Source organism: Phascolarctos cinereus, unplaced genomic scaffold, assembly GCF_003287225.1.
Source record: "Phascolarctos cinereus isolate Bilbo 61053 unplaced genomic scaffold, phaCin_HiC Scaffold_5;HRSCAF=322, whole genome shotgun sequence".
Lineage (NCBI taxonomy): Eukaryota > Metazoa > Chordata > Mammalia > Diprotodontia > Phascolarctidae > Phascolarctos > Phascolarctos cinereus.
In genome coordinates, this window is record NW_027555958.1 from 354990050 (window position 1) to 355042250 (window position 52201).

Below are 52201 nucleotides of genomic sequence, written 5' to 3' on the forward strand. Positions count from 1 at the left end.
CCAAAAAGTTTTTGTTCTTGCAGATCTTCCATACTATTGGGAGGAAACAATATGAATACAGAAGTTAATACAAAATAGAGGCAAGATTAGCTCCTAGAGGGGAGGGTGCTAGCAATTGGGGAAAACCAAAACAGGCTTTCTGTAGATAGTAGCATATAAACTGGACCCTGAAAGAAGCTAAGGATTCTAAAAGGAGGTAGTGAAGAGGAAACGCATTCCAGGCATGGACAACAGCCTGTTCAAAGGCACAGAGATGGAAGATGGAATGTAGAATACAGGAAACAGCAAGTAGACCAGTTTGGCTGGAATGTGCAGTGCATAAAAGAGAGTAATATGCAATAATCTTGGAAAGATAGGCTGGAGACACATGGTGAAGGGCTTTAAATGCCATGTTGGTAACTTAGAGAAATTAAAAGAACCAGAGGAAGACTTGACATGAACCAGGATGAGATGTAGCAGGGCTGCCATCTGCACCACTGGAAAGGATGTTCAAACAGATGAGATCACAGATCCATTTAAGTATGAATAAGCCACATTGAATGACATAGTAACGTCACACTTAATTTTAGTGTTTCAAGCCTGGAGCTGTCCCTTCCAGCCATAAATCCTATGAAATCATGATTGTTCCAATCTTTGCTTCCCTCACCCTCTCCCAATTGCTGAGACTGGAAAGACAATGACTCAGGAAAGAAGCCGGTAAAAAACAAAATTAATAAACAAGGTGCTCTCCCTGGTGCTAATAGAGACATGTAGCTCACGTAATTAATATGCATTCCAACCATTATAAAAAAAAAGATCTTCCATATAACCAGAAAACATGGTGAATAAAATCCTCTGAACCAAAAAATCAAAACACATGATCTGACCAAAGATATTTCTTTTGCAAAATCTTGTTTAGAGTACAATAATAAAAATAATTCAGATATAGTATCAAAGTTTACAAAGGGTTTTCCTCACAACAACGATCACTTAGGTAGTATAAATATTATAATCTCTGTTTTATAGATGAAAAAACTGAGGTGAGAAGTGTCTTGCCCAGGATCACAGAACTAGTGTCAAAGACCGGCTTTGGACCCAGGTCTCTTGATTTCAAGGCCAATACTCTTTCACTGTCTCTTCACATAGTTTTCTTGAAGCTGATACTATCCTAAAAAATAGGTACACACACAAGTCTCTAAACACTGAATAGCATATGTTGCAGTTTAAGGCTGCCCTTGAGGTTCTTTTAAACCTGATTTTCCATGTTCAAGGTAAGTATCAAAATGTGATGTGCTTTGGGGCTGCCCATATCTAGGAATGGCCTGCCTATGCTTGGTTCCATCACCACCACCAGCAGTTATTGTTCTAGGCCCTTCACTGCCCAAATATGGCCTTGGACCATCTTAGGCAAGGCCATGCATACAGCAAAATAAAGCACTTTGCATGGTGTAAATTCAAGACTCTCAATGACAAAGCGGGGTCTTAGTGTTGGCAACCTCTACCTGGCCTGACAGGGCCTATGCACTGCCCCCTCCCCTATCATCTGGGTTACCAAGAAAGGAAAAGTCAATCCCCACCCCACCCCCACGCCCACCTACACACACATTAGCCAGAACTACTTCGGCCTCTCCATTTCCATCTCAGCTCCATGTTTGCAGTGTCATCCCTATCGTACATGTTCTAGGTCACCCTGGTGTACACACACACACACACACACACACACACACACACACACACACACACACACATATCCATTAGTCATCTGCACACACAGTCACAGGGAGAAAGAGGAGAAACTTGGCCCTCGGACCCTGCCAGCCAGCCAGCGCTGGGGGCTGCTCGGGCCTGCCCTCCCTCCCAACTCTCCAGGAGCCTGCCCCCTGGCGCACGTGCTGGGTGACAGGCCCCCCTATAGGTTCCATACCTGCCACCGGAAGTGAGTGAGGAGGGCAGTATAGGCATTTCCTGTGACGCGGGCGCCTGGACTCCATTAGGCAGCAGCTGGGGGAAGAATCAACACACCAGGGAGCGGAGCGGGCCCGAAGACAGAGGCGGCAGCTGCCTCCGCTGCCGCCGCCGCCGCCGCCGCCGCCGCCGGGCTCAGCACAGCGGCTGGCTCCCCCCTCCCTAGCAGCGGCCGCCGCCGCCCCAGCGGCGCCCCCCCCTACGGGAGCGACCCCCGGGCCGGGCACCCTAGCTGCCTCCGGGAGGGGGGGGACAGGGTCCAGATACTCCTCCTCTTCCTCACCCCCCCTTGTCCCTACCCCCCCTCCCCGCTTCCCTGTCCCCTCTTCCCTCCCCCCCTCACCCAGACCCTCTCCCCGTCCCCCTCCTCCCCTCCTCCGCCTCGCCCCACCGGCTTCCCACCACGGCCTCTCTCGGCGAGGAAACTCTGGCCTCCGCTTCCTCCTCCTCCGACTCGGACACCGGCGGAGCCTCCCCGCCCCCGCGGAAGAAACCCCGAGCCTCGGCGGCGGAGGGAGCAGGAGAGCCCGGGGCTTCGACTGGCAGAGCAGGCCTCTCCCCCCCGTCGTCGTCGTCGTCGTCGTCGTCCTCGTCCTCCTCCACCTCCTCCTCCTCTTCTTCCTCCTCCTCCTCCTCCTCCTCCGTGGTGGTAGTGGTGGGACTCCCCGCGGGTGCTGCCCCTCCTGCCGCCGCTGCCGCCCCCCACCGTAGTAGCGGCCACAGCCTGGTCAGCGGCAGCATCATGCAGGCCAACGGGGCAGGAGGAGGAGGAGGAGGAGGCGGCGGCGGAGGAGGTGGCGGTGGCAGCGGCGGCGGCGGTGGGGGCCAGGGACAGACCCAGGAACTCGCCTGCCTCTCGGCCCAGAACGGGGAGTCGTCCCCCTCGTCGACTTCGTCCGGGGGGGATCTGGCCCACGCCAATGGGCTCCTGCCCTCTGCCCCCTCCGCCGCCAGCAACAATAGCAACAGCCTGAATGTCAATAACGGGGTCCCCGGCGGGGCGGCCTCCGCCTCGTCCGCTGTCGCCGCGGCCACCTCGGCCACCACGGCTGCGTCTTCCTCGGCTGTGGCCGTCTCGGAGCTGGGCAGTAGCCTGAAAAAGAAGAAGAGACTCTCCCAGTCAGATGAGGATGTGATTAGGTTAATAGGACAGCACTTGCATGGCTTAGGGCTCAAGTAAGTATTCCTTGAAGAGAGCTGGTGATGCAGGGGCGGGGGGTGTGGGGCGCAGGGGAAGTCTGGAGAGAAGAGACCGAGAAGGGGTGAGACTGACGGACAGCCCCGCGATGGAGTTCTGCCTAGGGAGACCCCTGGTGAGACAGACAGACTCCGGGAGGAGGAGACAATCAGACGGAGAGACTGAAAGACTGGCAAATTACGACTCGCAGAGCCAGGCCTTGAATTCCCCCCACCTCCACCACAAACTACCCCCATTGGAACTTAATTATCCGTCGGTAAAGACAGATGTATAAAAATGCTGGGGGAGGGGGAGGAGTGGACCAGATCTGGTGGAAATAATGAATCTTGGAGGACTTGGCCTTCGGAGTATATTTTAGACATCTGTGTTGTGAACACAGGGAGAAGCTTCTCCCATAGACAAGACCAGAGCATGGTTACCAACAGAGAAGCTGGACACCCACAAGTGTTTGGGTTATTGAGGGGACGGGAATGGGGGGGGTTAGGAGGGTGTACAGCTGGTGGTTATGGTCAATTGGAAAGAAGAGTTGCTGAGGAAATCAAACAGGAATAATGGCGCAGAGGAGACATGTTTGTGTCATTTGTGAAGCTTTGTGTGTTAAGGACACAGGCCACAAACTACTGTCAAATCCTGATTATTATCAGTAAGATAGATAAGTGTTTGGGAAGGGATATCTGATCTGACCACTTGTTTTCTAGTCTAGGTGGCTTGATGCACCCCAGAGAGAGGGTGAAGGGGTCTAACCTTGGCCACAAACTGCTATCAGTTTGTTTACACATCAATAAAGGAAAAACCCAGGGAGTGGGGGAAGGGATCTTCTAGAGACTGAAAGCTATTGAGAATGGTGGAGGAGGTGGAAGGGGCAGGACCTAAAGGAGACACACACACACACAAAACCTCCTCCAGCAGTCAAAGTTTCCTGGCTGCGAAGCGTAGATTAAAATAAGCCTTTGGGCTTGCCGCTGTGTAGTTTTTGATTTATAGATTTGTTTGAGGAAGAAATTAGAACTTTTAAAAAGTGACATAAGTGCATCAACACAAGCCATACTTAGAGGTCTGCTGTATTTTGCTTAAAGATTAATAGAAGTGGGAAAAAACCCACTAAAACAAGAAAATGTTAAGCTGGTAAATTAGGACCTTTGAAATAACAAAACAGACTGAAGGAACAAGCCATATGTGAGAAGCCAAACAGCCATGCTTATCTCCTCTTTCCCAGTTCCCAAAAGGAACTGTTTGCCGTAAGAGAAGATTTCACAGACTATGATAAAGGTGGATTTGGTATTAAATGAGCTTAGTAAATGTAATGTATTACTGAAATCAGGCAAGCTGACAGCAGAGGGAGAAAATAACTCGTGACTGTTTGGAGCCTACAGCATAGTAAATTTGCTATTTTTAGTTAGAAAGGTGGGGGGTGATTTTGTTTTTAAATTTTTTTTAATAAATTGACCTCTTAAAGTGTTGATGCAGACACAAAGCTTGAATGTATTTGGGAGAATTTTAATACTAGGCATTACTGAGAGCAACTTAGGTAGTATTAATTTTATTTAAAATAGTGATAATATAGCTAGGTGGTTTCCTACTTTTCCCGATGGCCACTTGATTGCAACAAATGTTATATTTTAAAACTTTGATTTTCTCAAAGTATTCATATTTTAAGTGGCAAAACTGAGGGAAATAAACTTATTTTGAAACTGTGTACAAGTTTTTTAACCTTTTGCCCCAATGTGGATGTAGGAGATTGCTCCAGTGTGTGTAGCTCAACAAACTTGGGCTTGTAAGGATTTTTTTTATGTCACTTTATAATTAAAAAAAAATAAAATTAGTTCTTTTGGGGAAAAAATTCACACTGTTGCATAGGTATTGGTGTATTTGGAAAAGTAAAACCCTGAAGTTGGTCAGGTCTTTTTACACTGTATCTCTCCTGCAGCCAGACAGTTGATCTCCTCATGCAAGAGTCAGGATGTCGTTTAGAACATCCTTCTGCTACCAAATTCCGAAATCATGTCATGGAAGGAGACTGGGATAAGGTAAAGTAGGGCATATGGAACTGTATAACTGCTGTTAAAGTTATACATCTGATGTGCATATCATAACACTTTTGTTTTTCTCTCTTTTATATCAATTTTTGCAGGCGGAAAACGACCTGAATGAACTTAAGTCTTTAGTGCATTCTCCTCATGCTATTGTGGTAAGAGGCGCACTTGAAATCTCTCAAACGTTGTTGGGAATAATTGTGGTAAATACACTTTTGTTCTTAGTTCTGCATTTATGCTAATTTTAGTAAGCAGAATGGTCTCAATAATAACTTAGGGCATCTGCCACCTCTATAACATAACTTATGTAATTTTTGTCTTTGTATCTAGAGCGCCTAGAACAGTGCCTGACACAGGCACTTAAGTGTCCATTAGATCATCAAGTACAGCCCCCTCATTTTGCAGATGCCTAGAAAGATTGATTTGCCTGGAACTATATTGTGTGTATTAAAGTTATAGGATAGTCAGTCTTCATTGTGCTGTAAAATTTGAGCTTTTTTAAAAAAATGCTTACCTAGAAAATATCTTTGAATTAATCTTTTTGCCCTACACATAAAAATTATGCCAAAGTTGTCAAATTTTCAGCATTTATGCTAAGAAATTTTAAATCATTTTCATTTGTTTTAGATATTCAAAGTCTAAGGAAGATATGCAAATTTTTATTTTAATATTTAAAGGCTTAATATTGAATATATTTTTAGAGTGAAGGAGAAAGAAGGATATTACATGTGTATGTGGTTTCTTTGGGGAAAGAAAGGCAGAGATAGGATAAATTAGATAAAGAAGTTTTGTCTTTTTTTTTTTAAGCTTTTTGTTTTAAAGAAAAGTCATGTGTGTTAATTCAAACCAACCACTGGGTTATGATCATCCAGTTCCATTCAAGTACTCCAGTTGTGTGAATTTACAGTGTAAGAGTTTGAAATTTGTATGAGAGTCATCTGGTGATTTTTATGCAGATATGAATATTAATGCTCTGTTCACTGGTCCTTTCTGACATAAGATCAAATTGGGAGTTGGACCATTTTCAGAAATCGTCATGTATTTTAATATCTATTATAATTATCAGGCATTAATTCTTAAATAGGTGTTTGAGGAAGGGGAAAAATATGTTTTTTGAAGAGCCTGTGATTTTAAACAAAGAAGAATCAGCTGATGGCTCTTTGCTTTAGACTTCTGGCTGATTCATTTGTTGTCAAAAAGCAGTTTCCTGTGCAGTGAGGGAGGGGATGGAAAAACAACAGGAAGTAAGGAAGACAGCTGTTTGTTAAACATTTGTAAGTGAGGATTATATTACTTTTATTTAAATTGGGTCAATTTTATAACTTCTTTGGCCTGTTAACCTCTAGATTTGTTGGGTTTTGAATTTAAGTAAATATTATATGAGAGGAGCTGTGCTAGAAAATGGTTCTGAAATTAGTAGTTTAAAGGTATTTATAAAAAAAATTTCCTATTTGTGAATTTTTTGAATGTGAAGAGACTATCATTTAAGAAAATGTAAGGTTTTAGATCTTAAAATCTTAAAACAAATTATGATTGCTTCCAAAATTTGATATTTGGGCCTACAAAGTCACTAAGTAAACATATTTAATAATAACAATTCGCAAATTGAATTAAGTCAAAAGCTAAGCCTATTAAGGCAACTTGTTGACAGAAAAAGAGGACTTGATTCTTTGATGTTCAGTAAGTAGAATTATGGATTGTTAGTCTAGAACATATATATATAAAATCAGTTACTTAATCGTACAATGGAAAGATAAAAATGTTAATATGATTTCTGTCATATTTATAATGATATTTTGGAATTCAGCTTGATATTTCAAGTCTTTTAAAATGGAAATTGTGGATTGTGAGAGCAGTTTTGTGACTTTTAGCCTAACTTAAGCAAAAAGTGATTATGAGCTTTAAGTGTAGATTTTTTTAAAAAAAAATTATTCCTGACAACCTTATATATCCAATTACTGTTTCATCTCAAAATATTTTTAGTCACAACATTTGGTTTTTATTCTTTCATACGTGATTGAATAGCATTTTAGTTTGGCTTCAGATATGTGTAGGCTTGTTTGAGAATTTTGTGTGAGCAGATTTGAAGGTAGTTAACTAAGAGGACTTTTATCAAATTAAAAAGTTTAGCTCTTAAATTTGAACGTTAAATAGTGTATTATGGACCATGCTTTACACATAGATACTTAACATTTGTCTTGAATTCTATATAAAAATTCTGCAGCAGTTCAGCTTCACTGTTAAGTTATATAGAAGAGACTGCTTCAGAACATGAGGCATTCTAGTTAATGTGTTCAGTGTGATGTGGAAAGAAAGCATCTGCTTATTTATCCTAGCTTTGCCTGTTACTTGGTATCTTGTACTGCCTCCCCCAACCCCAAATAATTCAGTTCTATATCTCATCTTTAATAAAATATGCCCACAAGAAACTAATCAGACAGATTAAATCCATTTTACTGTCTCCAGTGTTGTGTGTCAGATGTAGCTACAGCATTAGAACTACACGAAAATCAAGTATACCAGAGAATTTAAGCTTTTTTAGTGTAACTGTAGGCATTAATAAATTTTTCACTGAGTACTTAAGTTCTGCTTTTGAAATCTCTGCTTTGTGAGTCGTTACTGCCACAATCAACTTTTAAAGTTTTTCTTTTTCTTTACATCCCTTTAACATTCCATTAAGATATCACCACTGAAATGACTACTTGTCACTTCATTATATTGGTGGTTGTCTTACTTGTTGGGGATTGTATACTATTTAAATTTTTTAGTAAGTTACAATAAAAATATACTGTAATATGTTGAGGAAATCATCTAAATAATATTGAATGCACAAAAGTAATGCAAATAATTTTCTTCTACAAAATTTAAAGTGTTACATTTAAAATTTTTCTTTTAAAAATACGTGTCATTCAAACAGCTTGAAGATGTGTTTTGTAATACTAGATTTTCTACTGGTTTGATTAATCAGATATCAGTAGACCAAAGGTAGAGTTTGCTGGATTGAAGTGGTATATATACTACATTCTTCCTTTAACAAATAGCATCAGAAGTGGGATCTGATCAGAAATTGGAAAGATAAGTAAAAGGAATAGAGCTATATTACCCTAGCACTTAAAAAATTGAGACTTTTGAAATAGCCTGCCATGGATAAGGCATTTACCCACTTAGTGAGCTTCAATTTGACCTATTCAGAATCCACTAGTCAACATTATTTTAAAAGCCATCTGGGGAAGAGTTTAGGATAGGGACTGAACCTTTGGCTTCATTGGCATAGGAAACTCCATCTACTAATGCACAGAGGAACCTTCTCTGCAACTCAGAATCTTAGACATTTGCGTAGCGCTTTGGGACATAAAGTGACTTGTCAGAGATAGGACTTGGCCCCAGGGGGTCCTGGTTTCAAGGCCTGCTCAGTATCTACTATGTCATCAAATGGAATACTACATACATCATTGGGCTTAAGTTTTACTCTTGAGCCATTTTAGATGTGTGCTTACAATGTGCCAGTGGTATAATTCTTAAGATTATAGTATTAGTTCTTTATATTCTCCCTTTTTCAACTGCCCAACTCTATATAAATGTTTCTGTTTTATATTTTTTAGAAATTATATTTTTGATTCAATTAATTAAACAAGTTTTACAAGGAAAGCATGTTTGTAAACTGATGTCTTGCTTTGTTTGGCCAATAGCACATTACCAGAGTTTCTGTGTCCAATATCATGCTTTAGTATCTGTTTCAGGATTCTCTTTACACTAACTGTGGACAAAGTGACTCGTAGAGACAGAGCTTCTTGACCTGCTTTTGTATCTTCCCCACATTATCTATAGAAAAATGTTGACATAGCCTCACTTGAAGTTTTACTCACTTTTTTCTTGCCCTACTTTTGTCACATGAAAATTGAGTTGCAATTATATCGGCATCTCTGTGGAGAAAAAAAAGGGGGGAAATGTCTAATGTTTGGGGTTAGATTAAAACTGTCACTTCACAGATTTGTGAGGGAGAAACCCTGATATGAATACTAGAAAAATGGAATATGCCCATAATGACTCAAAGAAAACAAAAGTGTTTACCAGAAATGCTTATGAGCCGAGGAAGCTAAATGAAGAAATTAACACAATGTTGGCAAGTTAGACATGAAATTGGAATGAAAACTCTGAAAACAAGTGTGTCTTCAACAGTGGGTGTTCTTCAGATAGTAAAAGGAGTTTGTCATACCAACTGAACTTTTAACAATGTATTGATAAATAGAATTACAAATTATTTTCTCCATTGAGTTATGAGAATCAAATAAGATATCATAAGTGCTTCGCAAACATTAAAAGTGCTTACATATAAATGATAGCTATTTTAAAAATAAAGCTTTGTTCAGAAGACAAAAGCCGTAAAAAAAAACCTCCCTTTTATGTTAAAGCTTTCAGTTTTATATGCCATTTTTGCCTGTGAAAAGCAATCTATTAATAGTTCAGCAGTACTAAAGTTGTTAAACATATAAAGCTTAACTTCAGATTATGTGTACAACAGTGTACTTTAGTAATTTAGTCTATGCCTTTAAAGCATATTCAATAAGCCAGCCTAGCTTTTGTTTATATACTGAATAGAATTTGGTAAGTGTAATAGTTCTAGAGTTACAAAAATTTTCATGTGGTTGTCATTTTTTGATTTTTTTTCAAGTACTTACCATAATTAAACTATGTATATTTATCACACTATTTTGATAGCACTATAGTTTTATATTTTTAGTAATAAGCATTTACCAAAAGAGAAAATAGCTATCATGTTCTTAAAGATTTTTATGCTGTTAATATTTTCAAGTGGATTTGAGTTCATTGGAGTCACTAAATGTCAGTAACATTTTCTGCCTACTTTCAAAAAGTAGCATTACATAATTAAAGGTTTCATTCAATTGATAGTCCTTAAAGTTGGATTTAGGGTTTAAAATACCAAATTTTACTGTGTTAGAAGAAGTGTTTTCGTGCCTTCTCAGTTTTGCCGGAAAAGTTTGGGGGGATTTTACTAGTAGCTAATAAACTAAAAGTGAAACTTATGTTAAAGTAAACAATATAGAGAAAAATTCAAAGCCTAAATACAAATTTGTGACAATATGACTTCATAGTATAAATAGTTTATCCTTCTTTAAAAAAAAAAACACCTTGAGTTTTTGTTGGGTTTTTTTTGTTTGTTTTGTTGTTTTGTTTTGTTTGCTTTCCTCCAAAATATTTTCAGTGTTAAAGGGAACAGCAGTCAAGATTCCAATCTTTATTACAAGGGACCTTAAGGTTTATCGTTTCTGCTCAGTTCAGAAACCCTTCGACAACAGCTGAAAGAAGGTCATACATCCACTATTTGAACACTTTGACTAACAAGAAGCTCTCACTTCAGCATCTGTTCTAGGGCTGTAATTCTTAGGAAATGGTTCCTTAGGTTAAGCCAAAAGTCTCACTTTTTTCTATTAGTCCTAGTTCTCTCCTGGAACCACAAATGTACACCTTCTTTCTTACAGCCCTTCAAATGATTGAAGATAGCTACCATGTTTTTCTTTAGTCTTCTCTAATATAAAAAAAAATCCATTTCCAAATATTAGTGTAATTAGAGAAACTCCTAAACGTAAAAAATTAATTTTTTTTCTTTAGAAGTAAACAGCCTGAAATAAGATACACGTTTGATTTGGGGAACAGAAGGTGGTTACGGAGCTTAAAAATCAGTCTTAATTTTAATGGAAGTTCTAAGGTCATTTATTCCAAATTATTGCCTCTACAACATCCGAAAGTCATCCAGGTCCTCCTTTATGATTTACAGTGAGGGGGAAAAAAAAGATTTACGGTGATGGGAAACTTAGTACTTCCTGAGGCAATCTAGTATAGTTGTAATTTTTAGGAAGTTTTATTTTCTTATGTGTAGCTGAAATCTTTTTGAGTCTTGGAAGTAACATTTCAAAGTTGTTTTATTGAAGTGTGGGATTGAACAAAATGTCCATTAGCCTTGACCTGAAAAGACATCTATTTTCTAGGTTTCATAAGTAGGTAAGCTGCTTCAACAAAGGATAGAAGTAACTGGAAGATTTTAATTAACCAAGACCTTTTTTAAAAAATCATGAAGCTTTTATGTAAAGTTTTATTTTCAAAGGGCATAGTAGAATGGTTTCTACTGTTCTGTTTAGGCACAAACATTGTCTGAAACTTCCATCAACCCTTTTCCCTGACTGCTGCTTTCTGTCATGTCAGAGGATGAAGTTTTTGCTGCTGCAGCAGAAGTACCTGGAATACCTGGAGGATGGCAAGGTCCTGGAGGCTCTTCAAGTTCTACGCTGTGAATTGACGCCCTTGAAATACAATACAGAGCGAATTCATGTCCTCAGTGGGTAAGAATGTTTAGTTCATGAGCTCTGTTTTGGGGGAGTCTTACTATACAAGATTACAGTTACATACTTTCTCTGAGTGGTTGGAGTATTTGGAAATTCTAAGATAATTTTACAGAATTTTCTCCCTGTGATGGGGAGATATTTCTTGTCTTCACCTTTGTGTAGACCATTGCCCTTATCTGAGGAAGCATTTCATGTTAGGATAAAGTTTTGTTAAAAGGGTGAGAGAAGGTTGCCTACAGAAAATCATTTCATATTCTTTTATAAATCCTGTGGTATGGCTTAATTTGGCCAGTTCTCATTTTTTATCATTAGAATACACAACAGCAAACTTGCCAAAGTTCATAGAAATACAAAGTTTCCCATCTTAGAGCAAAGCAAATTCTGCTGGACATGTTAATGCTCTGGTTAGTTCCCCTAAGTCAGAAAACCTCTACAAGATGTCATTTTTACAACTCAGCATTCATGAATTCTAAAAAATTCTGTATTGCAAGTTTTCTAATTTAATTGTTGCTTACAGTTGTTTAGAACTAAAGGAATTTTAGAGATCAAGTCTAATTTAATTTTTTTACATTTTGAGAAAACTGAAGCTTAATGAGATTAAATAACCTGGTAAAGGTTATTTATAGGTAGCAAGTCTCAAATTAGAACCCAGCTTTACTGACTCTGGTCATCTTTCATTTTTATTTATTTGTTTGTTTGTTTGTTTGTTTTTATTTATTTATTTTGGTGAAGTAATCGGGGTTAAGTGACTTGCCCAGGGTCACACAGCTAGTAAGTGTTAAGTGTCTCGGGCTGGATTTGAACTTAGGTCTTCCTAACTTCAAGGCCTTGGAGCTTTATCCACTGCACCACCCAGCTGCCCCTAGAGCTTTAATTTATTTTTTTTTCCCTAGCCATCATTCATATAATATTTCCCAGTAAATAGACATTGACTTGAATACTGAGATGTTCAAGTTCAGTCATTTTTCACTTATGTCTTGACCGTTCATGACCCCTTTTGGGAGTGGTTGGTCATTTCCTTCTCCAGCTCATTTTACAGTTGAAGGACTGAGGCAGACAGGATTAAGTAATTTGTCCAGGGTCACACAGCTAGTAAGTGTCTAAGGCCAATTTGAATTTGAGTCCTCCTGATTCTAGGGCCAGCACTCTTATCACACTCTGCCACCTAGCTGCCCCAGTGAATACTGAAAACTGAATGTCTATTTACCGAATGTAACAGACTTAGAACTTTTGAAATAAGAAAATTGTGAACCAATTTTCTCAAAAAGTATTGATAAGTAAATCATTTAAAATCAAATAGCAACCATAAAACCACATTTTGTAATTTGCTTCCTTCTATTTTTTAAAAAATAAACTCAGTTATTTAGTTCCTTTTTTCTAGTTGTTTGAGTCTATCTATTGAGATACTACTTGGAAAATGTGCTATTAAGTGGTCATAGCACTGACAGTATCTTGACCTGTATCTTACTAATAAGGAATGCCTAAATATTCAAACTCATAAGTGAAAGATAAGCCTTTTTTAAAATTGAAGTACTTTACAAACATGAACTTATTGTAACTTACAAGAAAAGTGGCTGGTATTTTTTTAACTAGAAAAAAATTTTTTTAATTCTGAACTTGGCAAAAACCAAATAAAATAAGCATTTCCATATATATTGTAGAACAGTAGAGTGTTGTATATGAAACTTGGAACTTCTATTATGTAATAGAACTTGCTTTTTAAAAATATATAATAAATTCAACATAGAACTTTTAAATCTGTCATTTTTGTCTGTGATTTCTTCTGGCCTGCTTTCTGAAGGGAGGAAGACCCACCTCTACCTTCACTCACATTTAAAAAAGAAAAGAAAAACTCCTCTTGTGTGTGTGTGTGTGTGTGTGTGTGTGTGTGTGTGTGTGTGTGTGTGTAGTTAAGCATAACAGATTGCCATGTTGGCTCTGTCTAAAAATGCATGTCTCATTTTATATTTTGCTTTCTCACCTCTTTGTCAGCAGGTGGGTAATAATCTTTGTCATTGGTGCTCTGGAGTAGTAGTTTGTTATTACATTGATATTAGATCTTAAGTCTTTCAGTTTCTCTTTATATTGCTATTTTATCAGTTGTTCTAGTTCTGCTTACCTCATTCTACATCTGTTCATGTTTCTTCCTAGGATTCTCTGGAACCATTTCCTTGTCATCATTTCTTGTGGAATATAATATTCCATTGCATTCATACTATTTTTCTTCATTATTACATTAGTAGAATGCCATTCCTTGAAAGCAGAGACTTTTTCACTTTCTGAGCATTCCTTGCGCCAAGCAGTGCCTTGATTAAAGCAAATACTTAATAATTTCTTATTGGACTAAATGATTTTATCTAAGCAGGACAACTTAGTTGTACTGATATAAGTTAGACCTCACACTGTTGTTACCCAGTAATTTGTTTATATTTATCACTTCTAACTGTAGTAATTTAGATCTGGAAGATGTTGTTGTAGGTGAATTTTCATTTAATAAGCATTTCTGGAAATCAAAGGATTTTTAAATTTAGTTTTAGACTTTAAATCTTCCCTTTAATTCTTACCCATTTATTATCATGGGAGCTGCTTATTGTTCTCGATCTACTGCCTTCAAACAAGTCCAGCTCTCCCCCTTCCTTTATCAGCCTTTATGTCTCCTTTTCTCAGCCTAACTTTTGAGAAAGTTGTCTTCTCTCACTGCCTCCATTTACTTTCCTCTTTTCTAGCTTTTATCCTCATTACTAAACTGAAAATCTCCTCTCCGAAGTTACCAGTGATCTCATAATTGCCAGATATGATGGTCTTTTTCTCATTCCTTATTCTTCTGACCTGTCCACTGCATTTGAGACTATTGACCACCCTCTTCTGCATACTCTCTCTTGTGACACTACTCTCACCAGGTTCTTCTACCTCTTTAGCCTCTCTGTTTCCTTTACTGGCTCTTCATCTGTTAGATGCTACACACCCTCTTCACCCCCATCCCCACTAACACTTGCTGTTGGTCTCTGTGTGTGTGTGTGTGTGTGTGTGTACATACTCTTAGTAATCTCATCAACTCCCATGGAGGTTAACTGTCATCTTTATGTAGGTGGCATCTGTATTTACATATCTAGTGCAACATTCTCTCTGTTGAGTTTGATCAATCCTGGATCACTAGTATTGCCTATTAGACAATTCATACTGAATTTCCTGATGATATCTTAAATTCAGCATGTCTAAAATTGAGCTCACTGCCATCCCCCTAAATCCTCCCTTTTCCAAGCCTTCCTATTTTTATCAAAGACACTATCATTCGTCCAGTGTCTTTAACCAACTTCAGTCTTTTATCCCACGTATCCAATTAGTTGTCAGATGTTACTGTTTCTACCTTTACATCTCTTATATTCAACCCCTTCACACAGCTACCACCACAGAGCCCCTCCCTCATCTCCTGCATAGATGATTATATTGGTCTTCGCATTGGTCTCTTTGCCTCAAGTCTTTCACCACTCCATCCAATATATTGTTACCAAAATAATTTTTCTTTAACATAGATTTGACCAACTCCATTGGCTTCCCATTGCATCTAGAATGAAACATAAAACCTTTGTTTAGGGGGCTGCTAGGTGGTACAGGGGATAGAGCACCGGCCCTGAAGTCAGGAGGACCTGAGTTCAAATCTGGCCTCAGACCAAACACTTAACACTTACTAGCTATGTGACCCTGGGCAAGTCAATTAACCCCAATTGCCTTTTAACAAAAAAAAAACCCTTTGTTTAGCCCTGAAAGTTCTTTAAACCCTGACCCTAACCCTTCTTTCCAGCCTCATTGGACATTATTCTCCCTCTTGCCTGTAATTGAGCCAAAGTGACCCTCCCTTTGTTCTTCAATCACAATACTCTGTATCCTGTCTCCATACCTTTGACCTAGCTGTCCTCCAAGCCTAGAATCCACTTTCTTTACCTCTACTTCATAGAATATTTGTTTTCCTTTAAGATGCAAGTCAAGCATCATATCCTACCTGAAACCTTTCGTGATCTCCCCAACTGGTAGTGTCATCTCTCCTAAACCAGCTTGAAGAATTTAACTACTCATATATTTGTATTTATTTCATTTTTATGTATGCATACACGTTTTATATTTACTTATTTCTCCCATTAAACTATGACCTCATTATGGGATTATTTCTCTCTGTGCTTGTACCCCCATCCCCAGACTATCACAGTGCGTGACATGTAGTAGGCACTTAATAAATTGTAAGCAGTGTCCCTGTACTAGCAGAATGCCTCATATGCCCTAATGTTTTATAGATGTTCTTTCTATTTAACTTCCATCACTTGAAAGTCATTTCTACAATATAGAACACCAAGAACCAGGTCAGGGGCACACTTACAACCAAAAGGCCTTGATTTGTTTCCCTAGAGTTTTACTATGTGTCCATCAGTTTATCTAGTGAGTAATGAAGCAGTCCCTGAGCTTTGGTCCTGGAAGCCTTGAGTTGAGCCCCTGGAACCCTTTAGCTGTGTGAAGGGTTCAGACAAAGCTCGTAATTAAGATAGAAAACAAACCTGTGAATTAGGTGTGGTACAAGTTTTTATCCCCATTTTACAGGTTAGAAAACATGATGCTCTGAGAGGTTGTGACTTGCAGAATCTTCGTTACCTAAGTCTAAGCTAATGTCTTTTTCATTATACTGCATTACCTAGTCTTTGCTTAAAGGTTGAATACTTTGTAATACCCTCTTGGAGAGATTTTCTGGTTTTGTGTTTTAAACACATGTGTTTTAATGGTTGAAAATTATATGCCAAGATGCCAAGGTCATATGTTAATGAATTGTGGTGTAGCTAGTCATTTTCTCCTCTTTCTGTTTCTGAAATAAAGTTGGTTGCATAGGTGCTATATTTTTATTATTTTAATCCCAAAAAGGAAATTGGTGTTAGCTACTTCTGCTGTCTCATTTATAGGTATCTGATGTGTAGCCATGCAGAAGACTTACGTGCAAAAGCAGAATGGGAAGGCAAAGGAACAGCTTCTCGATCTAAACTTTTGGATAAACTCCAGAGTAAGATTTTTTTTGGTATCTGGTAGCAACATTTATTTCCTCAAAACTGATGTGGACTCTTTAGTAAGGTTTTTGATTGGTAAAATTTAAAATGGCTTACCACTGAGAGGATAAGGTAGGGCTTGCTCAATAGGTAGACTCCTTAGGCCACATCAGTTTAACACACTTATTCCTAAGCTACAAAGATAAAATAGCAAAGTTACATCTCCCTCCCTACCTTTAGGCAAATGCTTATTTTGGGGGGGAGGTATTAAAAAAAAAAAGTAAAATCATTACTCGGAATAAATGGGCCCAATAGGATGCTTCATTCTTACGAATTTAACTTTTTTGTAAAAAGCTTTTTTCTTGCCTTTTCCAGACAAATCAAGGGTTCCCACAGCCTTTTTTCGTGAATTTGGGAGGTCTAGGTACCAAAATGTTTCATGAAGTCCAAGAGAACAGCAGAGTTGGGAAGGGGTAGGAATAGAATTAGCAGCAGTATCAGAGGTTGTGGGGCAGTGATATTTTGTGTTAGGATAGGTTTTATACACAGTGTCTGAGATAGTTGTAGTTTGGTGGGACCTGGAATTTCATCCTTTTGAGTCAGTCCTTGCTGGGTATCTCAGTGGAGATGTTTCCCAAACTTTTGAGAATAGCTATTATCCCTTATTTATTATTTATTTATTGGCTAATATTTTTTCTTAAATAAGAAAACCTAAAGGAATTGTGAACTTTCTTTCCAAATGAATTCTAGTGTCTTACAATTGTAGATAGCATTTGATAGGTAGTCATGAAAACAAAATATTTATAGACAAAAGTTCTGGGTGGCTTGACATAAATACCATAATGTTGAAAATTATTAACTGAGGATGAAAAGCCAGAGGATATTGAGGAAGTCTCTTTAAAAAAAAAAAAAGACCCAAAAAAAGGTATTCCCTGATCCCTCCTGTAGTTGCTAATGGCTCTCCCCTTATATTGCTTTATTTTGTATTATATAGAGGCCAAATTATTTACATTGTCTCCCCCATTAGAACATAAGCCCCTTGAAAAAAAAGGGGTTTCCAACTGTCTTCCCAACTCTTAGCTCTTAAATGCTTGTTGACTAACTGACTGACTGAAAATAAACTCTTGTTTCTTTTATTAAGCCTATTTGCCACCATCAGTGATGCTTCCCCCAAGGCGTTTACAGACTTTGCTACGTCAAGCTGTGGAGCTGCAGAGGGATCGGTGCCTATATCACAATACCAAACTTGATAATAATCTAGATTCTGTGTCGCTGCTTATAGATCATGTTTGTAGTAGGTAAGAGGAAAACCATTTCTAATACTCCAAGATTTGATTTATAATCTTTTTTATAAGTGATCCCATTTTCTTTTTTAATACTGTTAGAAACATGTGAACTGGAGTTCCTTAAAGCTAGAAATTCTTAACTGAATTACTGTTTATTCTAATGTGCAAAAAAATTAGAATGACTATTTTAAAATGTTCTCTGTGTCCCTCACCCCCACCCCCCAGGTTTGAATGTTAGTTTGATTATTAATTGTCCACAGTTAACTATAAAGTCACAATCCCAGAGTAGTAATTAGCATTATGTTGCTTCCTGTATCATTTTGAGGAATATTTTGCTATCAGCTATGTGTGCACATAATTTAACTTAAGAGAAGGTAAAAATTGTCCTTCAGTCTGGGATTCTTTTAATTATTAGTGAAGCAGGAGCATATTTCATGACCTCTAAAGTGTCATTAGAGTAGTTGAGATACTGAAAAACAAATTGTGAAATCTTTTAAACCCCAGGAAGGAAATAATTTGGATGAAGGGGAACAGCTGCAGTACACATAGTCCATTTCTTTTGCCAAAGATGATCAGAGATATGATGAAAGTAGCTTAAACAGGAAGGACAAAAGTAATAAGGTTAAGTGTGAGGGCCACAGACTTTTTGTAATTGAGGAACCTACATAAGCTACTGAAATAATGATGCAGACAAGCACTGTGATTTAAAAGAAACACAATTTTTACTTATTTTGTAATAAACATGTCTACATGGGTACCTAGCTTTAGATTTTTTTTTAATCTAAGCATTTTATCATTTCACAGGAAAAAAGTCATTGAGCATTCTAGAGAGATGTGACTAGAGTTTTTCAACTTCCCCCCACCCCACCCCCAGTCCCAGTGTAATTGTTTGAGCTTAATTTGGGGGCAGTTTTTAATCATGCTATTTATTTGGCAATACATACTCTTTCTTGAGTTTTTTAAAATTATGAGGATTCATGACTATTTCACATAGGGCGTTGGGTAAAGCCTGTATAGTTTTAGGCCTTGACACCTTTGGGAAGTTTGAGAATAATACAGATTATAACTAGAGCAGCTATAATGCCAAAAATCTTAATTTGACTACTGGTTCCTAAATTTATTGTTGGAACATATGAGATGATAATGTATTGGAGATTAGGTAAATCCAGAAGTGCTGGTATAATGTTGATAGTATACTTAGACAAGTATGAGCAAACAATTCTGTATCTATCCCTGTTTTACAAGGTAAATCTGCATAAAATTGACCTATATTTTCCTGAATTTTTTAGCTGCTTTTCTAGGTACCTATGAAAAGCTAGAATTTCATAAGCCTATAGGGAAGTCCTTTGAAGGTTTACATAGGAAAAGTGTAATATGGTTCCTGCCTCACAGAAATGGCTAACAGAAGAGGAGAGTCTTTTCTATGAAGCTATGAAAATTCATTATTAAAACCTGTAGAGGTAAAAGGGGAGGATTGGGCTTCTCAAGTTGGTAATTCTTACCATTTTACCTGCTGTGCCACCCACCTACCCCAAGAGTCAAAACACTTCAAACTCAAGGTTTATATTCTTTTCAGATCAACCCACTCTGTCTTAATATTGTTGAGTTGAAAGCTGTAATTCTGAAATTTTATGCCTTTTAAATTTGATACATTGAAGTAATCTTGATTCTGTTGTTTTTAAGAGAATGTCATGCCTATAATGTCAGGGTTATTTCTATGATCATAACAACTTGTATTTTTCTTTTGAATTGTGCCCTAATACTTATTGGACTGTCAGCTATATCAGAGTACTACTACACAGAATTAAGTATGATTATGTCATACTGGTCAGTAAAGGCCTTGGATTGAGCCCATCAGACTAAATCACTTCCAGTCCTTAGGAGGATGGTCAGGGGGAAAGGGAGGCTGTCTTCACATTTCCTGACCCATCTAATAGAGGACTTAAAAGGACACCGTTGAGGTATTAAAAATTTTTTAATCCAATTTAACTCAATTTCAAAAATTAGATCTTAAAATTGGAATCTGTTTTCAGTTTAATTTAGAAACATTTGCTGAGCACCTTTGTGCAAGGCACTGTGCTCTAGGTAACATGGCAGATACCAAGATAAGATATGGTCTCTTCCTCAAAGAGCTTATGATCTAGTGAGCTCCCTTTCTGTAGATAGGATTGCATATGAACTAATGACATTGGATGTGCTTTTTCCTACTCATAGAAACATTGAAGATGTTTTTGAGTTGGAAGCATACATAGGTTAAATTTTTGACCAGTTAGCCTTGACGGTGTTTCTTTAAGTTGGCAGGTGTTTTTTTTAACCACCATCCAATGGAAATAAATTTTCCTGCATATAGTTTTATGAATAGTAAATTTATGATTTGTACTTTGTAAAGTATCACATTATAGAAATGTATTGCTTAAAATTTATCAAGTGAATTATTTCATATTGTATTGGTGGTACTAATACATTTAAAGGTAACTGTGTATAAACTTGTTTTAGTGGGTATGTTTAGGTGATATTTCATAATCTCTTCTTGATTAGAGAAATAGTTTAAGTAATATTTAAGATAATGACTCCTTGAACAACACTTCAGCACTTCAGTGACAGGGATTCTAATATAAGTGATGACTACATGACCAACTGGTTTGTGCCCTGTAATTTTATGAATCAGTCCTTTAATAAAGGTATTCTGCCACTCTCCTTTTAAATACATCCTTGCATTAATTATTGACTCTTTATTATTGTGAATCAGTCATTATATGCCTTAGGAACATGTGTATTGTGCATTACTAGATGTCAGTGTTTTGACTATTGTGGCTCTAAAATTAGGAAAGAAAATTTCAACTCTGAAATTTCAAGTAACTTCTCTAGATAAAAATTTTCAGTGTGGTTTGAGGAGTAACATTGAAATAGGCATGACAGTAGTCAGCATTTTTGTACTTGCAAATTTTTCTTGTTAATATAGAGAATTTTTCTTTTTAAAAATTCACTTAGTTTTGCAGACATGTTTAAATCTTCAAATATCTGCTTTGCTAGAGTGAATTACAGTTTATGCCGACAGTAAAAATAGAAATGTTGATTCCATTTATTTTATATAATTTATGGACTGGTAAAAATAATTTTAAGAATTATTTCCTGACAAATTTTTTTAAACACTTTTTTTTTGAGGCAGATTTACAAATCATCTAAATCAAGTGATCACAAAAATATGAAAAGTACACAGTCCAACAGCTGAAAATTTGGCTATACAAAGGAGCCTTCCTAAATTAAAAAACATTTACCCAAGTTAATTTTCTAGATTTCTTGGTAGTCAAAACTTAACCAGAGAAAGAATGACTTTTCTTTGAGAGTCTTGCTTTATGTATTTAGGATTAGCTGATGCTTTGTAATCACTTCAACAAGGTTCACATAGTACTGGGAATATTTAACAGGATAGACATTAAGTTTGCAGTGTTAGTTGAAGTTAATTACTACTTTTCTCTTTGACTGTACTAAAATAATTTGGATGCTTAGAAGGTTAAGGGCTAGGGGGTTGGATTGGATTGGATATGTTTTGTTTTTAATCCCAGACGGTTTCATATTTGTGTTTAACCTGTTCATTGCTGTTCAGTACCACCTTAAAAAGTTACTATGCCATTTCAGTCTTTATTTCCAATAGACATAAAGGCCCTGATAACTAATTACTACTAGTATGAATTGATCTTAACCAGACCAAAACAAAATCTGAATAGATACATAAAAATTTTTCTAAAATTATAAAATCTTTTTTAAAAGAAAACAAGTAAAATTTAGGCTATTAATTTTTTCCAAATATATGTTTATAATATACTAATGTTTTAAATTTACTCAGCATGCAATTAAGGGCTTTTTTCCTTAGCTAAAAGGAAAGACATCTACATAACTTTAAAAACATGTAAAATTATTACAAGAAACTTTATTGTCGTTTTTTTCTGATCGTGTATTTTTAAGAATTCTCAGTTCATTTTTTGGGTTTTTCGGTTTTATTTTTAGGAAACAGTTCCCATGTTATACACAACAGATACTTACAGAGCACTGTAATGAAGTGTGGTTCTGTAAGTTCTCTAACGATGGCACTAAACTAGCAACAGGATCAAAGGATACAACTGTTATTATATGGCAAGTTGATCCGGTAAGTATTCTCATGTGAATAGTTATAAGTTATGCTCCCACAGCACTGTTTTATATTATGACTACATGTTTTACTTGGGTAAGGCATTGCCTCTTTTCACCACCTTTTTTGTTTGTTAATATTTTTAGATTAAAGTTCAGTTGCTTCTACCATCTCAATCCAGTGTCCTGTCCTTGTATATGACAAGCTGGTAGAAAGTCCTGTATGTCATCAACTTTCTGCTTCCCACTCATTGCCTTTGTGGAATGTGTGGTGCCAATTATATGTCATGAAATGGCTGGGCAAAACCATTTCATTTTAAATTTGAGTTATCTTTGCCTTCTATAGATTCAAATATTTTTTCTTCTTATCACCAGTGAACTTTCTTGGAGATTTGTCCTCAGATGTGCAATTTTATAATTTTAAACTTTGGTTAGCAGTATTTAATACTCAGGGCTTTTATTTTAGGAAATAAAAAATTGGCTTTTCTACTTTTAATGAAGGAAATGCAGACAATTAACATTTATAGTAGAACTAGTACCTATAGAAGTATATAGATAAAGAAACAATTTGGGGGAAGGGAGTATATAAGTAATTGATTTTCTCTTCAAGTGGGCAGCAGGATACCTGGTTATGTGAGATATTTTGAGAGAGAGAAATAAGACAAACATCTATAGAGACTTTTAATTTAGGAATTATCAACCTATAGTCATGGTGGATGAATTCAATGAGTGGATGTAGGAGAGAATAGTGAGCCTAGGGTAGAGAATTTGAGGACATTGGCATTGAAAGGATGGAGAATAAAGGAGCCAATGAAAAGACTTGAAAAAAGAAACCAGTGAAAAGATTCCAAAGAGAGAATCAGGATCTGATACTCAAAAAAACCAAGGAAGTATCTAGGAAAAGGGAGTTTCTAGGGTAGAATGATCAGGAAACTTAAAAAATAATAGGGACAGGGGAAAAAAAAACTCTTGGATCTGGCAAAAGGTATTTCATTAACTTTATAGAGGTGAAGTGAGAACAGAAATGAAGTCAAGAATGACTAAGTCAGGAATAACTAAATAAAGCCAATCTTGATTAAGAGGTCAAGCATAAAATTTGGTAAAACACGTTATAGTATAGATTTATAGAGCAGCTTAGAAAGGTATCAATAGCATATTTGATTTTTAGCTATAATTAGAAGAAAGAAATAGGGCAGTAGTTGTTAAAGTATGTGGGAAACCCAGATGACTTTTTGAGAACTGAAGCAGAATATGTGTGATTGAATAGAGGGAGCTGGGATCTTTTGGCAATGGTGAAAAGTTAGAAAAATAGATGAATATGCATATGGAAGGGCTTATGAGTAGTATGCAAGAAGAAGGGGCCTTTAAAGCAGGTGAGAGGAACAAATTAGTATGGGGGGGGGTCTATACCAAATGCCTAGGGAGCAGATAGGAAATGTGAGTAAGAGGATTGTTGTTATTTTTCCTTTGAATCAGTACAAGGGGAGTATTGATTGCATGGAGAAATAGAAAGTGAATGAAATTGCTGGAGAGGAGAATATAGTTTCAGAGGGAAACTTATATCTGGAACTAGTGGATGTTCATCCCAATCTGAATGGTGTAGTGTTAGAATAGATTATGATATGTATCATATCTGCTTAGCAGTGTGCTTTAAGGCGAAGGTGTCAGACATGTGGCCTACCACACTCCTAAGTGTGGTTTGGTCAGATAAAAATGTAATTGGGAAATATTTAACAAAGTAAATAAATGATACAATAAAACATAGATAATATTAATAGTTGTGTTTTCTAAACCGGGGATCCTTATGTACAATTGAGTTGCCCCCACTTCTGTTTGAATTGACACCTGCTATAAGAGACTGCTAGGATTTTGGTATTTTAATTAATTGATGATAAGAGGATTAGAAATTTTTTCCCATGTATTTCATGGAAATTTGTTATTTGATTTGATCTCTGATATTCATTCTATTCATGCATCTGTAATGAGTGAAAAGAAAGGAAGGGTAGAAAGGCCTAACTGTAGAAGTTCAGCATTACGGTTCTAATATTACTATTGCCTTTCCTTAATTTTCTCAGTGAAATCCTTAATTTCCTTAAAGCTTTTGCCCCGTTACCAGATCAGTCTTACCCCAAAAGACCTAGTACTAGTTAGACGCCTCCAAATGTAGTAAAAAGTTTTGTATCATAGCTCTGCCATTTGATCTCTCTGTGAACCTAGACAGTTACTGCTCAGAGCCTCAGTTTCCTCATCTTTTAAATGGGGATAATATTTGAACAACCTACTTCGCAGAGTTATTGTAGGAAAAGGTACTACATAATCAAGAACTGTTATTATGAAGAGGTCCTGGGATTATAATGTGGGCTTAATACCTAATGCCATATCAGTGCTTTTCTTCAAAATTGTCTTTTATAGCATTATATTGTAACTTGCCAGTTTGAAAGAGATATCAGGGTCCTGCACTAAGCATTTTTAATGGAGTTTATACAGGGATAATCTTAAATGTGGGATTTTGTGTACATATCTATAATGTAGTAATGAAATGGTAGTGCTACTGAAAGATCTCAAGAATTAGCTGTGGAATGAGGCATGTTATCAGACAAGGCCAATGTGTTGCTTAACTATACTTGTTACACAAGAGCATTCTATTGGAGGTGGAGAAGGTATTGGAAAATGAAGTGTTGTTTTTGCTTTTGTTTTTTAAAAATCAGTAAAACAATTGGAGAGACTTTCCTTGTGCTTATTGAACTATACGGATTACCTTGCTTTGTTGAGAATGCTTTACTAATCTAATGAAGTGTAACAGGTCCCTTAGAGAAAGGGAAAAAGTGTAAGAGAAGTGATTGCTTTCTTAATCATTTGTTCTGTTAGTATTTAGTCTTAGAAATAGTAGAGGATATTTGGCTCGTTCAGTCAATCAGTGAAAAGATTTTACAAGACTTAGAGAAGAACAAAAGATAGTGAACACAAATCACTTATCCTCGGACTTGAAGTTACCTTTCTCATTCAGATTCAAGAAAATAACTTCTACAGAACGTGTTTGAAAGATTTGTCTTTTTCCATGAATATGAGTTTTGGAAAAAATACTGTCTTTGTGAGGGCTACAGTTGTTGTTGTTTGTTGTTCAGTCATTTCAGTCTTGTTCGACTCTTTGTGACCCCATTTGGGGTTGTCTTGGCAAAGATACTGGAGTGGTTTGCCATTTCCTTCTCCAGCTCATTTTACAGATGAGGGATCTGTCCAGGGTCACACGGCTAGAAGGATTCTGAGGCTGGATTTGAACTCTGATCTTTCTGACTCCAGGCCCAGGGCTCTATCCACTGTGCTACCTAGGTGCCTTCAGGCCATAAACATTTGGGTTAAATTTGCTTTAAATGTAAATATTTGAAAGTGTTCAGTTTATCAAATTGCTGCTTTTCTTCATTATTCTATGGATTTTTTTTCAGAAGCTCTGAAAATATTAGCAGTAGTATGCAACCTAACTAAACTTCTTGCACTGCTGTTGAATTCTCCCAGCTGAACCAGAAATAGAGGCAGATAATAAATGTCTAGGTTTATAAGTGTCTGAGGATCTCTTGGAAAGGAAAAAGAGTTCTCAAATTGTTTCCGCTGTTTTAAACATGGCAGATGAAGTTCTGGGATAACTAGAAGGGGGTTGAAATGCCACTATTTAACAATATTTGCTCATAAGCTCCTTGAGCCTGTATTTAATAGGTCTAAAATTTAGCCTACATTTGTGAAATTTGGAGGTTTGGTTTTTGGGGGTTTTTTTCTTCCCATTAGATAGCTTAAATATGTATCTTTATACTGCCTTTAGGCTCAGGCTATGGAAATAGTATATCATATTTCTGTTCATACTATTGAATAGTCAAGCACTATTCTTAAAACTGTTAGTATCCGTCATTGATGGTAGTGTGGAGATGTGGTCTTTTATTGATTGATGATACTGGTCTATTGAAAATGCTAATTTATAGGTTCTTGCAATACAAAAACTTTTGCCAGATTTTTTTTTTTGGTTTGGTTTGCTTTTTGGTGACCCAGTTGGGGTTAAGTGACGTGCCCAGGGTCACACAGCTAGTAAGTGTCAAGTGTCTGAGGCCGGATTTGAACAGGTCCTCCTAACTGCAAGGCCAGAGCTCTGTCCACGCACCACCTAGCTGTTCCTGGTATAAATTTTTTTAAAAAGCAGAATGAAATGGTGAGAACAGCAAGTCATGTTTTCTAACAAAATCAGTCCATTTATGTTCAGTTAAATGGCTTTGGGCCATTATTGAATGCAAACATATCATTGCTTAATTAAGGCTACTGAATGTTAATAGTCTTTCTTTCATAGTACAAGTAGAATTGTGAATAATTTAAAATTTTAGCGTGGTGCTTGACTTAATTTTTGGCTGACCAATTTCTAAACTTAATATTCTGAAACAGTATATTTAAAATATTTATTTCATGATATTGTTTGGAGGATCAAGTAAAATTGTTGTAAAGCACTTTATAAATATCATAACTAATTTTTTTATGTGTATGTTAGTCATACAAATAAACATGTATCTGCTACTAGAGGAAGTAAATGAGCTTTAAGAAAATTGAATACTGAGGTTTAAAATGTTAATCTCCTTGTCTTTCCATTCTTTTTTGATACCATTTCATAATTTTTTTAAGTGAGTAGTTAGATGTATTTTCTGTTCATGAGATAACCAGTGTGATTCTATATCTTATAATACTGAGAGGAACTGGAAGGTTGGCATTAATGAATGTGGATGAGGCAAATATATGTGGAGTGAAGGGAAGAAAATCTGAGTCTAATGATTTTTTTTCAAGCTGCCATAGAAGACTAATGTTCTTTAAAGATTTTGTCTTAAACACAGAACTAACTCTAGCTATATTGCATTATATAAAGCAAAATGTTTGGGGTTTTTAGGATATTGAGCCTGAGGGCTCTATGAGATGTCCTAAAAGTGGCCTTCCCAGCATTCAAAATCCACTTAAGTGGTTAGGTGTAAAGTACAGATATAAAATACTAGCTCTGAGTTAAAGCCTAATGAGATTTTGAATGTGACATACCCTGGAGTTGTCGTTTTAATTTTGACCTTAAATGAGTATTCTCAAAGTTGAGGAGTGTCGTCTATTGTAGTGGTCTCTAAACTTTTATAATCATGCCTGGAATTCTTTCCTCATCTCCACCTCCTACTTTCCCTGCCTTCCTTCAAGTCTCAGCTAAAGTCCTACCTTCTGCAAGAATCTTTCCCAGTCTCACTTGGTGCTAGTGCTTCTCTCCTTTTGATTATCTCCACTTTATCCTGGTGTTTGTACATCATTGTTTGCATGTTGTCTCCCCCATTATACTGTAGGCTCCTTAAGAGCAGCAGGAGCTGTCTTTTGCCTTTCTTTATGTCCCTAGCACTTAGCACAATGCCAGGTAGTCAAAGATAAATTTGGGGGCATTCATCTCTTCCCAAGTATGTGTATATTTACTTATTTTTAATTGCATATATATTTCCATACTAATTATTACATGAATTTTTAACTTACACCAAAATTTAAATGATAAAAGGGTGAGAGAATGATGAAATTATATGAGCTTAGAGTTTCTAGGGAGCCACTAGAATTTGAGTAGGGGAACGACAGGTCACATGTGCTTTAGGAAAATCTCTGCCAGATTGATTGGAGAAGTAAAAGACCTGAAGTAGGAAACCCGGTTAGGAAGCTACTAGAGTATTTGAAAAGAGAGGGTGAAGTTCTAAACCATGATGGTTTTGTGAGTAGAGAACAGCAGATTGATGTAAGAAATATGAAGGGAGAAATGACAAGATTTGGCAGTTGATCTATATGTATGAGGTGAGGTAGAAGGAAGAATCAAAAAAATGACACTAAGATTGCAAAATTGGGTGGATGGTTTTATTCTTAACAGTAAAGGAGAAGTATGGAAAGAGAGTGGATTTGGAGTGGAAAATAGTGTAAAGAAATTTCTGATGCAGATCGCAATTCATCTATACTTGCTTATTCCATGAGACTCACTCTGTCCCACCTAGACAATGGGGTCATGGCTCACTGCCTTCAGAGCACAGAGTCAGAGGGTAAGGGAGGACTTTTCCCAAGAGTATATGCATAGCTATTACTGTGGATGTCCAGTAGTTAAGTTATGACTGCACTGAAGGGCCAACCCTAGCTCAGAGGTAGGAGAAGTTGGCATGGATAAAGGAAAGGTTGAAAAGAGCAGTATTAGAGGATGAGGGTAGATTTGGATCTGTTAGAGACAAGGCATAACAAGGAGAATAGAATGGGACCCATCACACACTCTTGGAGATACCTGATGAAATGCCCAGCCCATCTCCTTACCTAGAGGCAATAGATTCACTGTGTAAATTGAGACTTTTTTTAGACATGATCATTGTAGGAATTAATCTTTTTTTTTTTTTTTGATGAGGCAGTGGGGTTAAGTAACTTGCCCAGGGTCATACAACTAGTGAGTGTTGTTTCTGAGGCCAGATTTGAACTCAGGTACTCCTGACTCCAAGGCCGGAACTCTATCTACTGTGCCACCTAGCTGCCCCCAGGAATTAATATTTTTTGACTATGCATTATTTGTTACGAGAATTTTTTCTTTTCTTTTTCAGTGATAGGGGTAAATAGGAAGAAGAGAAAATAGGTTTTTATTCATTAAAGTAAATGTGACAGAAAATAAAAAGAAGCATTGTGTTTAAGCTGTAGCTTGAAAAGAAAAGCCAAGCAGATTTGTCCCAAAGAGTACTAATCAAGTATTTTAGCAGCAGTTTAATAAAGTGACAAACCAGAAGAAAAATCATATCGGTTCAAAATATTTGTCAGTTTATTTTTTCTTTCTTTCTCAGGATACGCACCAGCTAAAATTGCTTAAAACATTAGAAGGGCATGCTTATGGTGTTTCTTATATTGCTTGGAGTCCAGATGACAACTATCTTGTAGCTTGTGGCCCAGATGACTGCTCTGAGCTCTGGCTCTGGAATGTACAAGTAAGCAACGACTCTGTTCTTTGTATTCATTGCAGATGTACTCAATTTGATGACTAAAGTCAGGGTGAATTTATTGTGATAAACTTAATCCATTTATTTAAAAAAAACTTTTTAAAAAATTTATTTTTAGCATTCATTTAAAAAAATTTTTTATTTCCAGATTTTTTCTCCCTCCTACCCTTCACCCACCCATTGAGGAGACAAGCAAGCAATATGATCTCAATTATACGTGTGAAGTAGTCAAGCAAAACATTTTCTTATATTAGCCATGTTGCTTTAAAAAAAAAAAACACCAAGAAGCATAAAGTGAAAAAAGTATACTTCAATCTGCTCGCATTTCATCAGATTTTGCATTTTTTATCCTGAGTCCTTTGGAATTGTTAGGGATCATTGTATCAGTCAGAGCAGCTAAGTAAAAAGAAACTTTCAAATAGCTCTTCTTTTAATTTTCTGTTATGGATTTACAAGTCTACATTATGGTGCTGTGAAAGCAGATGAAAACATGTCTAGTAAACATTTTTCAGGCTTTTTTTAGCTTATGCTTTGTAATAAAAGGATGGATTTCATAACAGTCTAAGGATACTGGAATTACCTTTGTCATTGTGGTTATGTGTAGTAAATTTGGCATTAATCTTAGTTTTCTACTTAATACTCTAACTTTTCTGGCTACCTTTTAAAGTATATTCAGATTTAACTTGGTAGTACCAGTTACTATTTTGCCCAGATGCTGTGCACAGCTTCACAAGAGTTGAAGTTCTGGAATTTACTTTTCACCCTAAATAAGACATTTACTTTATTTTGTTTTGTCCTTAGAAGTAAGCCTCAGTCATTTAGAACCACTTCATTTCTTTATCAAGCTCCAGAAAAGGTTATTGTTAGCCGGCTTGTGAGGCAAAGCTATTTTTTTAACTCTAAAGGAAGCATAAGAATAATTCAGATTGACTCTGAGGTTGAGATAAAACCTAGATGGAAAGGCTTGAGTCTGCCATATTTATAAATATTTTCATTGTTGCTTCATTGAACAGCTATTGGAAAGGAGGATTTAAAGAACTTAGCAAAATGAAGACCGTAAAAGCAAGAAAACTAGAAAGTAGCTGAGGCTGAAATGCCATAATTGCAATTCTGATTCTAATATTTATGCTCCATTAAGACTTCCAACGTGACACAGAAAGGGCAGTGTGTATACCTTAATACTGAAATTGTGGTTTTTTGTTTTCTAACTTAAAAATCTCAAGCTTTCATTTGGACCAGTTTCCATTCAGTCAAGTGTGTTTTGACATCCCACCTTCTTTTACTGTGTATCACTTTAATTTGCTTCAGAAACTCCTTCAAAAGAAAATGGTTTTTAATCAGCTTATCTAGAAAATATCTTATTCTTCAAACCATTCCTGGATGTGATTTATTGATGTATGTCCTTTATAAAGCAAGGGAGAGGAGGAGAATACAAACCTTATCCACCTTTATGGTGGGTCACCATTCTACGTTCAGATATTTTGTGTTAATTTTTAAGTATTGAAGGGGTAGTGGCCTTGGGCTGTTCTTATGCTGTTATTCTGAAAAAACAGCACACCTATCTCATTGTATACACATAGCTACCTAGTAGATTATCAGATGATAATTTCATTTTGGGAGGGGAGATTATCACATGAAATCTATTTCTTGGGTCTACTGTGTCTTAAAATAAGAATTTATACCACACACTGATGTTTAAGTCTTTAGTTCACTTCAAATGACATAACTTCCCTTTCTGTAAGTAATCTGTATTTATTATTACTATTAAAATGATATATTTCTCTAAGTATGTAGCACTGTTCTCATAGACCTCCATAGTTAGCATTAATTCACACTTTTTTTTTAAAACACATTTTCCCTGGTAAGGAAGGATAGGTCTTATCCATTTTTCTTCTTTTTTATAGACAGGGGAGCTGAGGACAAAGATGAGCCAGTCTCATGAAGACAGTTTAACAAGTGTGGCTTGGAATCCAGATGGGAAACGCTTTGTAACTGGAGGGCAGCGTGGACAGTTCTACCAGTGTGTAAGTGCTACAGTGTTCCTTCAAGAATCACATTTCTGTGAATGAAGTTCTTAATTTGTTCACTCAGAAAAAATAGAATCTACTTTATTACCAGCTATTGATTTAACTTAAGACTCAGTGTCCCATTTTACTAGGCCAGAATAGTTACCAGAATAAAAGAACTTTTTAAAAAACACTTTAATATGGTCACAAAAATAAAGTGACTAAAAATAGACCAGGTCAGTATTTCACTGTTTTCTTGTCCATACCAAGCCGCCTTCTTTTGAGTTTAGTAAGGTATTTGATAAAATATGGGAAATACATTTTATTCTTTATGGTTACTAGATTTATTGCTAAATTGTGTTGGAGTTAAAGGATTGTATTTCATTTTAAGCCTACCAAATTTGGTCTGATTTAATGTGAATTCTTCCTTAGATAAAATTTTAGCAGTGAAGTGATTCAAATTTTAAGTAAAAGTAGGATCATTTTTACAAAAAGTTTTTAGAATCTTAGTCTGAAGTACTTAGAAAATAAAACTGGATAACATTAAAAATGCTATGGAAAAAGGACTCTAAAAGTACCTGGCATAACAATTGTGAGTAAATTTGTGTTCTTTGTACTTCGTTGTTTTTGGCATGTTCAAGGTACACAATAAACACTTTGTATTGGTTGAGTATTAAGAAACTTAAAAGGTTTCACTACAATATAGGTCAATTAAATTGGGGCTTATCTTTAGTTGAAGAACACCTTTCAAAAATATTTTCTGTGGATGCATGACAAGTGTTTATCTTGGAAATTTATATCTCTTAACTTCACACATTTAGTGAACTGTTTATGAAACTAGTACAGAGTTGTTCTTGGCCTCACTAGTAAGTGAAAGTTTGTTAAAGGGTAAACCTTAAACTCTGAGGGAGAACTATGTATCCTTTTGCTAATATTTCTGCATCTATAGTCTCTTTGCAAGGAAACTCAAATGCCCATAATGGGTTCGTGAACCTACTTAGAACAGATTCTGTTTAATGCCATAATTCCTGATAAATTTTTGGTGAAACACGTTTCCAAAAATCCCATTTTGGTCAACTTCAGAAAACCAATGTCCAGGTGTCAAAATAGTTTCTCTTTATTTGTAATTCTTTCAGTACATAACCCCTTGCCTAAAGCTTGGAGAACTTCATGACTGAAATTTTTGTCTTGGTTACATTTATTTTCATAGAACTGTTTAGATTCCTATGATTGAGTAGGAATACTTGGAAACAACTAGGTTGAGATTAACATCCAGGTGTGGAAAATATTTTTAAAAGATATTACTAAGAAAAACATTTGCTTTTGTTTTGGAAAATTATTATGGTTTTCTCTGACCACTCTTGTCAATTATAATTCTCTCCTGATTAGGATTTAGATGGTAATCTCCTTGACTCCTGGGAAGGGGTAAGAGTGCAATGCCTTTGGTGCTTAAGTGATGGGAAGACTGTTTTGGCATCAGACACACACCAGCGAATTCGGGGCTACAACTTTGAGGACCTTACAGATAGGAACATGTAACTATTGTTTTGTGTTTTTGTTTTGTTTTTTATTAAATAACAGATGTTAAGCATTTTAAAAAATGCATTGGAACAAATGGTTAAATGGCATCTAATCACCTTTGATTCGGATTCATTTTTTGTAGTCAAGTATAAAGATCATGTTAATTACAGACAAAATTGTGTCATTTTTACCAAAAACCTGGGGGGTTTCCCCTTTTTGGAAATTTTAAATATATTCTAATCTTTTCCACACTGACTAGCATTTTTTTTGTGTTCTTATAACAGAGTACAAGAAGATCACCCTATTATGTCTTTTACTATTTCAAAAAATGGCCGATTAGCTTTGTTAAATGTAGCAACTCAGGTAAGTTCACAGTAATTTTCCAAGATGTTTTCTTCAAATGGAGTACTAATTGTGATTTTATTATTTATATGCAAGTGAACAGAAATAGTTCTACCCAATATTAAATTGCTGTATCTGTGACACTTAAAATAACATTGAATTTTATCAAAAGATAACCACTTCACTTGTTCATAACAAATAGAAAATAAAAATGACTAAGGGGAAAAAAGAATGTTGTTACTTTAAGGTAAAATAAACTGTGATTTGTTTTGCTTATAGGGAGTGCATTTATGGGACTTACAAGACAGAGTTTTAGTGAGAAAGTATCAAGGTGTTACGCAAGGATTTTACACAATTCACTCATGTTTTGGAGGCCATAATGAAGACTTCATCGCTAGTGGCAGTGAAGGTAATAGTAGTTGAATGTGTGATTGTAATTAAATGCCGTTTTTAATGTACTTAGACAGATTGAAGATCCATAATTATTCAGAATATGTGGAGATGAAAGAAAATGTAGTAGAAGGGTTGAAGAGCCATCCTCAGAGCCAGGGAGGACCTGGCTTCAGGACTGGCTTCTGATATATCCAGGCTGGCTTTCTAACCCTGGGGACATCACTTAGCCTCTCAGTGCTCTGAGCAATGGCTCTAAGACTGACTCTTAAGTCAGAAAATATCCTGACCTACATTGGTAAGAGGGAGCTTCCTCTTCGGATGTTCCTTTTACCCGTGAAATCACAGGTCTGGTTCCTATCCTTTTTTTTTTTTAAATGTATAAGGGGGTTTGATTCACTAAGTAGTAGTTGTCACTCAAAGACTTAAGGCCCTCCTGATGCTAAATTCCTAGCATATCATCTTGGCTGTGTGTGTTAGGTAGGAGGAGGGGAAGGTAGGGTTCTTGGGTACATGCATCAGATTGATTAAATCATTGTTTTTTCATGGTTTTAAGAGTCAGGGCATTTCAATAGATTGAAGGTTCTTAGAAGTAGGTTGAGGTCTAAAAATTCATTATTATGATTTACTTGGATGGGCTTAACTGAACACAGCTGTGATTTTCAAAAGTCATTTGTTGAAGGTCCTATCAGTCATGGCAGCACATGTCTTTTTTGTTTTTAAGTCAGTAATAATCTAGATAATATAATTTTTCTTAGCATTTTAGGCAAGCTGATTATAATTATGCCTGCACTCTTTTGATTAGGTTTTCTCCTTTGCCAATTGGGAATGTTTGGGTCACTTTGTGTTCAGTGTTTCAGCTATGGTATCAGAGTATCAGAATGCTGATACACATCGATCAAGCATTTGTTGAGTACCAGACATTAATAATTAATGTCAATGCTAGGTGTTATGCTAAATGCTTGTGATACAAAACAAAAATGGCCTCAAGTAGTTTACTTTTTATCAGGGGAAGAAGCAACATGTAGCTGTATTGGTAACTGTATGGATAGAAGTTAATTTCAGGGGGGAGGCATTAGAAACTGGAAGGATCAGGAGACGATTTTTGAAAGAGATGGCACTTAAACTCAGATTTGAAAGAAACTAGGGATTCTGATAGTTGGAGACAAGGAGGTAGTGTTCTCCAGGCATAGAGAACCTGTCCAGAAGCCCAGAGCTGGGAGAGTGAGGTGTTGTATCTGGGGAACAACAAATAGGCCATTTGAATTGAAAGGTAGAGGGAATGAAGGAGAAATGTGTCATGGACGGGTAGGCTAGAGCCAAGTTGTGAAAAACTATAAAAATGCCAAAGGTGTTAGTATTTGATCCTGCAAATAATAGGGAGCCACTGGAGATTCCTGAGTAGGAAACTGACGTTGTCATATCTATACCTCAGTTATGTCACTTTAATGTCGGTGTGAAGGATGGATGGGAAAGGGCAGAGACCAGAGGAAAAGGACCCAGTTGGGAGGGTGACATCTAGGTCCAGCAAACTCTGCCAGCTACTTGGCTTTGAATGGCCTACAAGCTACAAATGGTTTTCACACCTTTAAATAGGATTTATTATATTTTTTAATGCTCTTTTGTCCTTCAGGCTGTAGTTTGTCCTCCCTGGTCTAGTCAGCACTTCTTAAAGGTTTCTGACTGTGCAACAACCAAAAATTAATTAAAAATCAAATGCAAAAATGAATCTGAGGTGTTCTGGCAGCACTTTCCCTGTTGCATCAAGCAACTTCACTTGGTTGTGAACACACAGCATGCACACTTTGCACTGCGCATGCCCTCAGGCCATGCAGCATCCAGTTAAGGCTGCTGAAATAGGAAAAGGGGAGTGGAAAAGTTTTAAGAAGCCTTAGTCTAGTTGAGAAGTAAGGAGGGCCTGGCCTAGAGAAGAGCAGCATAAAAGAGGCTGTGGTGGCAGAAGGAGGAGAAGAGTCAGGGTTGAATCTCCAAGGTTACTATCCAAGGCAACAGTGAATGATGGGGTCTTCACTAGTCTGAAAGGAGGGCCAGGTTTAGGGGAAGATAATGTGTTTGAGATGCTGGTGAAACTCCCCTCCTGCACTTAATAGTCACCTCACATTCCTGGACCTGAGTTTCATTTGTAAAATGGGCATAATACCTTGAATACTTATCTAATGATCAAAAGTAAAGGTATATAAACTACATCAGCCATTCTTAGGTGTTGTGCTAAACTATTATTTTATAATCGTATATTATTACTGTATTTTATATAGCAAAAATAGTTATAATGACAAAATCTGGGGATCTACATAGATCTTAGAGTCACTATGAATTAAAATGTAAAATAGATTTAATAAATTCCCAAGCTGATAGAAATATAAAACATAAAAACTACAAAAGATAAATTATGATAACCAACAAAGTCTTATATAAATTAAATTTCAAAAATTTTTTTTAAAAAAGCCACAAGTATTTTCCCCTTGTTTCTTGCTCAGTTGTTACCAGCTCAAGCATTCAAACATTAATTATTGTAGCTGTGTAGCTGATTTAAATTTGTAACCCCCAGGTTAGTAGGATGCTTCTGGAAACTAAATTGTTTATAGAAAAATTTGGGGTGAATTATATTTACTGAACAACTTTTACAGCAACCTTCTTGCCCTAATTTAAAAAAAACAACAACCTTGTAGAACAAAATGGGTTAGGGTATCACAAATACTATCACATTTTATTTTAGAGCCAGAAAGAAACTTAGAGATTACATGAGCCAACCCATTCATTTTATTCATAAAACGGACCCAGAGAGATGAAACGGCTTGCCCAAGGTCACACAGCTAATCTCACATTGGTAGATTTGGGGCTAGAGTTCACATCATACTTGTTCCCTTATTATCCTGGCTTCATTAAAATGTTTTTCATTAAGGTGTATGCATGGGACAGAAATGAAATTGGAAATGATAGCTTTAGATTTTCGCATAAGGTGAAGTTTGATCATTCATTTCTTCAACAAATATTTAAGGGTTACTATATGCTAGAAACTATCCCCTACCTAATAGAATTTATCTAGTAGAAAAGACAAAACATACACAAATAACTATAATGCAAATTTAAAATATGAAAGTACAGTGAGACTGGTACAGAAGGGAGAGAGACCTTCAAGTTAGAGGAATGAAGAAAGGCCTCATGGAAAAGATGTGTCTGCTCTGGACCTGAAAGAATATGTAACAGAAGTGGATTTGGGGAAAATATAAGTGTTTTCCAAGAAGAAAAGCTGGGCTGAGCAAAGGTAGCAGCAGCAGCAGCAGCAGTGAAAATGGAAGTGTTCAGGAAGTAGACAGTAGTCTTGTTTTGCTTGAGCATAGGGAAAGATAGGTTGGGGCCAAGTCTTGGGCTCAGGCAGCCAGTCAGAGAAGTTTAGACTTTATTTCATTTCATGAGTAATAGACAAGCCCTAGGGATTCTTGTGTTAAGCATTGGCAAGATTAGAGCACTGCTCTGAAAATTCATCTGACTTAACAAACTACATAAAAGAGAGCCTAAAGGCAGAGAGATTAGTAAGGAAGTTTTTGTAATAGTGTAACTGAGAAGGCCAGAACTAGGTTGGTAGAGTGGAAAGGGCAGATTGGATTCAACTTATTGAGTAGATATTGTAATAATAGGACTTGGCAACCTGTTGAATTGGGGACTGAAAGACGAATAAAAATTGATAGGTTTTAAGTCAGGGTCACTAGAAAACTAATGGAATCACTGTCAGAAATAAGAAAAGGAAGGAGGAAGAACAGATTTTGGAGGGAAGATAAATTTATTTGGGGGCGTGTTAAATTTGTTGGAATAAACAGGTGGAAGTGTCTTTTTTAAATAATATTTTATTTTTTCTAATTACATGTAAAGATAGTATTCAACATTCATTTTTATAAGATTTTGAATTCCAAATTTTTCTCCCCCCCCCCTTTTTCCCTCCCCACTCTCCAAGACAGCAGGCACTCTGATATTAGGTTGTACAAGTGCAATCATGGAAACATATTTCCACATTGGTCATGTTATGAAATAAGAAACAGAACAATAAGGAAAAGCCACAAAACAAACTGCAAGGTGAAAATAATATGCTTCAATTTATATTCAGACTCCATTAATCAGTTCTCTCTTTGGAGGCAGGATAACATTTTCTGTCGCGAGTCTTTTGGAATTGTCTTGGATCATTGTATTGCTGAGAAGAGCTAAGTCTATCGAAGTTGGTTCTCTTTGTTCTGTTCTGTTCTGTTCACTTCACTCGGCATCAATTCATGTCAGTCTTTCCAGGTTTTTCTGAAGTCCACGTGCTCATCATTTCTTATAGCACAGTAGAATTCCATTACATTCATATACCACAACTTGTTCAGCCATTCCCCAGTTGATGGGGATTTCCTCAATTTCCAGTTCTTAACCCAAGTGGAAATATCTGGCAAGTAGTTAAAAATCCTAGCTTGAGAGACATGTTGAAGTTAGAAATTTAGATTTAAGAGTCTTCTGAATAAAGCAGACAGTTGAAGCCAGGAGAGTGGACCACCATGAGAAACAAAAGAGACAATCCAGAAAAAGGAGGACTTGGAGAGAGCATGGTATTATGGGGCCTAAGGAAAAAGAGCTTTTCAAGAATAAAGGAAAGATGTGGTCAGTGCACTTCTACAAATTTTAAATGACATCTGTGTGCAAAGCCCTGTGCTAAACAGTGGAAATGTCCTCAAACAGGTTTAAAAGCTCAGTTACTAAGAAGTATCCACTAGGTTTGGCAATTAGGACCCAGTCATTAGGGACCTTTGAGAGTACAGTTTCAGTGAAGTAGAAAGGTAGATAGAATGAATCCAGATTGTAAGAGGTGGAGGAACAAATAAATTGATGGAGAGGAAATAGAGACAATATTTGAGAGAAGAGATAAGATAGATCGGGTAGCAGGGTTGATTTGGGGTACAGAAGTACAGCTGGGGAGACCTGAACATGTTTGTAGACAAAAGGGAATGAGACCAATAAAGAACAGGAAATGAAAGATGCAAGAAAAGAAAGGGAAAATTACTTCTTGGAGGAGGTAGGAGGGAATCAAAGATTCACATGGGACACAGTTAGCCTTTGAAGTGGAGAGAGAAAAGAAGACAGGAGCACAAATCTGAATACTTTTCATCTTTTTTTTTAAATCAATATCTGTCATTTTATTGTAGACTTTTGGGTAAGTAATCTCCTTCTACCAATGCAGATCATCAGCTAATCTGCAACTTAGTCTCACAGCATTACTTTAGGTTCAGAGGTATACAGTAGCTTTCAAAATCCACTATGTCTTGTAAACTTTTTATTTTTTTAATTCTGTGACTTCATTGCTTCCTTGTTGTTCTGGTCAATCATATTTTCTGTTGAATCATTCTTAGCCTACTGTAGTCTCTGTACCTTTTCCTCATGTGAAATCTTTCCCAATTTCTTTACCCTCTGAAACTCATTTCCTTGTCTAACATTATTAGGCACCCTGATTTTGTGAGATCAGAACATTATTATACCTCTCTACCCTGTAATTAGGAAGCAAAATTCCCTCTGGCCCTCTTTTCCAGTTTGAGAAATTGGCAATCATAATTGTTAACTTTCTGTAATCCAGTCAAAGATTTTAAATTTGTAGACATACATTGTGGTTTACTTTGAGGCAGTCACATTTCAGTGTGCAAGATGGATCAAAGAGAATAGAATTTGCTGGAAAAAGACACCACAGTAAAGCAAACAAAGATATAGAAGGAAAAAAGATCTAAAGAAAAGTGAAGAACTTTAAAAAAAAAAGTTTTGTGTCTTAATATGGAAAGCAAGGGGGTGACAGAAGGTAGAGGTTGGGGGAAGAATGTGGTACTTTGATTGTAATATAATATTTTACTTTGACAGCACATAATCTGTTAAAATAAGCAAAACCATTCTTACAAATAGCTCTTATTTTGGGGAGTGAATTGAATATGGAATTCAGATTTTTTAAAATATAACTCTTTAGGCTAAATGTTTATTAAAAACAACGGAATCTTTTAAAATCATTCAAAATCTTTATCTAAATATGTCTTTTTTAAGTACCAGACTGTATTCTGAAACCACCAGGTCATTTTATAATAAATCAAACTTCTTGAGTTCCCTGATATCAAAGCATGAATGCTTCAAACTGGATATCTATAACAAGGTGGTCAAATAGTAAAGAGAATTGTTTAGTTCAGATCTCCCAAAAAATTAAGTGGTTTTCTCTTTTTAAAGTTATGTCTGATAAAATGGTAAGAAAGGTTTATCATGCAGACACAGTGCTAATTTAGGAAAGGAAATCCTATTATATCTGGATAAAGATATTAACAAATTAAATAGGAAATCACCAGGGTCAAATGTGTATGGTGAATGAGTCCACTACACATTTGTTATCTAATTTCAACGGGTCCTTTGTTGCAGTAAGGGCAGTAAGGCGGTCAGTCTTGCCTGCTTCCCTACATGAGCAGTTTTCAAGGTATGCAGACCCCTGAGGGTCCCTGAGATCCTTTTGGGTGGTCCACTAGGTCAAAACTCTTTTCATAATGAAACTAAGATATTATTTGTCTATTGGAGTATTCCACTCTTTTCCAACTACATGTATCTTTGAGAGGCCAAATTTTTTTCATGTAATTCAACCAAAATAACATTGCAACAGATTGAATGCAGAAGCAGATATGAAAATCTGTCTTGTGTTATGCCAGACATTAAAGATACCACTTTTTCCTCACTAAATTAAGTTTTTTTCTGTAAAGTTGGTGTTCAACTATGATTTCATTGTTATTTTATACTTATTAGTATTTTAATGATTTTGATTTCTGATGTGGTAAAATATTGATAGATATAACCTATATAAACAAATGCTTTGTTGGGTCCTTAATTTTTAAGAATGTAGAAGGATCTTGAGACCAAGGTTAGAGAACCCACTACCAACAGTGATTGTTTGAAATCTTTTCCTCTTTACTCAAACCTCTCATACAACTTTTCCTGTCCCCCCCTTTTGTCTTTGCAGAGGACAGACTTCACCTCGTACTTAACTGTAGAGGCTATTTGGGGCAGCTAGGTGGTGCAGTGGATAGAGCACCAGCCCTGGATTCAGGAGGACCTGAGTTCAAATTCGGCCTCAGACACATAACACTTACTAGCTGTGTGACCCTGGGCAAGTCACTTAACCCCATTGCCTAGTTTAAAAAAAAAAAGCTGTAGAGGCTATTTGCTGTTGCTTTGAGCTGCCTCATTTTCTAATATCTCAAAACCTTTGGACATCATCACATACGCCCACCCCACCCCCCAACCCCATGCCTTTCTTTCTTCCTTTGATCCAGTCTCTAATGAAGTATCCATTTCTCCTTACCCAAAGCCAACCCATCCCATCTTCTTGTGTTTTTGTTCCCATCTCTTCTAGTACCTAGTCCTCACAATCTGACCATCTCTGTCACTCATTTTCAACTCCTGCCTACTACCTACTGGCTCGATCTTACCATTGTTCTCTGCAAAGATTCCAAGAAAACTTTATTTTATTTTATTATTTGCTTAAGCTGTCGTTTTGTATCTCTTTCCTGTCACAATCAAAACAAATAGGAAAACCCATTCTTGCACACTTTTTTCCATTTCTTCCCTAACTTCTGAACTCCTTGCATTCTAACTTAATCATTTAACTCAAACTGTCTCTCTAAGGTTATCACTGATATTGACATATCTAGTGGCCTTTTATCAGCCCTAAAATTTCTTGACCTCTTTGCCGAACCTGACATAGTCAACTACCCTTCCTCCTGGGTTTGTTCTTCTTCCTCCTTTTCCTGACACTGCCCTCTCTTTGTTCTCCTTATTGCCTGTCTGATTGCACCAGTATTCTCTCATCATCTTTATATACCCTTTCACTATGGCTTAACTCTCCCACCTCTACCCCCTAGGCCAGTGGTGGGGAACCTGTGCCCTAAAGGCCACTTGTCCTTTTTGACTGAGTCAGAAAAGTTTTACAAAACAAATCCTGTTATCAAGGGGGTTTGTTCCGGTAAAAGGGCCAAGCTTAGGCAGGTTCCCCACCCCTGCCCTAGGCTCTTTTCTCCTGGGTTTCAGCTATGAAGCAAGTCTCTCCAGAGCGCCAGGCATGCATCAACTACTTCCTAATGGGCATTTCCAGTTGGATGTGCCATGGGTATCTCAAACAATATATCCAAATCAGAACTCCTCTCTTCCTAACTTTGCTAATTCTGTTGAGCATTTTACCATCATTCCAGTTACTCCAATTTGCAGTTAATTGAGTCATCCTTCCCTCTCCATTCTTCCCTACCCTCTATGGCTCAGGTGCCTAGCCCTGATCTACCACCACAACATCTCATCCGTATCCATCCCCTTCTTAATACTCACATGATTGCTGTCCTAGTCCAGGCCTTTACCACCTCTGATCAGGACTATTACAATAGCCACCTAATTGGTCTCCGGACTTTCAGTCCCATCCTTCTATTCATACCTCACATAGCTGACAAAGTGATATTCATAAAGCTCCAGTCTAACAATGTTACTCTGGTCATTAATGTCTGTTGGCTCCCTGTTGCCTCTAGGGATAAGTTCCTCTTTAGTGTTTTAAGCTCACAATCTAGCTTCATCCTTTCCATACACTATGCTCTTTCATTCACTCTATATTCCAGGCAAACTGTCTTAAATACTATTCCCTGGACACTACATCCAATCTCCCATCTTTTGAATAGGCTGCGTCCCTAGGATGCACTAAGGATCCCACTATACTTTCCTCTCCACATCTAACTATTAGGATCCCTACCTTCCCTCAATACTTTATTTTAATTACCTCTTTTTTTCCCCAGTTGGTGTCTTCTCCAAAATTATTTTTATTTACTTTGTATTTATTTACATATCTCTTCATGTTACTTTCCTTGCAATAGAATTAAGTTCTTTAATGATGTAGATTTGTTTGTTTCTGTTCACAATGCCTGTCTAAGCACTTCATAAATGCTTGAATGAATGAATGGATACTTGACTCACAAGCTTACTGTGTGGGAAACCTTTTGTAAATTGGAAAGTGCTGTACAAATGTAAATTATTACCACTCAGTTTTCATAAAAATAAGTAAATTGGTCCATTCCTGAAATGTGGCGTCTGCATATGAGTCATAACTATAAAATAATGTGGCTGCACAGTATCTGGCACATAATAGGTGTCTAATATTTATTGACCGACTGTTGACTGGCGGGATCGTTGACAAATATACTGAACTCTTAATGTAGATGAATGTGTCTCCTTCATAGTGGTTACTTTCAGAGGCTATGTACTCCAGCAATATTGCCATTGCTCAAAATATTTTGGAAATGCCTTTTAAATTCCTTTCAGAGTATTGTCTTCAGTTAGTGAGCAGTCAACTCTTAAACATTTGGAAGTGAGAGCCCTCCTCATCTCGGATTCTCAACCCCCACAGCTAAAAAGCATTTGATTCTCTGGTGCCTTCATCAGTAGCAAATCTTCATGCTTTGAAGATGCATTAGATTTTAAGTTAATTCATTTATCACTGAGTCAATGAAATGAGTGATCAAAGTAAATGTTAATATTTTAAATAAAAAAACTAGGTGCAACTATCATAAAAAGATCTGGATTCAAGTTGTTTTTTTAACCTTCCTTGTTAGGTGGGAATAATAATCTATTACCAGTATGCCCAGCATGATTATAAGGGGACAAATGAATGGTTTGCAGCACGCTGTATATATGAGGTGGCATTTGCATTATTTGGTGCTATAATCTGAATTTGGGGCCTTTATTTAGTATTTTAAAAATCATTTTATTTACTTTTATAGTTGTAATTCAACCGTAGTGAAAAGTGAAAGTTTTTTCTTCCCGGGGGGGGGGGAGGGCTTGATAAAATTGTGGGAGAAATGTTGGTAAATGTGTGTTTTGAGAAGACAAATAAATGGGGGAAAGTAGTTAACCTGTAAAGTGAATTCCTTTATATGAATTGAAATGAAAGAAGAGGTAAAATATAAAGTAAGACAGCACTTTGAACTGGATGTAGATACAAAGGAAACTTAAACTGAAAGGTGACTACTGAGAAAGACAAGGTTCATTTGGGCATATGTTTTAAAATCAGTCACATTACTTCGTGATCACAAGTCACAAATGTATACTATGGGAACAGGTACGTGACAACTGTATAAATAGACAAAACCCATTTATCCTTGGTACCTGCTTAGGTTCAGAGAACTTAAATGTTGTTCATGAAATGCAATTATCTTAATATTAGCATCATAATATGGTGGATGAAAATCCTCTTCAAATCATTATAGATGTGGTATCTATACAAAAGTCTTCCTCTGTTGCCTCCTTTTGGGATAGAGGGAAACTTAAGTTCTCAAAGCTAAGCCATGTTATACCAAGCTATAAGGGACCAATGAGTGTATATCCACCTGGAGAAGATATTTGGGGCCATAGCAATTCTCAGAAACTGTTTTCTGAATCAGGGACACAGCAATAAAGTCACAGATGATGAAAACCAAACAAAGACAGATCTCGGTGTTGAATATCTGCTTAAGAGAATTTTTCACAAACTCTGTGTTCATTTATTGTCAAGCTGTATTATTAGTCAGTAGCTGTATGTATTATTGTTAGGATAATTTGAAAATGTTAAATGGTAGTAGTTAATGCAAATGTCTCTTTTTTTTCTTTTTCTCTGAATTGCTATTTTATTCAGATCATAAAGTATACATCTGGCACAAACGTAGTGAACTGCCAATTGCAGAGCTAACAGGACACACACGCACAGTTAACTGTGTGAGCTGGAACCCACAGATTCCATCCATGATGGCCAGTGCTTCAGATGATGGCACTGTTAGAATATGGGGACCAGCACCTTTTGTAGACAACCAGGATATTGAAGGTAACACCATTTACAACATTCTTAGGCTTTTTTCTTCAATGAAAGCTGGATTTTACATATTGGTTACAGTAATCAATGCTATTTTTGAAGGATGTATATGTGGCACGTGTAGTGGGGGTGTGATATTTATCTTTTGCGTACTGTACACTGGTCTTGCATAGAGATTCTTTTAAACATTGTTGTTACTTAATTTCATATTTACAACCTTTTTATGGTTCTTATGGGTAGAACTGAAAAGAACTCCCTCAACTTCATGTAATTATATACTAAATTCTACTATATTAGAAAGTCTTATTTTTTCCCATGGATGCTACCTAATTTTATTTACTCAGCAAACATTTATTAAATACTCACAAAGTGTAAGGCACTAATTACTGAAGGACACAAAAAAGTTACATTATCCAAGTTAACATAATGACTTTACTAAAACTAAATGATCTCTAACCAGTATACAAAATGGAGATGTCCATCCTAGACTTTCTACTGATCCTGACTGTAGACTTTTTTTACCTAATACCTCTTACATGTTAGTTGCATGCTAATCATATGTAACCTGAAAATGAAACCAGGGTGGTATCTTAATGAATGAGGTTTGGTCTTCCAAGGTACAGTACAAAGGAAGGGCACAACACTATAAGAGAGTATGTGGCATGAGATGAATTAGGAAAAAGAAATTCATTAAGAAGTGGGCAGTTGGGAAAAATGATGGTCAAGACCAAGGGGACCCCAGATGGAATAAGGTGTCCCAACCTGGCAAAGCCTGGTGGATTTTCATAGGGTCTTGTCTGAGTCAAGCAGGATCAAGAATTAAGGAGATGAAGAGGAAAGTCTAGTCTGACCTGGTGTGCTGGACTATTGCTGAATAATGCTATGGGGGAACACCTGGAGAATTGGCAGCTGGTTGATATTCAAATTCTCCAGTGGTGAAAGGCTTTTGGCTATTAAAGGTCTTACTTCAGCCATGTGACTTGGGATTTGAGCTTCAGTGGGGCTTCCTCATTTAACAGGGAATTTTTAAAGATGAAGCTTTCACTTTAGAGCAGAGATAAAGAAGCATTAGGAGAATGATGAGTTAAATTTTAATGTGAAAACACTGATGAACCAGTGGAATGTGGTGATAAGATAACCGGGAAGTTTAACTTAAATGATTTAGTAGCAGTTTCAATATGATTGCTAACTATAAATGTTAATTTTTTAGCTTGTTTGCAAGAGCAAGCTAAAAAATCTTGTTGGTGATCTTGGTTATGGCAGAAGTGTTTTCATATAGTTTATCTTTGGCTCTTATACAAAAATGGCTCAAGGCAGGGAGAAGAATAGTTCTAGGGGGTTTTTTTGTTGTTGTTTTATTAGCCTTTGTATACTCGGAATCTTGGTTAACAATTTCACATCTTCAGATTATCATGGGACATTCTGACTTTAATGTCCAGAAAATCCTACCTGTGAAAAGGCAGGCTTATTTTGCTATCTGTTATCCTATTGCCAATTCTGAAACCTCTAGGGTGGGTAGATGCTTTATGGATCTACATTGTGGTGATATGCAGTTTTCTAACATAATTTTCTTAGTCCTTTGGCAGCTCTTCCTTCAAAGAAATTCATGTGGTGACAGAGAATAGATCTTTAAGTGATTTGTTTTAGAGGTGCCACTGAGATGGTATAACCATACAGCAAGTTATATGATGAGTTTTATCCACATAGTCACAGAGGGAAGATTCAATAAATTTGCTTCAAATCATACAGTTGGAAGAGATTTGAGAGGTCGTTATAGTTTGCCCTCTACCCACATAACCAATTTCATTTATGTCACTAACAGGTGATCCTCCAGCATCTGATTAAAGACTTCCAGCAATGGATTTAGGAGCCAAATTAACTTTTCATCTTTCAGGGAATAAAAACAAAAAGGAGGTGAAGAGAGGGGTGGCATTACTCTTCAGCTTCTAAGAACCCAAATTAGGATGACTGAGGAGGGTTTTTAATGGATCTTGGAAGATCCTCTTGGGGTGGGGAGGGAAGACTGAAAAAAGGAGCTGACTACATTTGCTGAGGTGTTTCCTGAGTCATCTGTAGGAAAGAGAGACCTCCTTGTGGCCAGCACATACACTCACACTTTAGCTGGGACTGTAGGCTGACGTAGGCTGAAGGATAGTTGACTGAGAAACTCAAGGAGAATTCAGGAATGTCTGTGCTTTAGGGTTTTTTGTTTTTATTTAATTTTTTGCACCATCATGATAGTAAAATACAAAAGAATGAGTAGGGAGAACAAAGTAAACTTCAGTAGTTTCCAGTAAAATTGTACCCAAAATGCCCATGATGAAATTGCTAGGTGATACAGTGCTAGAATTTATCAAGACCTGCATGTAGGATTAGCTCTAATTACATTGGTTATTATCTCAGCTATATTTTTCTAGTGTAGAAATAGCCAAAAAAGAGATTCATGATCTTACATGAGATATAAACAGATTTTTCAAGTCCTGATTCTATGTCTTCTAGCAGTACAGGTATATCTTTATGTATAGGGTTTTTTTAATGGCCATTCAAATTACATTTATGAACTTTATAAAGCAAAAAAAAAAAACAACCTGGCAATTTAGAGAGGAGTGACAGTTAAAGATCTATAGTATTTGTCCCTTAAGAGAAGTATGGTGGTATGTTGGTTTAAATCTTATTTCCGCAGTGTGAAAAAGGTAATTTTGGGGAAATAAATGTTTTAACAGCCAGTGTTCAAATCCCCATCTTACCCCTCCATTTAAATATCTTAGTGTACTCTCTCTCTGTATTGTGTCTATATGGCCTACAAAAGTAAAACTTGGGACAGCAGTGATACAAGTAACTGTTATTATGGGAACAAATTATTTCTCTTTGGAGTTAAGCCAGTGTATAAAGGCAAATGTATCAAAAAATTTTTGCCCTGAAATGGATATTGCCAAAAATATGACTTAAATTATTTTATTAGTGATACTATAATTTGTAGTAACATGCTATTTTTAAATTTTCTAACCAGCAACTTTTTTCTTTTTCTCCTCCATATACATACATTTCATCTTGTCTTCATTCAGAGGAATGCAGTAGCATGGATAGTTGATGGCGAATTCGGAGCAGACGACTTCTGTTTAACTTAAAATTAGTCGTATTTTAAATGGCTTGGGATTTGGTGCAAACAAACATGATTGATAGCTGGACAGACATGCTCGTCATGAAAAATAAAAGAACCATTTCTGAAGCCCGATCGGGGCCAAACATTTACCACCTTGCTTCATAGTAACCAGTTGAGATGAAGCACGTCGTTAGAACGTTGTTGGACACCGTGTTGAATTACCCCCCCCATCGGTTGTGAAGAACTGTGCTACATTCAGGCTACCCATTGAACTCAGTATATATATTTTTTTCCTTCCTGCCTTTTTGTCTGGCGGGCTACCATTCTTGTTGCTCTTCTGTGTAATGAAGTTTAAATGCTTGTTTGGAAAACTTTATTTAACAGTTTAGAAGGCTTGATAGAAAGAGTGCTTTAGTCTGAAGAGTATACGTTGGATAGGAAAGTTATTTCCTTCTCTTGTTTCTCTAAATCTCTCCGCCTTATTTAGCTTGAGATCTTTGCAGCTTGGTTCATGGATTCTAGCCTTGCCCGTTGCGCAGTATATACTGATCCAGATGATAAACCAGTGAACTATGTCAAAAGCACTCTCAATATCACATTTGACAAAAAGTTTTGTACTTTTCACATAGCTCGTTGCCCCGTAAAGGGTTAACAGCACAATTTTTTTTAAATAAATTAAGAAGTATTTATAGGATTAAAGTGACTTCATTTGTATACATTTGGAACTTAAACCAGCTTAAAAACAGTGTCATCTATGACATAGATATGCAGTATAACTGATGATCTTCTGGAGTACCATACAAGACATGGTCAGAAACAGTGCTCAGAAGGACTTTACACAGGCAATTAAGAGTAAAATTTTTGAGGTCTTTTGTTTTTGTTCTTACAGCCATCACTCATCTTAAAAATACTGAATAAAAATGACTTTTAGATGCACAACCAACATGATAGAATAGAACAAAGGTAAACTTAGGATTTCTCAAAAGCGTATCCAAGTTTTTCATGAAATTGAAAATCAAAAAGATGAAAAAGTTAGAAACCTAGAGAAATGCTACAATCTTGGCTACAATTTTTAAATCTCAAAAGTAATTTAAGAAGAGGACCATATCCAGATTATAATGCATATTGAGTTTATAAACACATCCATTTTCCCCTATATTACTTAAGAAATTTTTCCTTAATGTTTTGATCTATAGGGATGCATAGATTTAAAGAATATCCCTTTTAAGTTGAAGTTAAAAATATTGCCATACCTGACCTCATTCTAAACTGGTGCTGTGGATAGATTTCTTTTTTCTGGTTTTTGTTTTTAAATATAAGGAATGGTTTCCTTTGTAAAAAACAAAAAAACAAAAAACAAAAAAGCACTTTTATTTTGAATATTTTACACTTCTGAAAATAAGCCAAGAGCCTGATGTTCATGTTGTGCTTTTTACCCCATCATAGTTGAGTATGGCACACTTGGTCTCCCTTGAAATTCTCTTCTTTTTCAGATAAAGGACAAGATAGGGTAGACCACAGCTTTTGGTTAGGGGAAAAGGTATCAGGATGAACCCTGAGTGAAAGATCATGATCAGTAGAAGTCTTGAACTGGAGTTACAGTTCCTTTTAGGACCAGTCGTCTACACTATAGTTAACTACTGTGGATAGACTTCTCCAGAAACCACATGGGGAAGGAAAAGGCATGGGTGGCTTGGATATCACGGATTCTTCCATTATTTGGGGGGAGGGGGGAAAACTGGGTTGGTGGGAGGAATAATGTGGGGGTGGGGGAGGAGAGAGAAACACAAATTGGCCTTAAAAATAACATAGATTCTCCCCAAAGCTTGCAGTAAGAGAGAAATTAATAGATCGTGGTCAACAGATTATTTATCAAATTGGTATATAACCTTAAAGATTTTCATAGTGTCTTTACTCTCCATTTTGCAGAGATCGCCACTTAGAGAATCAAAGAATTCCTGTCTGTTTTGATACTTCTGAGTTAGAATAAGAACTATATGTTACAGCTTATCTGGTACTTCATTTTTCTTAACTAAAATTACTTTTTACTTTAAGCTTGAATAAAAATCTATTGGTAATTGTATATAACTAAGTGGCAACTTCTCTTTACCTCAGTACAGTTCAGACCATTCATATTTTAAATGATTTGTGTATACCCTGAAGCCGTTAATACACCCTAGTCTCTGCAGTAACATCTCTAGTAAATTATGAGCTGTAGAAATTCCACAGCTGTTTACAAGTTTGGTTACAAGAGTGCTGTGGGTACATTTGTAACATTGAAATTCATGCCCTTTCAAGAGGCAATCTGGATGGAACAAAAATCCCTCTCTGACCAGCCCCTCCTACATAATTTGTGAATTTTCAAAGTGCACTTTTAAAGTACAGTCCAGTAAGAATGCTTCAAAAGCGGAGATGTGAGGCCCATTTTAAAGGAACATAGCTCTATTCAAGTGGAGCAACACAACTAACTATGCAAAGGTTTCTATAGCAGCTAGGCGAGTTCATTTTCCAAGTGTATTGTCTTAGTGACAGTTTCCTGTACTCTCTGGTACTTTGCTGTGCCAATTTATTGTTAACATCTGTTTCTTACATATACCAGTTAGTGACTGTGATAGGTCCAATTTGTAAGGGGAGGCAGTCTAGGATTTTATGGTACTTAAACCCTGCCAGCAGAATAATCAATGAGTCCACAGACAGTAATTATAAACTTCTGGTAACTGCTGTAGAATTTATAATAAGATAAAGAAGAAAAGCAACTTAAATTTCTAGCAAGCCAGCCCCAAGATATTAGTAAATGTGTGAAATGAAAAGTACCAATACTTTTTGCACATATGAAAATGGAGATTTTGACTCTGACAAAAAAATCAGGTTAGTAGCAGATTAATTTCCATGTGCTTAAAAATGTTTCTAGTCTGGCATTTTTAAGGGCCAGAGCAATGATGAAAGATTCTTATTCCCAAATAATATGTCAATAGAAAATACTCAAATTTTAGGGTTGTGGAGGTTCTTCCGGGGGGTAGAATTGGGGAGAAGGGGTAATGGGATATTCAGAACAAGTTTTATTTTTTATTTTAATAGTTTATGATAAAAGTCACGGCAACTACATTTATGTTCTCATTGGCGAGGTAAATTCTGAGTTACACTGAATAAGGTAAGTAGTTTAAAGATGGAGCACAACTTCATTTGGGGCTATGGTCACAAAAAAACCTGCTAGCCAGAGGGAAGAGAATTCCCTAGTTATAAATACAAATGATAAACATTTGAAGAAAGCTTCAATTAAACCATTAAGCTTGAAATTAAACCATCCAATTCATTGGTATTTTTCTTAATCTGAAATACACACGTAATGTTTAAGTGGTTTGCTATTAGGAGTGTTTTGCCTCTAGTGGCATTTCATGACATTAATAGAAAACTCTTCTTTCCCACCCCCTCCCCATCTTGAAATTTTCTTTTTTAGGATGTTGGTTCCTGCAAACCAGAACTGACCTTACCACCTCTGCCTCACAGTGGGTAAATGTATGGTACATCTTTTGATACACTGAAGGGAAAAATATCCATGTCATATCTTTCACAGCAGAAGAATGGCTGATTTTGAATGGGGAGAAAGAAGACATTTTTCTTAATATCCTTTATTGCCCCAACTCCAAAATGTATAAAATCTGCATTTGATTTATTTCAGTTTGTTTTCTACAATTTAAACTAGTAGCAAGAATCCTTTTTTTGGTTCCCCCTTCAAAAATTAAGTATCTGAGTCCATTTTAGTAACTGTGATTTAATAGAAACTGCTACTTTAAAAAAAGGCAAAATTTCATTAACACTTAGGTAATTTCTAAAAATAGGATAGTAATTGAAAATTTTCAGTGATGTTAAGCTATTGCTATAGTAGCTGCCCTCTAGTTGCTAAAATAAAAATTATAAATCCCATTTCCTACCTTCCTAGTTCAGGTAATCTGGGTTCATTGAAACAAAATAGTTGAAGGAATATTTAAAAGTGTGTGTGTGTGTGTGTTGTGTGCATGTGTGTATGAAAGAAAAATAGAGAGGACTACATAAGTCATGGAACCAGCTGTTCTAGGTACTTGTCATGTTTTATTAAAAACTTTTCAAGTCTCGTGCATATGTGAAGTGCCCTCTCTGACTTTAAGGTTTGGTTAATAATACTAGTATATTTTTATAAGCTTGAAATTAAATGTGCCCCATCTTTTACTTAAACATTTTCATTATTAGGGCAAATGTGCTAGAATTGAATCTTAACATTTTTAGGCACAGATGGAAAAAAGTTTTTGGCTCCTTGAAAATGTATGGGGAAAAAAAGGATCCACAAAGCATGTATGTACTTACAAACCAAGCTGTAGAGATCAAGAAAAGAACTTTATTGTTGATCCCAAGATTTCTAAATTGTCAAGAGTTTTATGAAGTTGTGGTGGAACTAGTTAACACTTAGAGCTTTGGGTATGTAATGACTATTTGCTATGGACTGATATTAAATGTTTCAAAGGATTGTGTTCTTAAATTTTCTGGGTTTTTTTTTGTTACTTTACTCAGATTATATTTAGTAGTTTAAAATTTCTTTGCTATATTAAAGCATAAGAACTTTGGGTCTCTATTTATTTTCACTTGTTTTACTAATTATTTACAGGACACCCTATGTTAACTTTTTTTATTTTATAAATGTGTAGTATATTAAACATATCTTTAAAAGATTTTTTTTGTTCAATTGAAACATTAACTTTTGATTTGTTTTACTAGGGTTTTTAAAAAAATAATTACACTTTTTCCATGTCAGTGCACAGCACTTAACAAATTGTTTGTATTCCCTTTCTTTCAATTCAATAAACAGAATGAATAACTGAATTTAGTGTGTTAATCCTCCCTGGATTTTTTCAGTATTAACACTTTTTACTTAGAAACCATTTATATATTGTTAACTTACTCCAGTTGGTAGTATCTGAATTTAAAATCTTCTCAATTTAGAATTCATACTCTA

The 52201-nt window shown here is 36.4% G+C and overlaps 2 protein-coding genes across 3 annotated transcripts; one reads left to right on the plus strand and one right to left on the minus strand.

Moving 5' to 3' along the window:
- Positions 1–952: 952 nt before the first annotated feature.
- On the minus strand, positions 953–2688 carry LOC110205439 (uncharacterized). The gene is made up of 3 exons (XM_078155772.1): positions 2651–2688; positions 1904–2445; positions 953–1147 (listed from the first exon to the last, which is right to left on the minus strand). Exons 1-3 carry the CDS (start codon positions 2686–2688, stop codon positions 1143–1145), a joined length of 585 nt encoding a protein of 194 aa, XP_078011898.1. The 3' UTR covers positions 953–1142.
- On the plus strand, positions 2231–47913 carry WDR26 (WD repeat domain 26). 2 transcript variants are annotated; one of them, XM_078156292.1, is made up of 14 exons: positions 2231–3120; positions 5070–5169; positions 5274–5378; positions 11398–11534; positions 16481–16578; positions 17703–17859; positions 21856–21994; positions 28821–28961; positions 30878–30997; positions 32369–32514; positions 32785–32863; positions 33122–33251; positions 43938–44123; positions 47177–47913. In XM_078156292.1, exons 1-14 carry the CDS (start codon positions 2687–2689, stop codon positions 47200–47202), a joined length of 1998 nt encoding a protein of 665 aa, XP_078012418.1. In that variant the 5' UTR covers positions 2231–2686; the 3' UTR covers positions 47203–47913. The 2 variants fall into 2 exon arrangements, with proteins under 2 accessions (XP_078012418.1, XP_020837831.1); XM_020982172.2 differs by having other exon boundaries at positions 2587–3120; positions 5274–5330.
- The last annotated feature ends 4288 nt before the right edge of the window (positions 47914–52201 follow it).

Coding starts and splice junctions, on each gene's coding strand:
- LOC110205439 (XM_078155772.1), bottom strand. CDS start 2,688: ATGATGCTGCCGCTGACCAGGCTGTGGCCGCTACTACG. Junction 2,446..2,650: donor AGGCTGTGGCCGCTACTACG/GTGGGGGGCGGC, acceptor TCCGCCGCCGAG/GCTCGGGGTTTCTTCCGCGG.
- WDR26 (XM_078156292.1), top strand. CDS start 2,687: ATGCAGGCCAACGGGGCAGGAGGAGGAGGAGGAGGAGGCGGCGGCGGA. Junction 16,579..17,702: donor ACTTTTGGATAAACTCCAGA/GTAAGATTTTTT, acceptor TCTTTTATTAAG/CCTATTTGCCACCATCAGTG. Junction 32,864..33,121: donor TGTTAAATGTAGCAACTCAG/GTAAGTTCACAG, acceptor TTTTGCTTATAG/GGAGTGCATTTATGGGACTT.